Source organism: Pyrus communis, chromosome 16, assembly GCF_041283825.1.
Source record: "Pyrus communis isolate YQ-2024b chromosome 16, ASM4128382v1, whole genome shotgun sequence".
Classification (NCBI taxonomy): domain Eukaryota; kingdom Viridiplantae; phylum Streptophyta; class Magnoliopsida; order Rosales; family Rosaceae; genus Pyrus; species Pyrus communis.
In genome coordinates, this window is record NC_142580.1 from 19827324 (window position 1) to 19898301 (window position 70978).

At 38.9% G+C, this 70978-nt stretch overlaps 5 protein-coding genes and 1 pseudogene across 9 annotated transcripts in view; 2 read left to right on the forward strand and 4 right to left on the reverse strand.

The window, feature by feature from the left end:
* Positions 1–380: 380 nt before the first annotated feature.
* LOC137732090 (zinc finger BED domain-containing protein RICESLEEPER 2-like) lies at positions 381–4329 on the reverse strand (annotated as a pseudogene). The gene is made up of 4 exons (XR_015958036.1): positions 4027–4329; positions 1190–2784; positions 767–1071; positions 381–680 (listed from the first exon to the last, which is right to left on the reverse strand). The product of XR_015958036.1 is annotated as a zinc finger BED domain-containing protein RICESLEEPER 2-like (transcript).
* A 3649-nt stretch (positions 4330–7978) lies between these two features.
* LOC137731132 (putative glucose-6-phosphate 1-epimerase) lies at positions 7979–14732 on the forward strand. Its single transcript, XM_068470224.2, has 9 exons — positions 7979–8402; positions 10868–10942; positions 11908–11964; positions 12047–12207; positions 12344–12484; positions 12954–13056; positions 13145–13244; positions 13581–13828; positions 14408–14732. The coding sequence occupies exons 1-8, from the start codon at positions 8208–8210 to the stop codon at positions 13793–13795; spliced, it is 1047 nt and encodes a 348-aa protein (XP_068326325.1). The 5' UTR covers positions 7979–8207; the 3' UTR covers positions 13796–13828; positions 14408–14732.
* A 3453-nt stretch (positions 14733–18185) lies between these two features.
* LOC137732298 (uncharacterized) lies at positions 18186–21413 on the reverse strand. 3 transcript variants are annotated; one of them, XM_068471605.2, is made up of 4 exons: positions 21035–21413; positions 20870–20954; positions 19270–19511; positions 18186–18988 (listed from the first exon to the last, which is right to left on the reverse strand). In XM_068471605.2, the coding sequence occupies exons 3-4, from the start codon at positions 19507–19509 to the stop codon at positions 18353–18355; spliced, it is 876 nt and encodes a 291-aa protein (XP_068327706.1). In that variant the 5' UTR covers positions 19510–19511; positions 20870–20954; positions 21035–21413; the 3' UTR covers positions 18186–18352. The 3 variants fall into 3 exon arrangements, with proteins under 3 accessions (XP_068327706.1, XP_088543160.1, XP_088543161.1); XM_088687034.1 differs by having other exon boundaries at positions 21062–21364; XM_088687035.1 differs by having other exon boundaries at positions 19270–19472; positions 21035–21364.
* Positions 21414–55493: 34080 nt separating this feature from the next.
* On the forward strand, positions 55494–58912 carry NFU3 (NFU domain protein 3). Of its 2 annotated transcripts, none has more exons than XM_068471708.2 (4): positions 55494–55784; positions 55893–56055; positions 56381–56679; positions 58629–58912. In XM_068471708.2, exons 1-4 carry the CDS (start codon positions 55686–55688, stop codon positions 58818–58820), a joined length of 753 nt encoding a protein of 250 aa, XP_068327809.1. In that variant the 5' UTR covers positions 55494–55685; the 3' UTR covers positions 58821–58912. The 2 variants fall into 2 exon arrangements, with proteins under 2 accessions (XP_068327809.1, XP_068327810.1); XM_068471709.2 differs by having other exon boundaries at positions 55938–56055.
* A 2582-nt stretch (positions 58913–61494) lies between these two features.
* LOC137732829 (uncharacterized) lies at positions 61495–62028 on the reverse strand. Its single transcript, XM_068472089.1, has one exon. It carries the CDS (start codon positions 62026–62028, stop codon positions 61495–61497), a length of 534 nt encoding a protein of 177 aa, XP_068328190.1.
* Positions 62029–64019: 1991 nt separating this feature from the next.
* Positions 64020–70978, reverse strand: part of LOC137731111 (plasma membrane ATPase 4) — a 7553-nt gene continuing 594 nt past the window's right edge. Inside the window, exons 2-16 of the mRNA XM_068470196.2 lie at positions 69073–69192; positions 68675–68911; positions 67386–68147; positions 67153–67275; positions 66947–67051; positions 66701–66845; positions 66447–66611; positions 66108–66346; positions 65971–66003; positions 65798–65879; positions 65547–65707; positions 65268–65441; positions 64989–65171; positions 64716–64897; positions 64020–64407 (exon numbers count right to left, since the gene is read on the reverse strand). Of these exons, the coding sequence (XP_068326297.2) occupies positions 64311–64407; positions 64716–64897; positions 64989–65171; positions 65268–65441; positions 65547–65707; positions 65798–65879; positions 65971–66003; positions 66108–66346; positions 66447–66611; positions 66701–66845; positions 66947–67051; positions 67153–67275; positions 67386–68147; positions 68675–68911; positions 69073–69192 (2808 nt within the window). The 3' untranslated portion in view covers positions 64020–64310. The remainder of the gene's footprint in view (positions 64408–64715; positions 64898–64988; positions 65172–65267; positions 65442–65546; positions 65708–65797; positions 65880–65970; positions 66004–66107; positions 66347–66446; positions 66612–66700; positions 66846–66946; positions 67052–67152; positions 67276–67385; positions 68148–68674; positions 68912–69072; positions 69193–70978) is intronic.

The window sequence follows — 70978 nt, forward strand, 5'->3', positions numbered from 1 at the left end:
CCCATTAATTTAACGAGTCATTCGAACCCAACCTATTAAGCTATCGGGTCACCCATTTCAACCCGTTTCACTCGTTAACCTTTTATTTTATTTTATTTTTATTTTTTTAACATCATCCAAATCAATTACAATCCCATTTTATATAGTGGAATTCGACTTTCTATCAATTACATGCGTTTCCGAATCTTAACATAGATCGGGAAATTATTTAAGTAAAACACAATAATTCTCTTTCTTAAGTCTCAATCAATGTCTCACTACAAAGTCTACAGTGGGTCTCTTTCTTCTTCTTGCATTGCATCATCTGTTGCTTTTTTGCCAACCTTCTTCTTGCATTGCATCCTCTGCTACTTTTTTGCCTTCAAAACATTCACCTTTATGGTTTAAGGTCTTTAGTTAGAGAGCAAGGAGAGACGTAATAAAATGATGCAAGGGACTAAATTGGAACTATATTTCCTTGACAAGCAAAATTTCGATTAGTAAGAAGCTTGTCATAATAAATGTAAGCATTAATCTTGCACAATCCATCCTAATCATTAAACATCACAAAAAAATATCTTTAAAAGAACAAGTTAACGCTTAATCAAGACTAATACTATTGGAGCATTATCCCGAGTTTTCGTTAAGGCTCATGTCAAAAATTTCTTTAGTGAGTTCTTCTAAGTCAGCACCCTTTTTCTCTAAAGCTAAACATAAAAGGAAAAAATGAAAACAATTATAACCTATTATATAAGGAAAAAAAAATACAAAGTAATATAAGATTTACCTTCTTTGCCAAAAAGCCAATCTCTAGTACATAGCAAGGCTTGAACAATTTCAGGCAACAAAGAACTTCGATATTGATCAAGCACCCTACCACTAATACTAAATGCTGATTCCAAGGCAATAGTTGAGATAGGAATTGTTAAGACATCAGAAGCCATACGAGAAAGTACGTGATAACGAAATTGCTCTAGTTTCCACCATGAAAGAATATCCAACTCTTGTTTTCTATCGAGTCTCTTTTCTTCATAGATGTAATTCAGTTTTTTCAACTGAAGTTGACCCATCTTGGTAAATATTATCAAATTCCTACATATAAAAATAAAATAGAAACAAAGGCATCAACGTACAATATAAAGATGCAAATAAAAAGTATAAAAAGAGGAATAACAAATATAAATACTATCTCAAAAAGTTTGTCTCCAACTTTTATTTGAGTATGAGGTTGATTAAGTGGGTTGGATACAAGAAGATGAGAGACCTCGTTCATGTAACGAGCAAAGAGTGCAAACAATGTGCCACTAACATCCTTCAACTCTCTCGACTCCTTACCATAAAGCTTGTCATAACCTCACTCTACAAATTGCAATCTATAGCGAGGATCAAGAATCACTGCTATGGCAAGGATCAAACTCTACTTTGATCAATATTTTTCAAACTACAATTTCATATAACTCCCCATCTGTCTCATGAAATCATCACAATCTTCCATAGCATCTTGAATACAATAATGGACTTTGAACACTTTTGGGAAGAACGAGTTTGATGTAGGGTAATTTGTTCTGGAAAATAAGCAAGTATCTTCATAAAAATACCCCAAGAAATTAGAAATCCTCTTTATTTTATCCCACTTTTCCAAGGAAGGACATGAACTAAAATTAGAATCAACAAGTGCCAAATTGAGAAATGCATGACTATAGAAAATAGCACTATCAAGCATTGTATATGTTGAATTCCATCTAGTAGGCACATCTTGTCTCAACCCTCTTTTACTACCGGCCAACCCTACTTGTACAACGCAAGCAAAAAACTTATTTTTTTTCTCCCTTCTAAACACTTTATATATTTGATGCACTCACCAACTTTCGTCACTGATCCATCAATTTCCTTTAGTCCATCTTGGAGTATCAAGTTTAGGATGTGAGCACAACAACGAACATGGAAGAACTTTCCATCTATGAATAGAAAACCTCTAAAATTTAATTGTTTATTCAATAGCTCAACAAAACAATCATTTGTAGAGGCATTATCCAAAGTAATGGAAAACAGTTTATTTTCAATCCCCCACTCAACTAATAAGGCATTAGTTTTTTCAGACAAAGCAACCCGGGTACATGGAGGAGGCATATGACAAAAATTTAAAATTCTTTTGTACATTTTCCATTCTTTATCAATAAAGTGAGTTGTGATTGTGAGATATTCATCAGTTGCAGCAAAAGACCATAGATCAGATGTCAAACAAATTCTTCCCCTCAATTGTATTTAACCAATCTCGAAGTCTTATCTTTTCATCTGCAAACATCCTCAACACATGTTCCTTAACGGTATTTCTACATGGCAATTTGATATCATGAGATATATATATTTAAACAAAGTTCTAATGCCCTCATATTCAACAAACCTAAAAGGCAAATCATGCTTTACTATAGCCTCAATCAATAGCTCAAAAAAACTAATATGGTTATACTAAGGAGAACGCAATCCAACTTGAGATTTCTTCACATCAATGTGATGTTTTTTTACTACACGAATCCATGATTCAAGGTTTTTCATCCCACAGCTACTTTCACATACGTAAACTATCCCACAGTTTTTACACTTCGCATGTTGTTTTTGATCAGGACCAACATGCAATTCTTCAAACAAAGTTCAAACATGGGATCTCTTTTGACATATCTTAACTGCTCGTATACCTTTAGCCTTTCTCTTTGAAGGACTTGATGCACTTGTTGTACCTTGCGTATCACTTAGATTGACTGTTGATATTTCCATAGCCTCAGTGTTCTCTTCATCGATATCCATCTGCACTAACCATAAACGAATAAACTGTGTAAATGGACAAGAATATGTTTCACTAGTCTTATGCAATTCCATAAGCAAAACCATGGTAAAATTAATAGATCAAACATTAACTGCAATGTAATAATTGCAGAACATTAGCTACTTTGACTCTAATGAAATGAAAACGGCAATGCAGAGTTTGTATCTGCATAACTGCATAAAATTAATTGCAATGCAACGTCCGTTTAGACCTTCAAGAAAGAGGTACTTTGAGAAATTATTATGCAGTGCAGGTATAGCAAAGAACCCATTTATTAGCTTGACATTTCATACACTAAAACACCAAACCAGAAGAACACAAATACCTCTTAATATTCATGAATGCCTTCATTGTTAGAAACTTAGAAGGGCAACCAGAGTATTCCGAAATAAGCATGCACAAAGAACTTGTATGCAATAACATAGAACTGTTGAGTAAATTGATGATACCATGAGACGGTGTTAAGATCTGACCAAAAAATTGTTTACATCCTAATTATTAAACATCACAGAAAATATCTTTAAAAGAACAGGGGAATTCTAATTCAGGTGCAAGGGGTGGGCGCCAAATGGCCTAACTCCCATCTACCATAGTTTTGACCTTATACTACCTGGAAGATATATATTGCAGCCCAAAAAAGCACCCAACTGCTGAAGTTTAGCTCAAAAATTAACATATCAGGTTCCAAGAATGCAACTTTAAGCTAGGAAAATTAAAATGGGATCAATACAGTCGTGCTTAATAACAGGAAATGGGTGGCTTAAAAGTTCAAGGGTGGCTTAAAGATTCAATCTTTTTAGACTTTTGAAAGATTATAATTGCTAAATAGACGAATATCCAATGGCAGCTAATCCTCAATGCATAACAAAAGTAATGGTTACAATTAGTAAACTAATTCCAATCTGCATTTCAGCAAGAATTGAGAATATGAAATAGCACGGAATCTAATTCCAATATGTATTCTCTCTAGAAGGATTAAAAGGGATATATCATTGAAACCCAGTTAACCAGATAGCATAAACAGTCCAATTAACGAGAAAAAAACACAAAATATGCCGATTAAGTCACGTAATTTAATGATCATCCAGAAATAAAGTAAGGAAATTGAGAGAAATTGAGAGAGTAGCACAATAAAACCCTAGAAAGCCCAAATCTCCAATCCAATCACACAAAAACCCTAGTAATCGCCATGGAAGAAGAGGTGGAAGTGAATCGGAGCTTACCGGAGAGAGTGGTAATTTATGAGGAAGAAGATGAGGGAGAGAACGGGAACCAGAACCAGAAGCTCAGTGACGGCGTATAGTGCGATAGTGCAATGCGAGACAGAGACTCAGAGTGAGGGGTTTCATTATTGACTAATGAAATTACACAAAAACCCTCAATAACGGGTTTCGTGGGTTCATCCAAAATGACTCATTATTTAACGGGTGCTTAACAGGTTGACCCATTAACCACCTGATCCGTTAAACACTCATCCTACTCATTTTAACGGGTCAAGTTTGAAATGCCAGGTCTACTTATGTTACCATTATTAAAACTACCAAAAGTTATATTAAAACCACCAAAACTTAAGCTCCAAACTTTAAGTAGCAAAAACACAATTACAAAAGAGATGACATTAATCTTTTTTAGCTGTATTACATAACGGACATAACTCATCAATGTTTTTAACAAAATGACTTAAGTGTTTTCTAGTTTGCAATCTTTTCTAAATCATAAGCCAAGCAAACATTTTAACCTTAGGAGTAGGCCTAGCAATTTCTGACACGACCCGATAACCCGACACGAAATTAACAGGTGTTTGGGTCGACACGATAACGAATCGGGTCTTATCGAGTAACCCGATAAGCACCTGTTAAGATAACGGGTTGGGTCGGGTATACACGTGGGTAAACACGATACACGATAAGCAGAATATTATTTTTATAATTTTATAACCCTAAAAAAATACTGTAATAATTATATACATTAATTTTACAATTTTATACCCCTAAAAATTATAATAAATATATATATATATATATATTAAATTAACTATAAAATTTATAATTATTATATATACTATAATAATTATACCCCAAAATATTAAGTCTATCTATACTAATTATATATATATATATATATATTAAATTTTATAAAAACTATAATGCATATTAATTAATAATTTAATATGCATGAATCATGATCATGCATTTGCCAACTTGCCGCTCTTTTTGAAAAAACAAATGGAGGGAAAATGAAAATGTTAAGAAAAGTTGAAAATAAAACAAAAATGTGAGGGAATTAGGGAAAGATGTTGGAGGGAAAAGTGAAAATGATAAGAAAAAGTTGAAAAGGAAACAAAAAAAAGAGGGGAAAATGAAAATTAATAGAAGTGGTGAGAAATTTTTTTTTTTTTTTAAGTTATTAACTTTTTATCACACACATGACTGTCATGACATATCTCACTATTTTTATAATGACACACGTGACACGTGATGTATGTACTATTCCGTGTACCAGTCAATTATAATTTATACGTACAAAATAAATAGATTTAAATCTACTTAATAAATATATATATACACACACACACACGGAACTTGATTGATGGCATACGAATTCTCCAAAACTAATTTCAACGATCCCAACCGTCAAACTTGTTTGTATATGCTTTGAGATCACATCACGAAAAAATCACAAAAAAAAAACATTCAGAGATCAAGTAACGGGACAAAGTTTTTCAACGGTTATAAACGAAAAATCACGATTTAACGGTTATTTTAACTCCGATTTTGATGATTTTTTATAACTACACTCCTTGACCCTATATGAATACAATGAATGAATTCGATCTTCAATTTAAAATATTTACACAAGTGGATACCACAAAATCTTATGTTATACTTAATGAAAGTATAAATAAACTCTAAGTGTTAGTCAATCTATCGTTTTACGAATTCTCCAAAACTAATTTCAACGATCCAAACCGTCAAAATTGTTTGTATATGCTTGGAGATCACATCAGCAAAAAATCACAAAAAAAAACATTCAGAGATCAAGTAACGGGACAAAGCTTTTCAACGGTTATAAACGAAAAATCACGATTTAACGGTTATTTTAACTCCGATTTTGATGATTTTTTATAACTACACTCCTTGACCCTATATAAATACAATGAATGAATTCGATCTTCAATTTAAAATATTTACACAAGTGGATACCACAAAATCTTATGTTATACTTAATGAAAGTATAAATAAACTCTAAGTGTTAGTCAATCTATCGTTTTACGAATTCTCCAAAACTAATTTCAACGATCCAAACCGTCAAAATTGTTTGTATATGCTTGGAGATCACATCAGCAAAAAATCACAAAAAAAAAAACATTCAGAGATCAATTAACGGGACAAAGCTTTTCGACGGTTATAAACGAAAAATCACGATTTAATGGTTATTTTAACTCCGATTTTGATGATTTTTTATAACTACACTACTTGACCCTATATGAATACAATGAATGAATTCGATCTTCAATTTAAAATATTTACACAAGTGGATACCACAAAATCTTATGTTATACTTAATGAAAGTATAAATAAACTCTAAGTGTTAGTCAATCTATCGTTTTACGAATTCTCCAAAACTAATTTCAACGATCCAAACCGTCAAAATTGTTTGTATATGCTTGGAGATCACATCAGCAAAAAATCACAAAAAAAAAACATTCAGAGATCAAGTAACGGGACAAAGCTTTTCGACGGTCATAAACGAAAAATCAAGATTTAACGGTTATTTTAACTCTGATTTTGATGAATTTTAACAGCTACACTCCTTGACCCTATATGAATACAAAGAATGAATTTGATCTTCAATTTAAAATATTTACACTAGTGGAATTTATATACTTAATAAAAGTATGAATCAACTATAATATTAATAATTATATACATTTAATATTTGTAATAGATTAGTAGTGTATGTATTATTTTTTTTATTAGGCTTTCATTTTCGAGTGTAGATATAGTACTTGAACGAGAAATGTTTTAATGTTTTCAAGTAATATTTATGTCGCAATGTGTGGTATGTGCAAATTGTAAAAAAAAATATTTTTTTCTTAACGGGTGTGACACGACACGACCCGTTAAGATAACAGGTGTTACACGAAAACGACACGAACACGACAGACACGACCCGTTTGCCAGGCCTACTTAGGAGGAATAGTTAGCTTCCACATTTTCTTTAACAAAGTAAGGTGATTACTAGAGTGATTGTTCCGATTTTGTAGCCAAATAGCAGACTTAATAGAAAAGCTTCCATTATTGGTTAAGCCCTAAATTAATTAACTTGTCCCTTGACTCCTGTAAAGGGTGGGGAATGCGACAAATTTTTCTAACGATGTCATCATCAACTATAGTAGCTAATTCAATGTTATCCCAACTATTATGAACTATAAAATTGCTTACTTTAAGATTCCAATCAATATTATTCCTATCATTCACGGGAATTAAATGAAAAAGAGGGTAAGGAAAAACCCAATAATGAGTTCAGAAGAGTATGTCTTCACCATTACCCACAATCCATCTCATTCCCTCATGAATGATGTTTCCATTAGAAAGATTGCCTTTTCAAACAAGTGAGCAGTTTTGTTTAATCTTTGAATTTAAAAAATCGGTCTTACGTAAGTATTTACTTACTATTTCAGCCCACCAATTTTCTTTGTTGGTTAAAAATTTCCAACCTAATTTGGCTAAACAAGTATTGTTAAAATGATCAATCCGTTTGATTCCTAAACCATTCTGATTCTTTGGAGAACAAACATTCTTCTAGGGCATTGGTCTGAGTTTAGTATTTCTCCCTCAAAAGAAATCTCTGCATTCTTTATCAATTTTAGTTGTTAAATAATAATGTCATTTAATAAATCTTTTTATCCTTTTATGGGGTTCAATAATTGAGACAACCAATCAAATATTTGAAAAATATAATAACATTCATTATATATAATATAAACCCATAAACAATAATTTACAAATTTGATATTTGCCATCAATTGACTCTGTGCCACATAAGAAAATGAAGACTCAATTGAAGAGAATTTGTTGTCATTTGTTACTGTTACATATTTACATATTTACGTGGCAGTTTTGATATTTTGAAGATGGTTATACAACGTAAAGAAGACGGAAGGTGAAAAAAAAAAAAGAAAAAAAAAGGAGAGATGATAGGAAGTTTCATGAGAGAGAAACCGGTTTCGTAATTTTGGTGGCAGAAACTTGACAGTTGGTCTGCCGATACTATCATACTTCTACTCTCTCACTGGGGCCTATTGAATTTCAGATATTAGCCTCCTCTGCCTTTCAGTTTCTCAAGCAACACCAACAGCAAGAAATAACTCATTCACGAGATCGATCGATTTACACAGAAAATGAGCAGCGACAAGGCTCCGAATCCAACCGCTGCTTCTGCTGCAGCGGCCATTAATGCATCGATTGATACTAGCAGTGGCGCTGGCGCTGTTGCGAATGCTAACGCAAGCCTTCATCCCGGCGTTGAATCCAGTAAGGGCGTCAATGGCCTCGACAAGCTCGTCCTCCATGATCCACGAGGCAGTTCCGCGGAGGTAATTCCTCTGAAACGACGTCCTTCTCTCTTTTGTTCGCCTTCGAGATCTGATGCTTGCTTGCTCGCTCGGCTTCGTGTTTCTGTTTGAGAACTGACATTGTTCGATTCATTTTGATATCCTTGTTTTTTTGTTTCTTTTGTTTATTGCCGTTTGGTGAATTTAGGGTTTGTTGATTCTCTGCTTTCCGATTTTGTCTTCTTTTAAATTGTTTGCTTCGATCTGTTTGGTTTAAGTTCTTGAATAATTGATTACCAGCTTTTGTGTGTTTATCAGGCTAAGTTTAATCTTGGCCTTAATTGTTTTAAGGACAAACAATGTGTTTCTCTATGGTTTCCGAGTGTAGAAATCTGTCTGTTATTGAGAAATTTCCTTGCACCAACGTAAGCCTCATCATCGTATCGGCTTCAAGTTTTTTAGTAATTTCCCATTTTTGTACAATTTTGGAGGATTGGGAAGTGTCTGCGGTTCTATTAATTGTTGGATGTACCGTCATGTTGATGTGAATTTCGGGCTGCGAGTCATGCGGTTTTATTTTCTTGTTACTCCCAATTAGTTTTACTGTTTGTTCATTTTAGAAACTATTTGTTGCGGTCTGGACAAAAATTATATTATTGAAGGACAGAACTCATCATTTCCTTTCTGGGTATAATTGAAGTCTGATTTGCGAGGAACAGTAGGTCCACCAATACCATTAGGGGCTTTCCAATGGTTTGGAAGTTCATGAAGTTTTAAATGAATCAGTATGATAGCTTTGCTTTTCCTTGCTAAAATAGATATTTGTAAGGAGATGCACATCAAAGTTCTATTAGCTCAAGAAGTAGGACATTGAAATGAGGACATGTGAGATAGTTACTGGTGTTATGCTTGTGCAAATTATCAGATTTATCATAAAATCAAAATTTTTATTACCTTAAAGAAACACTCATGAAGGACAAACCGAAAGGACTGCCGTAAGAACTCATGAAGGACAAATCGGAAGCTTTCCCATAACTGTAGGGTTACACCAAGGCTCATCTTTAAGTCCTTACCTTTTTGCATTGGTAAGGGATGAGTTAATGGGAGATATGCAAGATGATATTCCTTGATGTATATTTTTCGCAGATGATATAGTGTTGATAGATGAAACAGGAAGGAGTATACGCGAAGCTTAACCTTTGGAGAGAAGTGTTGGAGAGGAGTATATGGAGTGCAAGTTCAATGTGAACGGAGGTTCAAATGAGTTACGGGTGAAGATTGGAGATCAGGAAGTACCAAAGAGCGATCGCTTTCACTACCTAGGATCTATCTTGCAAAAGAACAGAGAGTTGGATGGAGACCTCAACCATAGAATACAAGCAAGCTGGATGGAAGAAGTGGAAGAGTGCATTGGGTGTGTTGTGTGATGGTTGTATGCCACTAAAGCTCAAGGGAAATTTTTATAGGACTGCAATAAGGCCAAGAATGCTTTATGGCACAAAATGTTGGGCGGTGAAGCATCTACACATACATAAAATTAGTGTAGCAGAGATGAGAATGCTTTGTTGGATGTGTGGGCACACGAGAAAGGATAGGTTTAGGAATGAGGATATTCGAGGTAAAGTAGGAGTAGACAAAATTGAAGGAAAGATGAGAGAAAACCGGTTAAGGTGATTTGGACATGTGAAACGAAGGCGTACAGATGCTCCGGTTAGAAGATGCAATTATGAGATAGAGGTTTAGGACCGAAGGGGTAGAGGAAGACCTAAGAATACTTGGAAAGCGACTCTAAGAAAAGACTTGAAGTACTTGATCTAACGGAAGACGTGACACGAAACCGATCGCAATGGCGTTCTAGGATTCATACAGCCGACCCTACTTAGTGAGATAAGGCTTTGTTGTTGTTGTTGTTAAAGAAATACTCAAATTTTTTTTTTGAAAAAAAAAAAAAAAAATTGTGATTTTGCCTGTTCACGCGGACAAGTATCTAAATGTGATTTCATACGTAAAGTTTGTTAATTAATCTGATAAATGTGATAGTTTATTAATATTTCTGGGCAACCGTCTACTTGTGGTGATATATCCAATGATGTTTAATTCCTCTGGGTTTCCCATGAGAAAATAGCTCGCTGTTTATTGCCTATGTAGAATGCCAATTTGGTTCACTGCTCTTCCTTGATGACACTTGAATTTGGATAAAATTCGATGAGTACATGCTAATGCTCCATTTTTTATTTACCGCCTCATCTTGCTTAGTTTGACTATTCTTGCTAGATTTAAACGCTAATATATTCATTCGTACTGCACCCTGAATTATTTTGGTCTGCATGGTTTCACTTTCTTTCTTTGTTTTGTTTAGTTTTTAGTAGTCGTCAAAAGTAATGTTTTACCATTAGGGGTTGATACGTTTTAGAATATAATCAGGCTGCAGAAGCATATTCCCAAGGATGATTATAGTGGACTTTCAATTTCTGTGCCTTATAATTATTTGTTCTTGGGCTTTTCAGGTGTATCTGTACGGGGCTCATGTAACTTCATGGAAGAATGATCATGGAGAGGAATTGCTATTTGTTAGCAGTAAGGTGCTATGCAGCTATTTATGTCAATACTTTTATTATTTTGTTTTTCTAGCTGTAAATTCTCTTGATTTTTCTAGTGAACATCACTGGAGAAATTTCCATTTATTTTTTTGCTTTCTTTTGAATTGTACAATGCTGTGTAATATCTTCAATGGGGATTCTTTGACATACTTCTTTTGCTCTTAATTTTGAAAATGCTTTAAGCTTTGTATTAATCAGAGTTCCTAATCTAATTATTTGGATGAACAAGTGCTAATGTGTTATGTATGCATTAAACGGATCGACGCTTATTGTATTGTAGTAACAAACATGTGAAAGGATATCAGTGCATGTTGGCATTGTGGTACTGCATTATGTGGAGTGAGCGGTGTTGACATACACCGTAATAAAGTTATGTCGTCCAAATTTTTGCGTACCAACTCAGTTTACTTCTTATTCTTTTAGTTTAGGCAGTCTCTAGGATTTGGTCAGTTGCTTTACTGGATGGTGTGCACTCCCGGGAGGATATAAGGATGTTGATTATAGGTTTTTGGAAGTCTTGCAACACTGTTTTCAATTCCTGCCATGAAATGTGAGACGACTAGGGATGGCAGTTTTCCCTGTGACGCTCAGTTCTCTCAGGGACCCACAAAGAATGGGCAAGGCATGGGGTTGGGGACGGCAATCTTTTTTCTTCCAAATCAGGTTAGCGTATGGGGATGCAGACTGAGGTCCCTGCCCCATACCCGTCCTCATTCCCATCGCTGTTCCCCACCCGGATTTTTTTTTTTATTTCATATCATATTATGCTGTTTAAATGGATTTTGCTATCAATATTTGCAGAAAGGGATATCACCTTATTTACTTACATGCATTTCACAATGGCAAGGGGACTGATTTCGTGGCACATTTCTTCCTCCTTTTATTTTTGCCCTTTATTCATCCAAAAAATATCATCTGAAGTGTGTAATTTCTTTTTTCTTCTGCAGGCTATATTTAAGCCTCCAAAAGCAATTCGTGGGGGAATCCCATTATGCTTTCCGCAAGTATGCATTCCTTTCTGACTGTCGATCTTGCTTTATTTTATTGTTCATCCTCATGAAGGGAACTTGTACCTTATTTATGCAGTTTTCCAATCTTGGTTCTCTTGATGCTCATGGATTTGCTAGAAACAGAGTTTGGAGCATCGACACCGATCCATCTCCTTTCCCAACAAATAGCCCCAATAAAGTTTCTGTTGACTTGATCCTTAAGCCTACCGAGGAAGATATGAAGACCTGGCCTCACAGGTAAATACTGGGAATAATTGTTGATAAATTATTTTTTAAGCTATTGGAGGAAGATTCTATTTGGAATCTACATAATCTTCTGTTGTTGCTTCAACTTTATAAGGTTTCTTTTACTTGATTTCATGTTCAACTGAAGTTATGAGTTCCGACTGCGGGTAGCTTTGGGACCCGGAGGAGATCTGACGTTGATATCTCGCATCAGGAATACTAACACCGATGGGAAGCCGTTCACATTCACATTCGCATATCACACTTACTTCTCTGTTTCAGATATCAGGTTATTCATCCACTTGATCGATGCTAGAAATGATATTTATTGTTAGTTGGCATATTTATTTAGCCACCAAGTGAACCAAACATGTAAAGGGACTCTAAAATTGGAAGATTTGTGTCTTGTTTCCTGCTTTAAATACTATTGAATATGTAAGCATACTAGCAGTGTGGGTATCAATTTTGTAGGGGTTGGAAATTGTTACCCCTTGGGAACAGTTTTTCCTTCACTTCAGTAGTCACCAGAGTATGACAGGCTTAAACGTCTCATCTGTCTAAGGCTGTCTGTGCTGCCTTTTTTTACTAAATGGTTAATTACTTATAGTTATGTACTAGGTCGCATCCATGTGAAAAAAATTACTTCATCATGTGCTTGTCCTCAATTTTAATGCCATATCATGTAACATACAATTGAAAGAAAGCAACAGTTCTGGATGGTATTGAAATTTTGAATTTTTCATTGTGCCTGTGTTCAGCGAAGTTCGTGTAGAAGGATTGGAAACATTGGATTATCTTGACAACACTCAGAACAGGGAACGTTGCACTGAACAAGGCGATGCTATAACATTTGAGTCAGAGGTAAGCTTATGTTGCTATTCATTCTTAATTTGTTGCATTTATTTATTTTGTTCATTTCTTTTCACTTTATTTTCCTAATAATAATTAGGTGGACAAGATATATCTCAGCACTCCCACAAAGATTGCCATTCTGGATCATGAGAAGAAGAGAACATTTGTAATACGCAAAGATGGTCTTCCAGATGCCGGTTAGAATTAACATGTTCAGTCATTCATAATGAAGTTATTGCTGCCTGAATTTATCTTCTTTATTTTCAAAATTTCTAGAGTCCTGACTGAAGCGTATTGTGGCTTAACATAACTAACAACACAACGGATTGAATTGCCGTATCAAGACTCATGATATAACTAGGATTAGTGGAGAGAACTCTTGTTCTTTCTTCGTGCTTTTAAAATATTATTCTCCGATTTGATTAATTTACAAGTTGACATTGAAGAATTATAATGTCAAATACCTGCTCTCATAGTGTTCGTTGGAATTGTGTTTTGTACTGTAGTGATTAGTTTTCTGTTTTCCGATTCAGTTGTATGGAATCCCTGGGATAAGAAGGCGAAGGCTTTGACTGATTTTGGAGATGATGAATACAAGCATATGCTGTGTGTGGAGGCCGCTGCTATTGAGAAACCTATAACATTGAAACCTGGAGAGGAGTGGAGAGGAAGGCAGGAGCTTTCAGCTGTTCCTTCCAGTTACTGCAGTGGACAACTCGATCCTCGAAAGGTTCTCCAGGGAATCTGAAAGGTCCATCATGCTGGCCTATATTTTGTACAGGTACTTTCCCCGAGAGTTAAAACTGCTGAATATCTGATCACACATTTGTTGCTGGCCTTTGACTCCATCGCTATTGTCTGATGCATCAAGTAGGCCTTCCTTGAAAAGTTAAAGCATAAGCATTAGAATGAATTCATACTTACTGATTGGTAACAAACAGTAACGATTTTGAATGTTAGCTCGTTGGCACTTTTCCACCTTTCATGAAATTGGCTAAGCCTACCCGAAATGTTTTTAGCACTTTTATTTATTTCACACACAATGAATTAATTGTATGTGCTTGTGTTTTTCTCTCTGCTGAAGTATGTTAGTAACTAAAGGGAAAGGGATTTCATGCATCATTTGTTTTTGCAATGTAATTTGGTTTACGGGTTATGGTGGTAGAGAGAAGGGTAGTTCAGGTTTCAGTTCAATCAACCTCTCATATTCTCAGAAGAGATTTTTGAGGATTCGGGAATACAGAGGGGTATGGTTTCATGGATATGTGAATTGAAGAAAACGCTAATGTACCGTTTGTGTTATTGGGATGATCATAACTAAGTTGGTAATGGTCTCTGGTGTGTACCTTTTATTCTGCAGGTATGTTGTTGCATATGTACATCGGTCGGGACAACAAATTCTGCTCATTATTTTCACCTGGAGAAGTTTAGTGTGTGGGGTGAAATGATCGAATCATGAGTACATGACTCAAGATAATATGTTTTTAAAGTCGAATTTGGTGGAAGGAAATTACCTCGAGTGAAAATGGTCGACATGTTTCTATCAAAAGATATCTCTTACATGGGTTGAAAGTAAATGATATTTTCGTTTTACATTCGATTTATATATTACTCGTGATCCACGGAAAAAGCGAGATGAAATTTGAACGTATGATTGTCAGGAAAATGGCCTTTTTTAGTCAAAATTCTTGTGAAGAATTTCCGAGTGGTATTAGAATTTCCGTTCGCCCCATGGTAGACTGGACATCGGCTGCGTAGCGAGTCGGCTTGCCGGTCAAAAGTATCCACCTTAATCAAACCCGTTTTGATGAGTCACATACACAAAAGCTTTGATTTAACTGTGTATGCAACTGAGTAGGCAAATATTGCCTGTCTATTTGCCCTACTCCATCAATCTGGTTAATATTGCCTAGTTCAACATGAGTAAAAAAGTCAAGCCGTACGTATCGTTTTGTTTAAATAAAATGCGAGCATACTTCTCTTAAATAATAGTATAGATTTTTCGTGGATAAATACGACATGGATATAAGATAACAGTCAGATAGTACTTCTACTCATCATTCTAAAGTGGTGAAAATGCTCACTACTCTGCAAATCATTGTTAGATGAGTTTACATTTTAAGAATTAAGTAGTAGATAGATCAAATCAAACTCATCCAACTATGATTAGTGGGTTATGGAAAGAAAATAAAACAGGACTTTACCTATTTGGTCTCCCTACTCAATTTTGTCTAGTTTAGCAAGTAGCGGACTATCCTGTTGTTAGGGCCCTACTTTTCAATCTATTGTGTCCATGTTCAAACTCTCTTGCTTCCCATTAGTATAAACTTGCCCTTAGCACACATTAACGACCGTGCCACATTTATTTTCTTCTAATTTTTTTCTATTTTTTTTTGTTTATTGATAACTTACATATTTCATACATATATTCTTAGTCTCTTTGTGATATGTTTGAGTTAAACTAGTTATGTATTACCCTCTATTGGGTTAGTGTGTAGTTAATCATGTTTTAGAGTCCATTTGAAGGCAAATGAGGCAAAAGGGTACTAAAAGTGGAGAATTGAATAAGGATGTTGATGTAGAGAGAGAATTACAAGTGGAAAATTGAAGATGGTGATGAACATGACCCTTTAGAAGATCAATAACAGAAAAAAAATGTGTAAAGTAAATGCTCAATTATTGGGATGTCTTGGCATTCTGTAACAGCCTTTTTAACCTCATAAAAACTTGTCCTTTAGCCACTATTTTTCTCTCTTTTCACCCACACTCAAAACGCTAGTTGTTCCATACACTCCCGCCATTACCGAAGATTCATTGTTCTTAAAGAAGTTCAACATCAGAATTGCTTCAAGAGTTTCCCCTCCTTAATTTTCCCCTCCTTAATTTATTTTCACTCATGTTGTGTATTTCCAATTTAATCTCTATAAACATGATGTGTAACTAAATTCATAACTAGGGATTTCGATGTAGCCTTGCAAAATTGGTCCATGTTTTTAAGTTAAAGTATTCAATTCATCAATCTGTCTGTTGTTTCATTCACTGAATCTATTGTTAATTTTTTTTTGTTAATTTTAATGATTGATTACCATTAGGGTTGCTTACAGATTATTTGATCAATGTTATAGTATACATTATTCTTAATCTTGGTGGATATATGAATGAATGAGGAGAATGCTATGCAAACATCTTGCTGTGTATTTTCTTTGGTTCTTTGACGTTTTCTTGCATGCTATTGTCTCTCAATTTGGAACCAAAGTTGCATATCCCAATTAGGTGTTGATTAGGAGAGTTTGATCAAATCACACATCATATGGCTGATCATACATATATATGTAAAACGAACTCTGTAAACAGGTTGGTAATTGAATATGGCTTAATACCTTATAAACATGGAATTGGTTTTGTAATGGGGACGTGAAATCTCTAGTCCCATCCTCATTGTTTCTCAATCAACATATCATTTGTTGTTACATTGTTCTTGCGTTTCAAGTTATTTTCGTTTACAGCACAAAAACTACATTCAATCTATTACTTTCATTGTTTAGTTAGGAATTTTTCAAAGCTAGTAATTTATAGGGGTCCAATTAGTCCATGTGGTTCGACACCCTTACTTGTGCCATTATACTATATTTGCATTTGGAAGGAACAACATTTAAGTTGGAAAATCATTTTAGAATATTTGTTATATAATTAAATTTTCAAAAAGATGAAAATCAAGGTTACTACCTAGTAAGTGGTAATGGTGTTGCCTATTTTATTGAACGGAGAGAGAGGGTGCGGCAAAGAGTGACGGAGAAGGGCTTGGAGAATTATGTGTGTGTTATTCCTCATGTCTGGTGCCTTTATTTCTAGTAAATTGGATAGGATTCCTCGCCTAACAATTAATACAATCATAAAGGGATAGTATTACGATCAGTTTCACTATAAACTTGGATAGAATAGGCCTGAGATATAGATAGATGTGACCAAGGAAGTAACATATTTTTGGAATTGTTATAGAAGTACACGAGGTTGTGGAGCTTAATTGTTTTCAAGGAAATGACTAGGTTGGAATTTTGCAGTTGGACGCATACGAGCTAGCTTGCAGTGGCATTTGCTAACAACATTAAATCTTCTTGTTCTTTTTGTTTTCAAGAGTTACAGGAAGGATTGGAGGAAGCACAACAAAGCAAAACACTTTGGCCTGCGGCACCCTAATATTTTAAATGGTGACTATCCGGCTTGAAGTTGAAAACCGAAAGACGGATTAGGACGGCAGCGCGAAAGGTTGAGACTGCGTGCACTATGTGTAATTCAATCATACCATATATCAAAGAAGATCATTTTTGTGGTATTGAAAATGCTAAAGAGGAATTCCAAAATGCAGCCATATCAGGAAAAAAGAATAAGACAACCAATGAACAATATGAGATACTCTCACTATCTAATGGACGGATGGTGTACAATATATTGGTTTCAAAAGAGTTTCCCACAGAGAAATTATGTACCTGCAACCATCCGCTAGTTTTGGCCAAGCACGCCCTCTATTATTTAATTTTATAGATGAAAATAAAAACATGTGCAACACATGTTTCATGTTTCATGTCATTGGGGTGCCAGTATCGAATGGTTCCAAAGAAATAGTATAGGCAACTACGCTCCTATGATTCTCATTAGAAGAATGGTTAATGGGGCCAAGGAGCCAGTTTAAGACGAGGAATTCAAATAAAAATGTGATTTGGTAGTCCAAACAGTACTACCATGCTTTTATATAGTTTCTTCCCTGTCTCGGTCTTTTGGTGGATGTAGAGGTTATGAATCTTATGATGGATAAGGAACTATAAGAGCAACAACAAAGCAATGCATTAGCAATCGACAAATACCTGGTGACAAATTTGAGTTCAACGTACTCTTAATTTGTCCATGTATTTACCGAAAATTGAGATTGCAAGAGTCTTTGTGCAATAGTATTTAACCATTGTAATTTACAATTTTCTTGTTGTCTTATCTGTGATGCATCTCTTTCGAAAATAACTACAGTAAACTTTCAATAGTTCTTGCATGAGTTAGTCATAATGATCACGTACTTTCTTACGCTTCAAATTAAAACTTCAAATTCACTCAAATGCCAACGAAAATAATGAACCAATGCACTGAAATATGGAGCAACCAACGTTCGAAAATTTCTTATATATACCAATGTTATGCATGATGACAATAGTTTCTCGATTGTCTAGTTATTAAAGTGACAACTTTTATTAGAATTTCACTAATGAACAGCATGTAGATTTTCGAAGAAACATCCACGAAGGCTGAAGTATTAGTTCTATTTGAGCTTTAAACCATGGACGAGCCAACGTGGCTGCTTTCTTTCTTGATCACATGTTGCACTAGAGCTGCTCATGGGAGTTGTCGGATAACTGCAATCTCCTCCTCTATCTGATTTGAATGAGGCCGGCATATCGAGTTCTTTTGCTTTCTGGATCAGTTCTGAACATCCTAACTGAGGCTGGTAAGGTTTCGATCTCTTCCCGTTCTTGTTACTTCCGATGCTTAATGAAAGCTCCACTTCACTATCTTCATCACAACCAGCTGCACTTATACTTTTGAGGGACATGTGAGAGCTTGGTCCTGCTTGTTCTTGGTCAATTGTACTGAATCTTGTTGAGATGTCTTCCTCGGCGGGCCATTCAAGGTCAAATCCCCTTGACACTCTCTGAATGTCTCCTGAGCAACTTCCACTGCGCTCTCTAGAGTTTGGATCATCCCTCAATCTCTGAAGGTGGAAATTATATCCAGAAGAAGTTTGAGTTATCGAGTGCTGCCAGTTAATCAACTGGGATTGGTTAATGTGATCTGCACTACTAGTTATTGGACCCCAAAGTCTATTTTGTTTAATCTCTTTCTTCAGTTCTTCCATTAGCATCTTTTGTACACTGTACAGACGGTGTAGCTCTTGAATCTGCAATTTTGGTTTTTGGTTAGGACTTAGGATCTGATCAGACAAGTATAAGACTTAGGATCTAATAGGCAAAAAGGCTGTAATTAAATTTTTTTTCTTGGAGTATTTTGACCGGTTTGCTTATCCAGAAAGGTATTGTTGGATGTTGGTGACTGACTAGCTACAAAATCAAATTCCCCAAGCTGAATATAGTGGATTTCCATGAAACCAAAAGAACTCATGCTTCATGGAACATGATCGACTACAATTCGAGCTCATACATGCATTAAAGTTGATCATACCTGGTGTTTAAAGGTAGATTCATGCATCTGCATTGTCTTCTTGATGGTATCCATGCTGTGCTTGTCAAGCATCTTGTCCGTCAAGTTCCAAAGTGCGTCCTCAACTCTAGCCTTCTGATACTTCTCCTTCAGCCCAGTTTTCTGAAAATAGTCCCAGTCATCCACCCGATGCACCTTTAAGCTGCTGCTATTTTGTGAGCTTCCTAATATATTGATCATATATTCAATTTTTGTTCCCATTCCTGAAGTAATATACCAGTTAAAAAATGTTGGAAACTACAGAGAAACGTATATTTTGAGGAAACACACAGAACTGTTGCTATTGTATTATGAGATCTGCCACAGTAATTCTTTTTTTTCCAAACAGTTCTTATAGGATTAAAGTTCGAGTGTAATGAACAGTAAAAAATCAAAATTTAGAAAGAAAAAAAAAAGTACTTTTTCGGACTTGAGTGGAGTTGGTGTGATGTACAAACCCACTGACTGATGGTGGAAACACAGTCTAGTTGGACACCAGGTCTACAATTATCCTACCACATCTGAATACCAAGGAATAATTGAATTGGTGTGATTATTTTATTTTTGAATTATCCTCAATCCCACATGCAAGTGAGCCAATCTAACCCATCAAGGTAGTGGAAATCTATCTCTCAAAATTCACTGACAGATGGCTTTATATACTATATTTGGAACATGGATCTCCGGATCCACTAATCTTAGGGATCCATCAATCCGGACCATTGAAATTTGATCCAAATATTACAAACAGAGGCTCACTTTAAAAGTTATAGTAACTTTAGTCGTTGGATCAAATTTCAATGGCTTGGATTGGTGAATCCCTAGGATTAGAATGCATAGATCCATGTCCCCCTTTTTGTTGTCCAAATTCAAGTATCATTTTGGGAATAGGACTCTAGTTCCCTACATGAAACAATATATCATGAAAGGGACAGTTTAAGGTGTTGGATGAAGGATGAACACAAAAGAATGGCCCAGAATTGTCACAGCGGCTCCGAAAGTGCGTAATCCGAAAGTTACCAGACACAGAAAGGATGAAAAAGGAAAGGTGGGGTGCCGGCAAATAGTGAGACCTAATATGGAATGTGGGTTGTCTACTCTATTTTTTCTTTGTTAGTACAATATTTCTGCTGGTGTCATCAGTAGCCTTCATTTTTGTGAATTTGCTCTCCACAAGTGCCCACCTCTTCCTGTTTCTTTTGAAGCTAAAGACTCTATATATATGCTAAATCTACAGTAGTATGTAATCAGATAACAAGATTTTGACAGCATAAACAAAACCAAGGTAAATATTGCATGAAATAGAAACTAAAAAGGATCTATTGCAATTTACAATTAAGAACTGTTGAATTTGTATGGAAAATAAAAAAGGATCTCTTTCACCTTTATCTGATTTGGCATATATAGATATAGAGACTATATCTGTACTGATACTCGAAACCAACTATTAAATTTCAAGAATTATGATTTCCCAGAAGACCAAAACTTCCAAAATTGGATAATTTTAAAAAGAAGAAAATGAAAAGCAAGAGCATCAACATCTAGGCTTGCTAAGCATACATAGTTGAGTTATATTTAGTACCTGAAAAAGAAAGAGCAGAAGTGGAGGTCGTCTAGTGTGAGTATCATTGAAAGGTTTGCTTCTTCATGCCAATCGTACTATGATACTGGTAAGCCAAAACAACCCAATTAGTAGAGAATTAAGATAAGCATGCATCAATATCATCAGTCATTTGATCATCCATACTAATCGGAGTTGAGTGAAGAGAGCAATCTAAGGAGTGCAGCTAGCAATAGTTAAGCCCTCCCCCTCCTCCTGTGTGAATTGGGTGAAGATTCTTGGACACCTCTACACCAGCAAATCTCTTTGGCAGGGCAAGGCAGGCCAATATTAATTTCCAAGCTCCCCGCTAGATTTAGAGAAACAACAAAGCAATAAACCTCACCCTTCCTCACTCCTCTCACTAAATTAAACAATCCTTAATCATGTTCTTGGTCATGTTAATAATTCAGGATTGACAGGTTGTGAAGTTAGGAGGCATGGCAAAAGAAGGTATACAGAGAGAGAGAGAGAGAGAGAGAGAGAGAGAGTTAAATTTTTGTTAAATATTATTCATACATAGTATTGTTTGATTATGTATTTGACGTTCATATATATTTCAAGGGAATTGTTATTGTCACTCTAAAAATCTTATTTGGCACTCTAAACTTTCTATATTTAAAAAGAAAAATACACTTGTAAGAAGCGACAAATGAGATTTTTGAAGTGCTAATAATTGTTCTCTATTTGAATTGTAACATGGAAGCATATCAAATTTGTGGGGTCCAGAGAAGAGTCATATATGATAAAAACCATATGAAAATCCTATTACATGGGCCAAGGTACGCCAGTGAACAAGATATTCCAGACAAAGTCTCACAGAACACCAAAGATTTGTATAAAATATATTGATGGATCAAAAGCTGGTGCTTCTTTCCCAGAACAGCACCAATCTTAATATAATTTTTTTTCCCTTTGTTCAAATAATTCGATCCATGTTTGATTATTATCTCCGAACCAAAAAACAACTAGTCCAGGGTTGCATTCGAGTTTTTATGATAGTACAAAAATGCAGGTGTTGGAGTTCTATAATTGTTTTTTAATTCCTCAACAAGTGAATCATCTTCATCGAGTTTTACTTGATAGATATTGTTATTGTGTGACAATTGAAGGTTACTAACTGTTCAACAAATGTAATCACAACCAACCCCTTATAGTTCATGTGCAGATAACAATATCTGAATATCATACCACATAAACTATTTTTCCATAAAAAGAGGAAGGAAAAAGTTTTTAAAATTTTCTTTTTAATAATGTGGACACCAATTCTATTTAATTATTCAGGTTTTGAGTCTTTTGACAGCTAGCCATGATCCGATCTTGGGTTAAGGTTGCATCTGAATTAATGCATAGTGTCTGGGATCATAAACTAGATTAAACCACCTACTATAGTTCCAAATTCATTATTAATTTGGGTTCTTGAAGTACTTAGGAAATAATAGAGAAAAGAATCTAATTTGTGTCTTTATTGTTGAAGTAAATATGTTTTTATTTAAATATTTAAATATATTTATGTGACATCCCACATCGTCCAGGGAAGTGATCCTTAAATGTATATCTCATCCCTACTTAGCACGAGGTCTTTTGGGAGCTCACTGGCTTCGGGTTCCATAGGAACTCCGAAGTTAAGCGAGAAGAGGGCTTGAGCAATCCCATGATGGGTGACCCACTGGGAAGTTGCTCGTGGGTTCCCAAAAACAAAACCGTGAGGGAATGGTACGCCCAAAGCGGACAATATCGTGCTACGGTGGTGAAGTCGGGCCCGGAAAGTGATCCACCCCGAGTCGGGATGTGACAACCAATATTAAAAGTCAATTGATTTTGGCTCAAGGAGTTATGCAATCAAACCGTTTTGTTTTATTTCCGGTTTGAATTTAAATTACGTTTTGATTGTTCCACTGTGGTTTTTATCTTTTGTCTGTTTTGATTGCCTACATCAGTGCACCACTAATAACTCCTTTGATCGCAGACCGTTTTGCACCCCCATAAACTCTCTTGATTCCCTACGGTTTTGCATTCCCATAAAGTCCCTTGATTTCTTACGGTTTCACACCCTCCAACGTCTATTTCTTTATATATATATATATGTGTGTGTGTGTGTGTGTGTGTGTATTAGTTAGAAGCATGGTAAGAATAAATAGATAAGAGAAAAAAAAAAGTTTTACATATATTGATTTAAAAAGCAATATATTGGAAAGGTGTAAGTTTGAAAGTTCTTCCGGTGTGTGCAAGGAAGAATCTTATCAGAAGAAGAAGGTTCTGGGCTGTTTTATCCTAGGGACAACGTGGTGTTTGTGAAACTGCTTGCACACTTTGGGCAGAGCTGTGAAACATCTTAAATAGAGCGACTTAGTCCGCGACTCATCCCAAGAATCATTTACCACTCAAGGCTTCTACATTTTTCGAGTAACTTCGTTCCTTTCTATTTCAGTTTTCAACATTTATAAAATAGAAAAAGCCATATCCATGCACTTTACTGCTCATGGGTAATTTTCAGTTATGTGCATGTGAAGATTAAGGACCAAATCTATAATGTTTATGCATAAGCCAAACATGCATACAAGTAATTAACCATTGGCATCTCTGCTTAGGGCAACGATTTTCAACCATTTTTATGCTTTGTTAATCTTTGTATGTACTTAATGCACAAAAATAATATGGTCGATCGAGTGCAACACATAAAAAGAGGCTGTGAGCATCAACAATTCTCCACTTATCGTGAGCCTGTCGATATATATTAAGAAAATAAAAATAAAATAATCAAGTTTTATTCATTCCTTAAGAAGTAATTAACAAATAGATAGTGAGGTTTAAAGATTTGGAATTTTACTTTTTCAAAAGATTGATGCAAACAGAGAAATCCAATGTTAATTTGAACGATCGTGCAACAACAAAATAAAAACCCATAGAGATTAGAGATGATGGAAAGGGAAACTAGGCACACATCACTTTCAGCAAAAAGATGAAGGGCCAAAAACATAGCTGTCCCAAGCATTTAAAAATTAAATAAATCCCAAGGCAGCTTCAGCTACATATGATCTTGATATATATGAGATAAAATATGTGGTGCGGATTTGGATTTGGATTTTGATGTAGGCATGCCTTTGCCTTCTCTAGTATTACTTGTTTATTGGCTTCTCATTATCCTATGGTAACATGGGCTTCGGTCATCATCTGTATTGACTGTGCTCCCATTATTGCACGCAATTTCATAACTTCATGCACGCGCCTGAACATGCCCTAGTTCCACACGAATGCGTACTCTACATATGGAGTTTGCAAGTTTGGATAACTAGGGTTTTTCGAACGAAACAAAAAAGGATAACTAGGGTTTTTTTCCATGAATATTTCATTTCTCCGTATTTAGTGTTTATGTTATTGTGTGAAAAATCAAAAGGATATAGAACAGAAAGAAGAGTAGTGAGAAAGACGTAGAAGAATGTATAAAAAAAAAAGGACACAAAATGAAAGTTAAAAATTAGAAACTAAAAAACATTTTAAAATTGTTTTCATTTTAAATATTTTGTTTTTATTCTTTCCTTTTTATTTCATTCCTTGCTTTGCACCAACCTTCTTCCTCACTCTTTTCTTCCACATACTTTCCCCATAAGTTAAGTAGAAAAATATAATTTAAAAACAAAATGGTTATCAAACGGATCCTAATTTACAGTCGAATCTCTCCTTAAATTTAGAATAAAACCCAAGATTTGAATTTTTCATCTTTTAGTGAGAAGTGTGAGTCCTTCATTGAGTCTTTTAATGAGTTTTATTATTATTATTATTATAAACAATATTCTATCTTTCTACACTAAGAGGAGAATGGAGGGCTTAACCGATATGCAGTGGGTTGAAGAGAATAGAGGGTTATCCAATTACTCTACAAATAAACTCTCAATTCTCACTCCTCTTTATCGATATATTTTCTCTCCTGGGGAACCCTAAGGCTGCATTTTGGTATACGAAAAGAAATTCATGAGAAATAATTTTTATGTCTTTTCCTAGAAACTGTGAAATGAACTGTCACATCCCGACCCGAGCCCCCACCACATCCCGGGCCCGACTCCACCCTAACACGATATTGTCCGCTTTAGGCTCCTACCACACCCTCACAATTTTGTTTCTGGGGAAATTATACAGGTGTCGGCCAGCACGCCTCGATTCGGGGCCCTAGTGGACATTCCGGATCGGGGTGTGTCATCGACGATTCATTTAAAAAAAAAAAAAACCTAGGAAATGCCACTATTTTTATTTTATTTTAGTTTATAAAAACAATAGGGCTAGATTGGGTATAATAAAAAGACTTATTGGTATATTATTATTTTTTTAGCAAAATTATTGGTATATTATTTAACTCTCAATTAAAATACTAGTTAGGTAGAATAATGTACGGACAGATGGTCCAAACTGAAGATCATTAATTCAATAAAAATGTTATATAACATTGTTATACACTTTGATAACAGTGTTACCTACAAAGTAAACAATAAACTTTTGTTAGAAAGATAAACTTGATGGAGAATATATCAAGCTTGATCGGATGCAATGAAGTAAAACCACCACAACCCAACACCCCCCCCCCCCCCCCCCCCCCCCAAAACCAAAAAAAAAAAAAAAAAAAAAAATCAAAGGAGACATTTTTTTTTTAATTTTTTTTTTCTTTCCATAATTGTTTACTTAGTTTAATGCTTAATGTACCACCATTGTAGGGAGGTTTTGGGTTGGCCACGTGAACCATCCACATGACAAATAATCTCATCGCCACTAAAATTAAAACAAAAACGATAGGAGATTCTATTTTATTTCCATTTTTCTTGGAGATAATACTGCCATCTCCTAAATTCCAAGCTATCAATATCTGTCATTCATTTGTTTTGGTTTGGTAGCTTGAGAATTTAGTAAGGAGATGGAGTGTTTGCCCTTCCCTTTTTATACCATTCTTATATCCTCTTGTTTTGTGCAATCACGGTTAAGTCACGTCAATATTTTATATTAATTTTTTTATAAAAATAATAAGACAAAAAACAAATGTTGACGTGGCTTAATCGTGACCGCACAAAACAAGAGGGCATGAGGGAGGGTATGGGGAGGGGAGGGTAGACAATCCATCTCCATTTAATAATCAGTTGATATAATTGTATACGTTTGGAATCTAGTCCCTCTCGCATTTTTATATAAATAATGTTATGGAGATCAAATTTTTAAGTTAAATTTGGCAAATCAAAAGGAAATGGTTGTTGACAATTAGATTATTACTTAAATACTAATTAATGTGTTCATTTCCTATTAGTAACACATCCGTTGATTTACAAAATTTAATTTAAAAATTAATCTCTCTAACATTATCATTTTCGTACCTAAACTTTCTTCGCATGATCGTGCAACAGTCTACACATTTGGTCCATTCATTGGTTGCCATAATAAAGAATTATAAGTAAATTAACTTGATTTGCAGTAGTATAGTCCTCTCTCAATTTCATGTCATTTCACATATTTTGTCCGTGTATGTGATACAGACAAAGTAGCACTTATCTACATGAATTATTGTGATAAAAATAAAATTCATGCACAAGGAAGTCTAAGCATTGTATTTTTTATTTTTTTTTATCTATAAAAAGGCGGATAATTGGTATTAAACCATGGTTATCCACTTCTTTTGGGCCTGAAGAGGTCATGAGAAATTTCACCCTCGTGGCCACAGTCAAGCAGACTCAACAACTCAGAACATCAAACCTAGAACCTCCCACATTTTTTGTGTATTGGGGAGCAGTAGTCCGCGCCCTTACCACTGGGTCATTTGATGTGATTAAGTCTGCATTGCATTAGAAAGTATAATTTTTTCTTTAATAATATTTCATGTATTAAGAGCATCTAAGAATCATCATAAGTATTTGGTATTGGGCTCATTGTATGGGATAAATTCGGTTCGTGCTTCATATTAATTTGTGCTATGAGTTCAATGTATGCAATGGGTATCAAGCCTACAAAATACCTGCAAGCCTAGATTTCTCAAGGTGTTTTTGGTGAGAATTTCATTTGTTTTTAATCTGGGTATTTCTTAGAATCAATAAACGTTTGAGTCATGTTTATTTGTAACAAGTTGGCATACAATCTACTTTTGTGTCATGTTTATTTGTGCATATATCTCTTTTTATTTAAATATCTACTTGTACTTTTGTCTGCCACTTATAATGGTGGATAAATTATGTTTTTCAGTTTTGAGGGCGATATGGGATCCGGCTTGATTGCCCTACCACTTCCTATGCATTTTCATCTTATCTTATTTTATGCGATCACGATTAAGTCACGTTAACATTTTATATTGATTTTTTTATAGAGATAATAAGACAAAAAACAATAGTAATATATAATGTTGATGTGATTTAACCGTTCATAATCGTACAAATATGAGAGAATGTGAGTGTATAAGAAATGGGAGGGTAGAGAAGCCAGATCTGGTGATATGAAGTCAGCACATTTATTTACCTATTTCCCTTTAGTTCCCAACCAAATGAACTTCGTTGAGTTTTGTGAAACATTTTAATTTTCCTCTAGCAACAATGTTAAAAAAAATAAAAATTAAAAAAAAATTAAAAAAAAAAAAAAGGCATACTTAACAATCTTACGTGTAGCAAATTAGTTTAGTGGTACAATTGCATACTCTCACCCATTTTAAAAGTCAATCATATCCAATCTTTTATTATTATTTGTTTCTTAAAATTGATGTGTTTCTTTTACATGTTAAGCTCAAACAAGCTGAAACCAAGTTGAATGCAATAATTACTAGAGTTTGTCAAGATGATTAAAGACATCGAAAGAAATTTATGTATGATATGAGATATTATATGACCCGATGTTCAACGTATGAGTCTCACATTGTAAAATAAAAAACATACGATGCATATATGCTTATAAGGAATTCAACTACTTTCCATGTATATTGAAAATAGGTTTTATAGTAGAATCTTAACTTCTTATAGTATCGAAGTAAATTGGTCTACGTGTAAAGCCTAACAGCCAGACATGTTTATGTCATCTAATATGTCTTAAATTTCCAAAATATCAAAAGACAATCGACAAATAGTTACCAAGTGTTAGGTAGAGTAAAATTTCTTCGGAGTTAGTTTTTAGTCCTATTCTTGGTATGGTTAACTATTATTTAGGGTCTGTTTGATGATAATTTTTTTTTTTAATTTTCTTTTGTTTTTGCTAGAGAAGAGGGAGAAATGCACATGGTATACAAAGTGAAAATAATAAATAGCAAATGAAACCTATTTAAAATTGTTTTCAATTTTTCGTTTTAGTTTTAGACGTGTGTATCATTTTATGTTCATTCCTTCCATATCTTGCCACCATCGTTTTTCTTTTCTTATTTTACCGTCATTTCTTTCGTATATTTTCTTTTTTTAATTCTAACAACAATTAAAACGAAACGCTTATCAAATGAGCCCTAAAATATGAAATCACTTTTTAAAGTTCATATTCTAAGGTTTAGTTCTAATGTTCCAACTTTCAAGCAAAGTCGAAACCTAAGACATAAACCCTATAAGCGATCAATGGACATCCATCAATAAACCAGTAAGGGAGAACAAGGATTATAACATCCCAGAGTCTGATATATAGATTAAATGGCATTAGAATGTTGTTTGCTCAGTAGCGACACGAGATGTACTCATAAAAGAAAAATATTTGAGAGACATGTGTTTAGACTATATTTTTGTAAACTACGTTATACGGCAGTTGATAGTTTGATTATTTCCATTAATGGTTTTAAAAAAAAAAAAATTAACCATCAATTGTCACATTACTTGATGTACAAAATATAATTCAAGTAAATAATTTCACTTATATCACCCCGCTCATAAAGTTACACAAAAGTAAAAAGTTGGTGAGCATGAAAAACGGGAGAGAGGGATGACATACTTATCTACAAATCATACTTATTCTCCTTCTGATAAGAAACAACAAAGACAAACTAAAAAAGTGATGGCGATGGCATCTCTTCAAGTTGTTTTTATATGGATTGGGAATAAGCACGCGTTGTACCCTATTTGAGGCGCAAGCCGTAATATTGTGGGCCCCTTGCTCTTACTTCCAATACCTCTCTTGTTTGGTTACTAGTATAAAGCAACCCCGATCCTCTTTTCTTGACATAAACAATAATATAAGATTCTTCTGCAATTGGTATTATTAATCTTTCCATTGCTCTCCACTTAAACAAATCTTCTTCCTTCAGTCCGAATTAATTGGTTCATTGTTTTGTCTTAGCTAACTTACTTTCGAGAATAATTTTCATGTTACAAGTACACCATTATACGAGTCTTATGGTAATATTCTGTGTACAACATCTACGGCTTGAACCTAAAGATTTTCTTGTTCTTGATTCCCATCTAGAATATAAGTTTCATAAACGCGTCTTTTTTTTTATACCGTATTTCTATCGATCTCGTGACACACCTCGATCGAGACCAGGGCATGCTGGCCGTCACGTGGAAATAACGTAACCATATGCATAGTGCGGAAACTAATGAACTAATAATAAAAGTAGTACGAATAAATAAAAACCAGCTTTACACAAATAATAACAAACATGTGCAAGCGAAAGTGTGAACACAGAGTTCAGAGTATGACGACCTAATGCAGTCCGGGAGAAAACGACACAACAAAAGCAAACCCGAATGTGGTCCTACATTGGTGATAATCTGTCAGATATGCCAGGGAAATCCTTCGGGAAGCCACCAAGAGTGCTAGCCAACTAGAACCTGGAGGGGCGCAAAACAAAAGTGTGAGTGGGCAAAAACAAAGCTTTTCAAAAACCATTTCATAAACAAGTTCTAACCCCTCGCCGTAAAACCTGTATACTTCCCAGAAAATATAATATACATATATATATATATATATATATCAATCATGCTCTGAAAAATATGCTATGCCAAAACCATTAAAGTAAAATGCAAGTGCTCAGGTAATATCACATCAATGCCATAAAAGCTGTCAGTTGGAGTCACCTAACGGTCACCTGTACGGCTGAATCTAGAGCTCAAATCTCCAACTCATTAACTATACCTGCACACGAGTCGGAACCACCTAAAGTGGTCTGTACGACAAGCTTGGGTGTGATATAAGTACGCTTAAGTGCTACGATCACGTGAAGGCTGGGCGAATAATCGCGGGTCACCTACGAGTCGGAACCACCTAAAGTGGTCTGTATGACAGGACTGTGCACCTAACTTGGATCCAAGATGAGCGTGTGGTGCGGGAGGTGAACATCACGTGAAGGACTGTGCCCGACTCTGGGCGGGAGCACTAACACCAGGGGTGCAGGTTATGAGCTTTCTAAGCATCTCACATCACTACTGAAAGTAAACATAAACCATAACTCACCTGTCAATTACCTGTGCGTCCGCAGCATCAAACATATATAAACATATGCGACTCATAATGCGTAAATAAATGGCAAATAATAAGCATGGCATATAAACGTATAAACGTTTCAAATCAATTTCTGGGAAAAACATAAGTATATATGTATATACGGAAAACCAAAAGCCCACTCACTGGTATGTAGAAGGGTCGTAAGCCCCTTGCCTCGAGTGACCACGCTTGTCCTCGGGCTAGGTATCACCTATATGCGAAACAACTATAAAAACGTTAATTTTAAAGCACATAACCAACCTTATGAAATAACTTCTCATACAATCCTCAAATGGGGTGTATGAATACACCAACGTGATCTACTCAACCTCAGGAACATCCCCATATTTTTAGAAAAATTTTTCACTGTCGCACGTGCCCCCACGCGCCGGCCAAGGCACGGCCACGCGCAGACACGTGCCTGGCACGCTGACGGCGTCAGTTAACACCGTCAGGAATATTCAGTTAACTTTAACGGATTTTGTTAACGCCGTTAGGAATATTCTGTCCAAACTGACAGAATATTCCGTCGTCTTCTCCGGCGAGGCTCCGGCGCCGTCGCCGACGCCGGAAAATCGGGAAAAATTCAAATCGTCCTATCTTCTTCGTTTTTCAACCAAATTTCACAAAATTGGTACCAAAATGAAGCTTACAACGAGAGGAACAAGATCATACCACTTTCAAGTGCTAAAATCCACGAAATCTCACCGGGAAAACACCACCAACTCCGGCCAACCTCAAAACTCACGATCCCGACGTCCAAAACCTTCAAACAAACCACCCCGAGCCTCCTAAGGACCTCACCAAGCTTTCTACAAGCTTGAAATTCCCAAAAACATAAGAATTTACGTGTGCATGAACAGTGCCAAAAATCGGGTATCCCGAGTTCGACGTGAAAAAGAAGGTATCCTTACTTGAAATGGGTATGGTTGAACTTCTACGGACCTCATGAGCATGAATATATACTTTGTTTCCTCGATCTGTGAAGATTTGGAAGGTTTCTAGGTATGTCCGTACAAATGGAGGTGAAAATGGGAGAGAGAGAGGGCTCAGGACAGAGTGCAGGGCAGGGAAAGGGTGAGGGAAATGTGGGAGAGTGTGTGTGTGGTCCACAACCTGCCAAACCAATTCAAAAACAACCACACAACGAAATTTCACACTAGGGGTAAAATCGTCATTTCACATTTACGATTTGAAAATTCTGGAACGGGCTGTCACATCTCGCCTACTGGATCTTCCTTTTCTTAGAATTGTTGGTAGTCGTAGGTACTCGGATTCGATGAAGATTCCATTGATTCAGATCAACTTGGCAGGTGGCTCCACATTTGCTTTTGCATCCCATTTGAGCTGTGTTGGTAATTTGTCTAGGCACTTGTCACACCTGTCCTCCTTCACGAGCTTTTCAAAGTAATTCTTCCATTTAAAGCAGCATTTTATTGTATGCCCTGCACTTCGGTGGAAAACATAATCCTTGGTGCGATCCAACTTGGTGGTATCACCCTTCATTGGTAGTGGCAACTTGAATTATGGTTCACTCTTGAGGTCGTGGAGGATTTGGTTGATCGAGATTAAGAACTCCGTGTACGTCTAGTCGGGCCCTCTTTCGTTGAGGAGTGGTCTTTGCACTTGGTACCTTATTTCTTTTTGTTGTTGGACTACTTCTGATCCGTTTTCTTCTAGGCGGCTTTCAGTCCCTTCAAGGTTGCTCCAGTGCTTTGTGGTCTCACTAGCCTTCGATCCAAAGTGCATACTTCTCTACTAAAGTGAAGGAGCTCGGCAAGGTTAAGTCATATCCAATGATCAGTTCTTCGAACAGTGGGTGGTATGTTGGGAGTTCATTTCTAAAAGCTGCACTGACTAACATGTCATTGTACACGATGATCTTGGCCTTCTCTACCTTGAACCTTTTCATGTAACTGCGAACTGCCTTCTATGGGTCATTCTTAATGGTGAATTGGTGGTCAAATTTCTTCTTAATCAAGCGGGAAGATGAAATTTCCTTAGTGAAACCAAGGAAAGTTTGTTGAAGATCCAGATGGACTATAGGGATAGGGTGTGAGACCAGTCTTGCACCTCACCTTGTAGAGTAGTGAAGAATAACTTGCACATGAGGGCGCCGTTGTTCCTATATAGGATAATCGCACTATGGTACTGTTTTAGATGCCTCTTTGGATCTTTATCTTCTTTGAAAAAAGTGAAATACAACATGTTGAACTTGCAAGGTGGGTCCGTCTACTTGAAAACTCTATTTACTATGGGTGGAAGCCTATGGGTTTGTGCTGCTATGCCCAATGTCCTACTCGTCTATGCCAGTGTTACGATGCATGTAGTTCATCTCTAGCAGGTGGGCAAGCTACTCTTAGTTGTGTTTGGAGCTAGCTGTTAGTTAAACTTGAACCAGATTATGCTTATGCTTTTATCCATCCCTTGCGTCGCCTCCTCTAGTGCTTGTTAGGAGAATCTCCTAAATGGATAGTGTGTCCAAAATGCTCGTCAGAGTGTAGATGCAATTGTGAATGCACACTGACCCACTGGCCAAGTCGAGAATATACGCTTCGCTACGTGCTAAGGTAGGAAAATATATTTTCCCAAAGGCTGAGTCAAGAGTGCACGCTGCCCAAAAGGTCAGTTATTGGCTGGTCAACTAGCTGCTTGTTAAGACGTTGCTAGAAATAATCATCGTCATCTGCCATTGTCCTACTTCGGAACACATCGTTTGGGGTGCGCTACATCTAGATAGGCTTCAAGAGCTGACTCACCATGTGTTAATCGTCATTTGGGGTGGAAGAGCTAGGCTAGTAGGCGCATCTTTGAGTAGTGAATTGCAATGAGCAGTATGTGCAAAATTCAAGCACGGATAGGGCAAGCTTGTGGAAAAAACGAGTGGAAATACCCCCAGTTTAATTGTTGGTTTGACAATTGCTTTGGCTGGTACAATCTGAGTGGCGGCTTGGGGTCGCATTATGGTCTCCACCTCCCTTTTCATATTCTTCAACGAAGGGTGTTCCATTCGTCGTGGTTTCGGAATTTGCTAACATTGTATCATTTCCCCATAATTGATCAAGGAACTTTTCTACAAAAAAAATTCAATGATAGGAGTGTGCATGAAATTCAACGTAACAGAAATTCCGAAGAGTGAACGCGAGAGCCTTTCTCGAGGTATTAAATTGGGCTCTCATTGAAAGCATCAATTTATGGTAGCAAATTTCCGTCATCTTCAGTATTAACGAAATTGTACCTGCAAAACAAAATAACACCTTTGATCAAGGCAAGAGCCACATGTGCTCCCACGAAGTAGGGAGGGGTTTTGGCTAATGAATCTCCGATGCCTAAGTCGGTTTTGGCTAATGAATCTCCGATGCCTAAGTCAATTTCTCTGAAAATAGAGAGTTTATGGCTTAAGTGTGTGGCAAAAGCTTACTAGCAATTAGTAAAGATGGGTATTTATAGAGCTAGGGCCAACTATGGGTGTAGATTTTTGCCTCACACATGGTGATAACCTATTGCCATGGTGAGTCATTTGAAGTATGGATGAGGAAGAATAATCCCAAGGATATTAATTATTAGATAATATCTTAAGATTATCTGGAAAGTATCCTTGATTGGATGTGATTGAGATTCCTTCCCCATTTGAGTTGATTTTCAATTAGGAGAGTATTAAAGATATGATTGGTGATTAACCCTATCTTTAATGTCATAGTCAGCTGCTTATGTCTTTAGGGAGGCTGAATTGCGCATGGATTAAATGTGGGCCTCACCAATTTAATGAGGGTGTTCTTGTCATCTTTGGGAAAAAGTCCATGCAGCAGCTCCAGGATTTTTAAGATTAATTTTGCCTCCGTAGAAGGTACTAAGGTAAAATTTAGATTTTATAGAGAACCCCAGACTCAGTATGTTAACTCCATACAAAATAAAATTTAGAATAAAGAAACTTTCTTTTTTCTTTGAAAATGGAAATATATTTTAAAAGGGACCGAAGAACAGTTTACTACTAAAGTAGTCCAAGAAAAGGTTGAGTCCATACAAAAGGAATTTGAAAACAAGTGTGTGTAGAAATTCCTAGTGCTTTTTGGAGGCAGATTGTTTAGTTACTCTATGAGCCTGATTTTGAGGAAAAGAAGATTCCAACAAAGGCTCGACCCATTCAGATGAAAGTAGGTTAATGGAAATCTTTAAAAAATGAAATAACCAAGCTTCTTGAAAAGTAGATGATTAGCAAGAGTCACTTGTTGTGGAGTTGCTCAGTCTTTTGTGGGGAAAATGCGTCTGAACTAGAACGAGAAGCTCCCAGGTTTGTCATAAATTATAAACCATTAAATAAAGCCTTGAGATGGATAAGGTATCATATTCCTAACAAGAAATGTTCGTCAGATCGGTTGAATCAAGCAGTAATAGTTTCAAAATTCGACATGAAATCTGGTTATTGGCATATCCAAATTGCAGAAAAGGATAGATATTAAACTGCATTTAATGTACCATTTGACATTACGAATGGAACATAATGCTTTTCAAATTAAAAATGCTCATTCTGAATTCCAGAATATTATGAATGATATTTTCAATCCTTACACTACTTTCACCATTGTTTATATTGACAATGTTTGGGTTTATTCCAACTCTATAGAACAACAATTTAAACATCTAAATATCTTCTTAAAATTGGTGAAGAATGTGGGTTTAGTTGTCTCTGCCTGAAAGATGAATTTTTTTCAAACCAAAGTGCGACTCTTGGGTCATAACATCCATAAACGATTAATTCTACCTATTTATCATGCCATTATTTATGTTGACAAATTCCTGGTTGAAAACTTGGATAAAAAGCAATTATAAAGATTCTTAGAGAGCCTCAATTATGACAAAGTCTTTTGCAAGGATTTTGTAAAAGATAGCAAGCCAATTGACAAAAAACCCATGTTCCTTAGACAGACGAACATACTCGAGCAGTAAGAATTTTGAAAAGAAACTCAAAGAATTACCATGTTGAAGCTTTTTTGAAACCGATGCTTCTGATGATGGGTATGATGGAGTTCTGAAACAAAGAACTTAAGATGGAAAACAACTATTGGTTCATTTTACTGTTATTAAAGAACTGTTATCCGTAGTTCATGCAGTCATTAAATTCGAAAGTTACCTTCTCAATAAAAGATTCCTAATGAGAGTGGATTGTAAGGTTGCCAAGGACATTTACTTAAGATGTTAAAAGCCTAGCTTCTAAGAAAATCTTTACTAGATGGCGAAACATTTTATCTGCTTTTGATTATGATATCGAATATATTAAGGGTGAAACTAATTCTTTGCATGATTTCTTCACTCGTGATATTTTGCAAGGTCAACTCCAAGAAAAAGGATCGGGAACTCATTCCTTATAAGGGAAGCTCTATTTCTCTCATAAATGATGGTTCTTCCTCCCAAACCAATCCAAACCCCATTTTTACTGCTTTCCCTTATACCAAAGGCAAGGAGAAGGCTACTACAAATAACATTTTTTGTGGGACTATGATTTTCAAGGGTTGAAGTAAGGCGGATTGTAATATGCATACCTTAGAAGTTCGATCATGGACATGACAGCCTCCAAAGTTGAACAAATAGAGCAGTAATGTCACTATCATCTTGTTTTAGAATTAGTGGGCAAAGTTCGACGACTTTGCTAAGATTGACCATGTTTATTTTGCAAGATACAGAAACATAATCCATCAAGGAATCAACATGTTTCCTATAACCTTGGGGTCCTTTTAATATAAAGATTGGTGTGCACCCAAAAGTAATCACACTCTTAAGAGGATGCAATATCTATTTCTTAGACATCCTTTGGGATTCTCCTAGTTTAATTAGGATTCTACTATCCTAAAAGGCCTCATCCTCGACTAGTATAAATACACCATTCTAGGGTACATCTTTGGTAATGTAACTATCACATAACTTATTCTCTTGCCACGGCTTGAGTTTTATATTGCTTACTAACTTTGACCGTTGGAGAGCCCTTGACCGTCACACATTTCCCCTTGGCCGTTGGCTTGCTCACGGTTATTCTTTTACATGTTATTCAGATTTATGCATCTCCACCTCCTACAGAGAAGCACGAATATGGTTCCAACACTTTTCAATAGACAAATGCTATTCCTCTTGATGACTATAGAGAACTCTGAGTGCATGAAAAATTCTAGGAGTAGCCGATAAGTTATTTAAAGATCATGTGCGACCCCCTTCAAGCCAAGATATTGGTATGAAAGAATATTGATTAAAACTAAATCAGTAGATTTGTTGCATCACTATAGAAGCAAAACTAATAATATGATAGCGTGATCATTCTTGAAGATGGGGAAATAGTACCGACTCTATGCGTATTCTCTCCAGTCTTAAAATTAGTCCTCAGGGGTATAACTTTTGGGATTAGCAAAAGGCATGGAAAATTGTGTTATGCTTTTAATATGTATGTTACTCCACATGATTTATTCAATTTCGCCTACATACTCTGAAAAAGTAACCAAACTGGTCCAGAACATGGTTTCTTATTTAGGGTTCCAATGCAGAATATCTTCTTCAGCTAGTCCATGAATCATAAAGTTCAGGCAAGCCAATTCTAATTATCCTGAAAAAGGAAATTATTTTTATGGTTATGATGATTTATAAACTCCTTTGGATCTTGAAACGGTCCTATGATTTTCATGAAGATGATGAGGACACTTGGAGCTATATCCTTAACTAGAAAAAAAAACAGATTTATGTTTGTTAGTGGGACAATTTTATTTAGAACACCTGAAAGCTCATTCTTTTCAGGCCAGGAGAAACATGAATGAAAGAGCTTGTGAAGATATATCTTCTCTCCAGCATCAAATACTTTCTTAAGGACTGAGAAACTTAAGTTTTTAATCGTTCAAAAGTAAACCTGAGAAAGAAGGTTTACAAGTTCTTGACCTCGATGACCTGGACAAAAGAATGACATCAACATCCATGTCTTCTCAACAACAGATGGAAGAAGACTCTGCAAATGATAATAAAGATAACTGTTATGGGATTCTTCCTTCAATTCCACAAAACAAAAAGACATGAAATGCTTTCCAGCTGTCTAAATTAAGACGAGTCATTCTTTTTTGTTATTCACCCATGTGATGTTGAGTCATAACGATTTCTTAAAGTGAAGTTGCTACTTACTGTGCAAGGCTGCTTTAGTTTTGTTATTAAAAGAACCTTGCTGCTCAGTTGCAAGTAAGCTTTTCTTCAATTGTAAAAATTATAGTCTAAATTGTGAGAATTCAATTTAGTTCAAGTGTGAGTGTGCTTCCGCTCTTTTGTAACAACACTATATGCACTCCCCTCATTTAAAGATATAATATTAAACGAAAGTTTGCTTTATGTTCCTTATCTCCTTGTTAATTTCAGTAGGAAATTTATTCATTACTTTATATCTATTTATTTCAATTTAGGTTTATAATTATATTATGTTGTACATAAATGCTCTTCCATTTTATAATGAAAATTCCGATCTAGAAAGCAGGAAAGTGGTAGCAAGGTGTTGACCCTAAAAATTACAAAACCTACGTGGCGCGCAGGCCGAGTAACTAATAAGCTAACTATGTCTTTCGGTCGGATGCGGGGCGTGCCAACTCGTTGGCCGAGCTTGGCCGGGGAGTAAAATTTGTTGACGTCACTTTGGGCGCGTCGTTGACTTCTCTATCTTGCGATTGCGACCGAGGAAGGAACGTTCTCGGTCTCTGGGTTCTACAGCCTGAAGACAAGGCTGCTAATTCTGCGGAGTTCACAAATCGTTGGAGCCCGATTCGGTCACTGTGATTATATTCGTAAGAGTATAAGCACGTCGAATCGAGACCAAACTATATGGGCACAGGTACTCAAACGTGATGTATGTCTTGATGGTGAACGTAGTTCGGCCGTCGGAATGTCGAACCTTGAAACTCACTTGCGAGTATCCAATCATAAAACCACTCGGCGTCCAGTACGCCGAGTAATGCAATTCGTAACACCTAACTATGCCGAGAAGGCTAGTAAGGTGACCTCTGCCAACAAAGGTTCGAAAACCCTTCTCGACCGAGACTTAGATAGATAATCGGTCGACCTCGACGCAGTGCTGTTTATCCAAACTGAAGGTGCTTCTTGGTCGGTTGATTCTGCGGCAGCAGTGCTGTTTATCCAAACTGAAGATGCTCGCCGGGTGCTTCCACAGTGCTGTTTATCCAAACTGAAGGTGTGTCGGCAGGAAAAGAAAAGAAAAAATCTCAAGGTGTTTGAGAGGTTTTGCGCAGGGCAATTGTATGCTAATTTTGAAGGCATTTTCTGTCGCATGATTTCTTGTATTTATAGTACCCCATTCCTTGAAACCAATTATGATTTGGATTGGGAGTCCTTATCCCATTTCGACTCTAACTCGAACAAACCTACTCCCACTGGGATTCTGAATTTTCCTTCTTTTCGAGACTCCATTCCTTGCCGGTCAAGAATCCTGGTCGCACCAGGACTTCCTTGACCTTTTTATTCATCCGGACTACTTAGGATAGGATTTGGCCGACTCTGCCAGCTGGCCCGGGATTTATTATTCGGCCCATAGTATTTGTCATCACCTTGGGCCGAGCACATCCTGCTGCTCAGCCCAACAATAATATTTTGAGCCCAAACATTGCCCCCTCGCTTCTGAGGTCGCCGACTGTAACTCTTGGTCGGGCCTCGGCCTTGAAGAAGCGAAAACGTTTATTGCTTTTTTGGACTTTACTTAATGACCATTATTCCTGCATATTTATGAGACATGATTGCACTTTCCTCGTTGCCCCCGACGCGTGGCCACGTGTCGATTCTCTGCCGCTCTTGAAAGCTTTTCAATCATGGGCCTCGAAACCGTGCACTAACTGAAACGCCTTATCCTCATTAATGCATTAAAATTGACGCCGCACGCAATCGTGCGTCCTGGATTTTCGACTCCTCGATTCCATCTTCGCAGGTTCCCAAAATATCCGAAATGATTGGAGACTTTCCCAGTTAAATTTCCCCCCAATTTGAACCAGTGCTTTTCGAATTCCATTGCTTTTTCGAATTCCAAACGTTTGATCTTCACTCTGAAAAGCCTATAAATACCCACATTTCTGCCATTCGAATCTTACGCTTTCAGAAACTCCAAAATCCCAATTTTATCATCCTTGTTCGTTCAACCAAAAATTTCCAGTTCCTCTTTCTGCAATATCTTCTTTTTCCAAACCATTTCCTCTCCTCTATACCAATGGCCTCCTTCATTTCGAAGCTTTCTGACGAGGTCAACAAGTGCAAAGATTTCATCGATCAGAGCGCAATCAAAACACTACGCTTTGAGAATGACATGGCCACTACTCATCAGATCCTGGGCCCCATCTTCAGAGATGCAATGCCGTCGTGCATCACCACTCTTCTCAAGGGGCAGTAACTAACACCCCTGCTTCAAGGGTTTGACTGGTCGAAATGGTGTTTGGCTCGGCCTCAAGGAGCTTGGCCCTCGACCACCACAGCCTGGGCCGCCTGGGTGGACCGAATGAGGTCCTTCTTTGGCGAGGAGTGGAAAGCTCTTGGCATCTACGATGCCATCCTGCTCTCGACCATGGAGATTACCATGGACAATGAGCTGCTTATGGCGGCCTTGACTCTATGGTGTTCGGCCACCAACACTATGGTCCTTTCATTCGGCCCCCTCGGCCCCACGGTTCTCTACATCACGGCTATCCTTGGGACCTCTCCATCCGGCCTCCCAATCGACGCCGCTCTCTCTGGATGCCCCTCCCTTCTTGACCTGAAGGCGCTTTTCGACGAGCGGCCAGTCGAAACGCTCGGCCGAGGCGATCGGGAGCCTTTAAAAGAAGAAGTTCAGAAGCTTCATAAGAACTTCTTCAACTACAACACTCTCATCCCCCATTTTGCCGGCCGGGGCGAGGAGAGTCTCAGGAAGGGAGAACATGAAGCCTTCCTTTTCTACTGGTACAACAAATTTATTTGTTGTACCAGGTCGAACAAGTGCTTGGTCAAGAATATGCCGGTGGCCCAGGCCTTGGCTAGTGGTCACTCCCTAGCGCTCAGCCCGGCTATTCTTGCCAACCTCTTCCGTTGCTTGGCCGAGACGACCATCAACAAAATCGACCCGCACTAGAACGGACCCCTCTGGGTGTTTCAACTCTGGCTGCAGGTCTATTTCTCCACTCTTCGGCCTGAGGTCCCTGCTCTCCAGCGCTCGGCCGCCCTCGGCCCCCAACTGGCCTCTCGACCGGCCCCTCCGCACCGGGCTGACGAGGTTCTTAAACATTTTTTCGGTCTCGACGTCCTTTCGGACGACGAGTTCCTGGTGTGCCGGCGCCAGGAGTACCCTGCCTCAATCAGGCTCCCGACGGCAGCTTGGGCCAAGGTCGAGGATGCAGGCCTCCGTCAGTCCTGGGGGTTATTTGTCCTGACTCGCGACCTTCCCCTTAGTTGCGATGCTCGCCGAGCCAGTTGGGAGGTCTACCATCCCCACTTCGTCGCCCGGCAGCTTGGCTACCTCCAAGGCTGCCCCGTACCCCTTCTCATCTCTCGTTCCCTCCTGAGCCGGGGACGTCTTTCTGGTTCCTCCGAGAGGGAGTGCCGGACGACGGAGCAAGAGTTTCAGGAACGGTGCAAGAAGTTCCGTCTTCGGCCAACTGTTCCGGAATCCTTGGGCACCGATACTTTCGGAGACTGGTGGGACGAGTACACCTGCGACTTCTTCGGCGCCTCGGCAGAAGACGTGGTGAGCAAAGTCTTTGGCGACCGGCCGGGACCAGCGCCCTCGACCCAACCTAAGGAGTCGGCCCAAGGTAGTCTTTCCGCTCTTCTTTACTCTTTTTGTTTTTTTTATTTATTTATTTATTTTTTATTAATCACTTTGCTCTTCAAGGGGTCGCGGGTCGAGGAAGGTTGAAGTGGTCGCCGCGGTGGCGAAGGCGAAGAAGTTGGCGCCCACGAAGAGGACCCTCACCACCGAGCGGACGGTCCCAGCCAAACGCCCCCATCGAGAGGCCGAGCGGGAGGATGATGCCCCTCGCCCTTCTAAACGCGTCAAGACATTGGCGAAGAAGGGCGACCGGGAGATTCATGTCATTCCTAGTGACACTACTGGGACGCCTGCTCCTGCCGGCTCTCCTCCTGAGACCACGGCCGATCCCATCGCCGCACCAGCTCCAGCTTCGGAGCCAATCGTGGCGCCTGCAGTGGGGAAGTCGGCTGCGCCGGTCGAAGCACCCTCGACTCCAACGGTCATTTTGGAGGTATAATTCTTCATCCACTTGTTTCTTTAGGTTTCTGGTCGTAATGCTAAATGTTTTCTCTTTTTGTTCAGGATGTCGAGAGCGAGAGTGACGAAGTCCCGCTGCAACGTCGCCGTCGACCAGTCAACTCTCCTCCCGTCCATTCTCTTCCGGTCGTCGAGGCGACCGCTCGACCGCGTTCTCCTGCGGCGGATCGTGGCAAGAGGCCTATGGCCGATCCTGAGGCCACGGCCGAAACGCCGATCCATCCACAGGATGAAGACCCTCCCATTCCTCCACAGGAAGTCTCTTCGGCCTTTGTAAGTCTCGTTTCTTTTGTATTGATTTTTTCGTGACACATGTTTTTTTTTTTTTTTTAAAAAAAAAAAAACTATTATATGTCAGGTGCCCGAACATTCATTTCACCGGCAATTTTATGCGCCGAGGGGCGTTGTCTATATTTCTTGGCCGCCGTCGTGGCCATCAAATGTAGATGACCTCCATCGGCCGCGTGAATTACGTAGCGGTCTAAGGCACTGGGCTCGGCCATTAAGTTCCCTGGGTTCGAGCAATGACCCAGAGGGCATGGCCGAAGTCTCCTCTCAGCAGGTCTAAAACAATCCCCTTTTTTCTTTATGCACTATATCACGACGTCTTACTTTCCTTCACAAAGTTCTCCTTTTATGTGCAGCCATCATGGGAAGTGGAGCTCGACGCTCTTCTTCAGAGCACGACTGGGAGGCCAGTTCTTCTGCTGCTCCCGCCTAGCTAGCGGGCGCCGTGCCCGAGGTCGAAGTCTTCGTGAAGCTGCACGAAGTCTTGTCTCTGACTGCCTCCCAAGCTCTTCGGTGCAAGGGTCTTGACTCTGTTAGAGAGTGTCTCAATGACCTCGCCAGCGGTGGTCACCTGAGCCCGGAGGGTATCTCTTTCCTCACCGATCTCCTGGAGCGGACTCGGCAACACTTTCAACGGCAAAGGTCGGCTGCTGAGGACGACTTGAAAGTGGCCAAGGTCGCGCATGAGGCTGGCCGAGTAGAGATAGAGGCAATCAAGGCGAAGAAAGCAAAGCTGACCGAGTTTGATCGTCAGATCTCTGACCTCCAACGTCAAATTTCTGACCTTCAACGGCAAAGGTCGGCTGCTGCTTCCGAGCTTGAGAAGGACTTTGAGGCCAACAAGGCTCGGCTGACGGCCTTCGCTGCCGGCGCACGGCGTATCCAGCAACTGCAGTGCAACAAGAAGACAAGGCAGGCTGAGATTATTTTGAGCGAAGCGAAGTGGCTGGAGCTAAAAGCTGCCCTCGAGACTTTCCTCCCCTCGACCCCTTAGGAATCTATCATTGTATTTGTATTTGTTCTTCTTGTAATGATTCTTTTGATATCAATACAATGGTCGTTTTGCTATCGATACAATGGTCGTCTTGCTATCAATATAATGGTCTTACTCTTGCATTTCCCACGTAATTGGATAGTTCTTCTTTAAAAACTTTCCATTAATCGGCAGTTTGTGAACTGAACCCGTCCGATCTCTTAGATGATATGCTCCCTTGCCGAGGACTTTGTGAACGATGAATGGCCCTTCCCAATTCGGCAACCACTTACCAAATCTGGGGTCTTTAATCCCAACAGGCAACACAGTTTGCCACACCAATTCTCCTTCGCCGAACGTTTTTTGTCTTACACGCTGGTTATACGCTCGCTCGGCAATTTTCTTTTGTGCAATCAATAAGTTACCCGTGTCGATTCGACTTTTTTCTAAGTCTTCTAACTCTTGTCGCATCGCTTGACTGTATTCAATACTGCACAAATCACTCTGCTCGATTACTCGCAACGAGCTTATACTCAACTCGACCGGTAACATAGCATCGTGTCCATAAGTTAACGCGTAAGGAGTGGTTCCAGTGGCCGACCGGGGTGAAGTTCGGTATGCCCATAATGCTTCATTTAACTTCAAATGCCACAAACCAGGCTTCTCTTTTACCATTTTTTCAAGGATGCCGATCAACACTTTATTGCTTGCCTCGGCCTGCCCGTTTGCCTGTGGGTAGTACGGCGTAGATTGCTCGAGTCGGATATTCAAACTTGCCGCGTATTCCTTAAACCTATCAGCCGTAAATATAGTGCCATTATCAGTTATGATCATTTCTGGCACGCCGAATCTGGTCACAATATTCTCCTCTACGAAGTTGCATACCTCTTTAGCAGTTAATTCGGCGTATGACCTTGCCTCGACCCACTTAGTGAAATAGTCAGTTGCTACAATTATCCACGCATGTTTCGCTGCCCCCGATGATGGCGTGATTTTGCCAATTACGTCTATTGCCCAACCCCTGAACGGCCATGGTTTAGTAACCGAGTGTAGTAATTCGACCGGGGCTCTATGCACGGGTCCATGAATTTGGCATAATACGCATCTCCGTGCATATTCGATGCAATCCTTCAATATATTGGGCCAAAAATAACCGTGTCGTTGTAGCAACCAGCGCATCTTTCGTCCAGACTGGTGTGCCCCGCAAATTCCTTCATATACCTCGGCCATTGCTTGGGCAGCCTCGTGTGGGCCGAGGCACAATAGTAGTAAACCATCCTCTCCCTTGCGATATAATTCATTTTGATATGACACGTAATTCGTGGCGAGCACCTTCGTTCTTCGGTCGTGTTTCCCATTGGGGTTATCGAGGTACCGTAACATCGTCTTTCTCCAATCATCTGGTTCTACTTCGAAAGCGCATACTTCTATGGGATCTCCTCGTTCTAGTAGGGATGGAAGCGACATTACCCTAGTGCGTATTATATGCGCGCGTTGGAGAGTTTGCTGATTGACCAAGGCGGGGTACGAGCGTTGACCCGTGGTTGCAATTCCCACAATTCGGCCTAGTTTGCCCCCCATGAGTTGTGCTCCGGAGGTGATCTGGGCGAGTTCATCGGCGTCTGTGTTGTGGACATGTGAAATGTGTTCAAATGTGATCCGTTCGAACGACTCCGCCAGGTAGGTGGCGACCATGTGATAGGGAGCTAAAGTACAACTCATGCAACGAAACATGCCGTTCAGTTGGTTAATCACAAGTTCGGAATCACCAAAGACGAGAACGCGGGGGGCCCGTAGATCGTGTAAAACGTGGAGGCCGATAATGAGGGTTTCATATTCGACCTGATTATTGATGCAGCTGAAATCTAACTTGAGAGAAAAATACCATCGGCAGTGGTTAGGCGATTGAATAGCGATACCGACACCTGCCGAGGTCGAAGTACTGGAACCATCAAAATGCATAGTCCAATGGCTATCGCGTGTGGTGACTAAACCGATGTCGACGTCGCCTTCCTCAGAACCATAGGGGGAAGGATGTTGGGCCAAGAAATCGGCGAGAGCTTTCCCCTTGACGGCCTTTTGGGGTACATACTGAAGGCTGAACTCGGATAACGCGAACGTCCATTTCCCGATTCGGCCTTTGACAATGGGCCGAGTGAGCATGTATCGAATTACATCTGTTTGGGCGATGACCTGCGTGACTGATGGGAGCATGTAATGCCGAAGCTTAGATGCGGCGAAAAACAAAGCTAAGCAAAGTTTTTCGACAGGTGAGTAATTGAGCTCTGGTGCATTCAGATTTCGGCTAAGATAAAAGATCGCTTGTTCACATCCTACATTGTTATCTTGCGCGAGGAGACAACCAATGGATTCAGCGGCTGCCGAAATGTATAATTTAAGAGGTTTGTTGCGACGAGGTGGAACGAGCACAGGTGGAATGGAAAGGGCTACCTTGATTTGCGTAAATGCAGTTTGATGCTCTTCGCGCCATTCAAATTTGTCGGTATCCTTAAGTTTCAAGAGCGTAGAGAATGCCTTCATATTACCGGCCGAATTGGCGATGAAACGACGGAGGAAATTTATCTGCCCGAGTAACGACTGGAGCTGTTTATTTGTCGTCGGAGGTGGGGCGCTAATGATGGCGCGGGCTTTATTTTCGTCGACCTCGATGCCGCGGTGGTGCACCAAAAATCCTAGGAAATTACCGGCCTAAACACCGAAAGCACACTTGGCCGGGTTCATTTTGAGGTTGTTCTGGCGCATGCGAAGGAACGCTTGCCGCAGATCGTCCAGGTGTGTTTGACAGCGTTTAGATTTTACGACCACATCATCGATATAAACTTCGACGATTATACCGATTAAGTCGTGGAAGATCATATTCATGGCTCGTTGGTATGTGGCGCCGGCATTCTTGAGGCCGAATGGCATGACTACCCATTCGTAAGTACCAAGTACCCCAGGACAACGGAAAGCCGTCTTGTGGACGTCGGCTTCGGCGATGAAAATCTGGTTGTAACCCGCATGGCCGTCCATAAAAGACAGCAATTCATGATTAGCTGCGGCATCAATCAATAAATCTGAGATAGGCATTGTATATTCGTCCTTAGGAGTAGCCAGATTTAGATTACGGAAATCGATGCAAATGCGAAGTGTACCGTTTTTCTTCAATACTGGGACGATATTGGCTAACCATTCGACATACCGAGCGGTCCTAATAAACCCGGCTTTTAGAAGCCGAACTAATTCGTCTTTAATGCCGAGCTGTACTTCGGTTGAAAATCGGCGAGGGGGTTGTCGAAAAGGCTTACATCATTCCTTGATGCGTAACTCATGTTCCATAAGGTTTCGGTCGAGGCCTGGCATTTCATGATAGCTCCCCGCGAAGCAATCTCTAAATTCGTGGAGTAACTTCCGGAGTTCGACCTTCATGGACGGTGGGAGTAACGCGCTAATAAACAATGTTCGAGGATCATCGGCCGTGCCTACGTTAACTTCTTCTAACGGGTCCTTGACTTGAGGCCGATGGTTTTCGAGTTCGACCGGCGCAGCCTGAACTTTATCGAAAGATAGAACGGGGCCGTTATCTGCTTCGGCCAGAAATTCGATTAAATTGATGCCAGAATGTGGTTGCTTGGTAAGGGCGTACCAATGGGCCAGCAGACGTTCCATTGTGGATGAAACCGCGGCCTGACGCCGTTCTTGCGTGGTGTGCTCAATCATCGGCATTGGTGACTAAATCTGCCAAACCAAGTCTCGCCGAATCCTGTTGGACAGTCTCGGCATCGACCTCAATCACTTTCTGTACCGAAATTCTCGTCAGCCGCCCATCCTCGTTAAGGCCTTGGAGGGTGATGTAGCCGACGTGATCATCGTAATAGCGAGCCTGAATCATGTTGGTTTCAAATGGTTGGTTATCGGCTGGGTGGACTGCGACCGATTTGCCATCCCAAAAGATGAGGACTTGGTAGAGTGATGAAGGAATGTAACTAGTTTGGTGGATCCAGTCACGGCCAAGTAATGCGTTATAATCGGTCTTGGAATCAATGATAAAGAATGCCGTCATGTGTTGACGACCGACAATGCTAACTTCCAACGGGAGCACTCCTTTGGTCTGAGACTTATCACCAACGAAGCTGCTCATTGTGATCCCTGACGGAATGAGTTCATTATCAGAACGGCGTAAAGCCTTCATGACGGATATTGGCATAATGTTGACTGTGGCTCCACAGTCGACAAACACTTTAGAAATGGGAAATCCTTCGATGTGAGCCGTGACATACAACGGCTTCAGGTGTTGGAGATTAACCGATGGGGAGTGGGGAAATAGCTCGGCCAAAGCTGCCTTAAGGTTGTCCCCGCTTCGATTTTCTCTGTCGTCGTTTGCGACGAAGTCTACTTGTGTTGCTTCCTCGGCAACTACGTCCCCGTCCAAGAAATTCGACTGGTGGGTACCTGGCTGGAATTCAGCTGGTAGGACGTGGACCATACTGATCTCCATATGTTCGAGGACTGAGGGACCCATTGGATCGTGGTCGTCGTCTTCTGCAGAACTAACCTCAGTAGTAGTTGGCAGAACATCCTGGATTAAACTTTTGAGTTCCTTGGTAAGAACCGGTATCTGAGACATGGGAACCAAATCGAGTGCGGGTGGGCTATTTCCCTCGACGATGTTGACTGCCGAAGATTTACATTGGTCCTTGGCTACACAGGCTCATTCTTCATAGGCAATACGGGCGTTCCTCGTGTCTAGATATGTATCCAACCGTGTTATCCATTGTTCCTCGTCGGCCGTGAGGCCGAAAAGTGATACAGCCGAGAAAACTTCGAAATGATAGCGTAAATGCTGAAGGTCTTCAAGCGAAAAGGGTAATTCGGCGGTGTCGATGTCTGTATAGGGATCGACCTCAAAACCAAGGACCCGAGCCTCCCGTATATGTTGGAACCTAGCTTTAATTGCTGGGTCGGAAGTTTTCTGGATAATTTGCTCGGCATCAAGGCAAGTTAAAGCTAAGTCGAGGGCTTCCTGACACGCCTTGGGTAATCCGTACAAGTCATTGGCGGAGTATTTCTTATGAAACTCTCGCATGTATTCCAAGGATTCACCGAGGAATGGAGGGTGTAAGTTGCGCCGTATTTTAATAACCGGCTCGCGCGGTGGTAACGGAGAAAGTCTCTTTTCGGCCTTTTGTCTAAAGTACTCTAGACGAGCTCTCGTTTCCCCAGGCCGGAGAAGGATTTTAATACGTTTCTCAGATTCCTCAATGGTGGTTTTGAAACCGGTAGCTGCTACATTCTTCCCTTCGGCTAACTCGGTCATGATAGTCGGGGTTGGCCGTTCGCTAATGTCTTCCACGGCCTTCTTTGGTTGCCATTGGTTGGCCGGGCTGGCCTGCGCTTCTCGTCGCAGAGCCATGCAATCTATCCGTTGACGACGACGTTTTTGGGATTTGGACAACGCCGTATATAAGCCAGTCGGAGAATTGTAACTGTACCAGCGTTGATCCGATGTCCTGGGTGGTTTGAAAGTTTTGCGATCGGCTGGTGAGCCCGAACTGTTGGTATTGCGCGAGTAATAATCCTCATTGTAGAAAGGTACGTCGAAATCCAGACGCCGCCTGACCGAGGCCTGGTCTTTCGGCCGTACTTGTGGGCCGAGTCGATCAAACACTTGACGTCGTGAACCGTTACCAAGTCCCTTTGGTGATGTTATAGGGGCCGTGGAGGGTGTTGAAGATGTCTTCTTCCCAGGTTCAACTGGTGTTTTACAATGATCACATAAAACTGTTGATTCATGAGTTCCGTCGGAACTTGACCTTGTCATAGGCTCATCGGCGGGCGGCCCCGATTGTTCCGTTGGTAGTGCATTTGAAAATATATCAAGCTTTAGTCTTGTGCGACCATTCCGTTGACGGACATGTTGCACCGGGACGTATTCGGCCTTCCCTTTGTTTTTAGGAAGGTGAGCATCCACCATACTAATCGTTGTTGAAGGGAAATGATTAACGTCGACCACCATCTGCTTTTCCGGAAATTTCAACTTTCCTTTTTCGATCCAACTTTGAATTGTGTCCCGGAACACAACACAATTATTGGTTGCATGCTTATTAGAATTATGATACTTGCAGTATATCTTTCCTTTTAATTCATCGGCCTTAGGGATAGTATGTCCCGGCCGAAGCTTGATGATTTTTGCTGCTAATAATTGATCGAAAATTGCATCAGCTTTGGTGATATCAAAAGTGTATACTTTTGATGACTTATTCATTTCCTCGGCGGCCAAACGGGTTTTGGTGTCTTTAGAATTTACTTGCGCCAAAGCCTTGCAAACATAGGGTTTGTCTATTACTATCTTGGCCGCATCCACACTAGCATACTGGGGGTCTTCACTTTCGCCTGATGCATAGCTAACTGTGGGATTCTTATACAACGTCCCCTGGGATGGTGACTTTGATATCTTTTCTTCTCGGAGCAGATAATCATATTGTTCAACGTGTTGAGCGAGTTCGTACATATCTCGAATATTTGCCCCCAGAAACTTCTTTTTGTACTCCACGTCTAATCCATTGAGGGCGATCCTGACAAACTCCACTTCGGGGAGTGGTACTTGGCACCAATTCCTGGCCGACTTAAACCTTGTTAAGTACTCCATTGGAGATTCGTCGGACGCTTGAGCCATCCTGGCCAAGGATTATACGGACATCTCCATCCCTGGCCGATAGAATTGTTCATGGAACTTTTCGACTAATTCTTCTCAACTTTGCACAGAATTGGGTGGAAGATTAATGTACCAGGCGAAAGCTGAGCCTGTCAGTGAAAAATTAAACAAACGTAGTTTGTAGAAGTTGTTATTGACGTCTCCACATTGGAGCCACATGTTCTAATGAGGATAAAGATGATTCCCCGGCGAAGAGGCTGAAATCAGTGATCTTAAATCCTCGTGGGTATTCAAACCTTTCTACATAACCCGGGTATGGATGGATGAATTTTGGAAACTTCGGCCCTTTCTTCAGGGCCGAGTCAATCATTCTCTGGACTTCGGTCATGTTTACGGAAGCGGCTTCTTCCCCCTGGCTTGGTCCCTCGAATCTATTTCCTGGTCCTCTTCTTTCTAAGGTGATTGGTTGCGACCGAGCAGACCCTCTCTCGGCTGGTATGGGCACATTCGTCGAGAGCTGCCGAGGTTAGCCGACCTGGCCATCTTCGAAGGCTTTACTAACCAGTAGTTCAAGCATTCTGGTCTGTGTATTGTTGTTACTTCGTATTGCTTCTAGCAAATCATTCATCTTTTGACCAATCGACTGCTCGACCTGACGATACTGTTCATCCAGTCGTCTCCTAAGGAATGTCCTAGTTGGTGGATCGGAACCTTCCCCACCATCGTCATCACAATCTTCCACAATCCCTTCCACAAACATTCCAGCCGTTTGATTCGGGACTGCTGGGTTATGAGGTTGTCCGCTGAGACAGATTTCATTCTCTCGGCGTGTTACACTTGTGGCCTCGGGCGGCGCAACAATGATCGGATTTTTTGTAGGGTGCAAATCCTGCCCAAGGCCTTGCACTGGCAAGTCAGCTATTGACTTTCCCATGGTTGTTTTCTTCTTTGTAGACCGTGTTTCAACGGTCATGAACTCCAAAGGTTTAGCACAAAGGTCCCACCGGGCGTGCCAAAATGTTGACCCTAAAAATTACAAAACCTATGTGGCGCGCAGGCCGAGTAACTAATAAGCTAACTATGTCATTCAGTCGGATGCGGGGCGTGGCAACTCGTCGACCGAGCTTGGCCAAGGAGTAAAATTTGTTGATGTCGCTTTAGGCGCGTCGTTGACTTCTCTATCTTGCGATTGCGACCGAGGAGGAACGCTCTCGGTCTCTGGGTTCTACGGCTTGAAGACAAGGCTGCTAATTCTGCGGAGTTCACAAATCGTCGAAGCCCGATTCGGTCACTGTGATTATATTCGTAAGAGTATAAGCACGTCGAATCGAGACCAAACTATATGGGCACAGGTACTCAAACGTGATGTATGTCTTGATGGTGAACGTAGTTCGGCCGTCGGAATGCCGAACCCTGAAACTCACTTGCGAGTATCCAATCATAAAACCACTCGGCGTCCAGTACGCCGAGTAATGCAATTCGTAACACCTAACTATGCCGAGAAGGCTAGTAAGGTGACCTCTGCCAACAAAGGTTCGAAAACCCTTCTCGACCGAGACTTAGATAGATAACCGGTCGACGTCGACGCAGTGCTGTTTATCCAAACTGAAGGTGCTTCTTGGTCGGCTGATTCTGCGGCAGCAGTGCTGTTTATCCAAACTGAAGATGCTCGCCGGGTGCTTCCACAGTGCTGTTTATCTAAACTGAAGGTGTGTCGGCAGGAAAAGAAAAGGAAAAATCTCAAGGTGTTTGAGAGGTTTTGCGCAGGGCAATTGTATGCTAATTTTGAAGGCATTTTCTGTCGCATGATTTCTTGTATTTATAGTACCCCATTCCTTGAAACCAATTATGATTTGGATTGGGAGTCCTTATCCTATTTCGACTCTAACTCGAACAAACCTACTCCCACTGGGATTCTGAATTTTCCTTCTTTTCGAGACTCCATTCCTTGCCGGTCAAGAATCCTGGTCGCACCAGGACTTCCTTGACCTTTTCTATTCATCCGGACTACTTAGGATAGGATTTGGCCGACCCCGCCAGCTGGCCCGGGATTTATTATTCGGCCCATAGTATTTGTCATCACCTTGGGCCGAGCACATCCTGCTGCTCGGCCCAACAATAATATTTTGGGCCCAAACACAAGGGAAAAGAAAAACCCATTGTTTGTTAGAAATGTGGAAGAGTAGGACACTACAGAATTGAATGCAGGATGAAAGATAAGATTAATAATCTTAATCTTGATGAAGGCATGGAACGACAATTGTATCAACTATAAGTTTCGGGTTAAGTTTCCTATTAAGATCGTGTGTAAAGTTTCGGGGTTTACTCCGACTCGGGTGTTTCCAACACCACCACTTTCTCTTTGTTATCTGCTGGTTTTGGCAATGTCGCTTGTGGGTTTCCACAAGCTTCATACGGATAGTGGGCTTCTCTCACTTTATTGTTGACTATCCCTTGCTTATGACTGTGCTCAGGTAGCTTTTCGGGGTCTGGCTTGGATGGACTGGAATGTTGATGGTGGATGGCAGTGGAAGCTTTTCGGTTTCTCAGCTGTGGTGCAGTCTTTGGGCTTTGTTGTTTCCGTGGGCTCTTTCTCTGTTGATTTTTTTAGTCTTAGGCCCTCTTTTTGTTCGTTAATAGGTGTGTCTTGGACCTTGTTTGCTTGTAATTGTGTACTTGTTGTTTAATAAAATCTCCTTTTGACCAAAAAAAAAAAAAAAAAAGAAAAAGAAAAAGAATCAGAGAATAGAAAATAATTGGAGATTTGTACCTTATTCTGATCAATTAGAACTCAATCTGAAGACATGGCAAGGGTTTGGTATTCTGTTATGTACCGTTTGGTACGTGGGACGGGACGGAATAGAGTGGGACAAGACGTTCTGTTCCACGTTTGGTGCGCCTAAAACGGGTGGAACGAGCTGTTCCATGGGATGAGTTTTGGGTGAATTTTCGTTCCGCCTCACCCCCTGGAACGACTCGTTCCACATCCGTGGAACACAAAATTATAACCTCTCCGTCTCCTTCTTCTTCCTCCTTGTTTCCATCCGAGGGCATCTTTGCTCCCGCTCCGTTCTGTTCCGTTCCGTCCCGTTCTGTTCCGTTCTGTCCCGTCCCGTCACGTCTGCATACCAAACGATACCTTAAGGAAAGGGGTATGCAAATAAAAAATAAAAAAAAATTGTTAACTTAATATCGGGTGAGATAGTGCAAGTGGAGGAGTATCATGCTAGATGGCGCTTTCCCTTCATCTTCATGTGTTCCGCTTGGGTTGATACGTTTTCTTCTTTTTTAATGTAAAGTATTGTGGGTGGTAAAACAATTAAAAAATAAAGTTAAATAGTTAGCATGAAAGATACATGCCACCGACCTACCCCGTAAGTTGTTTTGAGCTTTTATATCAACTTCTCATGTTGTTTTTTATCCAAGTGGAAATGAACTAATGGTCACTTTCTGACTTGACTCTTCTATCTTCAATACTTCATGTTGTGACATATGAGTGCTTAATTTCAAAACATATTTTCTTTTTAGCAAACAAAGTTCATATGTTGATTTGTTGGACCACCATTTTTGACATCAAATCAATGAAATCATGCAAGTGGAGTAACCTAATCAAAGTTTTTTTTGGTCAAATGATAGATTTTGTTAAATTAGCCACCGACGAAATTTGAACCCACACCATCATGTAAAGGCTTAACACCTTTCCACCACTGTGATAAAGGGCCACTTGCAACTATCAATCAAAGTTATCTAACTCCAAAAAGAAAGAATTTGTGTAAAAATAAATATGTGAAAAAAGAATAAATGAAGCCCTTTGAATTATAGTGAGGTTGGGTCAAACAACTACATATTGAAGGAAGGGAAAGGGGTGAGTTTAACCTCACAATGAGTTAGAAATAATGTGGTTAAAATTCGCCTTTTGCGAGAATTGGACATAAGACCTCTCACTTACAAGTGAAGAGGAATATTACTAAACCGTAGTACTAACTGGTAAATAAGTTAAAACGTTTGATTCTCTCAACGTAACCAAATATAAGATACAAAACAAAACAGACAGTAATCATAGCTAATGCCTAATGGTTTCCCAAAATAAATAACAACACCACGATAGGTTTTTTCTTGGCTACAAAGGAGGAAGAGCTCTACTGCTGAATTTATGGGCGAATATTAACCAGAATTACAAGCCAGCACACAGATTATATAATTAGCACCATTTTACTTGGTACCCGAACGAAGGAAAATGAATTTCTCGCACCAAATTATAAGACGAGTGAAAGATATATAGTCGATTCTTTGATAGCAAATTGACAATCTTCACACATCTTCACTTCCATACTTAGCTACCCATAACATTGTCATTCTGGAAAGAAAGATGCTGATAAGCCTTCTTTTTTCTTTCTTTTTTTGACCTTGACATTGTCCCCTCCCTCTTTCAGTTCAGTTCTCACATTCAATGCATCAGATTCTGGGATGACTTTTGAACCAATAATAAACAAAACATAGAATCTAAATTATAAAAATAAGAAACAAGGAGCAGAGGATTTGATTGTCATTTAGTATTATAGTCTAGTTGTATTCCTCTTAACTAGTAAATGAGAGGTTTTAGGTTCGATTCTAGCCAAAGAAGAATTTTAAACCACGTTATTGCTAGCCTATTGTAAAGTTTAGTCCACTTACTCTCTCTTTTAGTTTTAGTGTGAATGATATCGTTTGTTAAAAAAAAAAAAAAAACCAAAGGGAGGATTGGATTTTAAAAAGGACCAAAGGGAATCTCTCTACTCCGTCTGGAGCCAATACCTTCCCTCATTTTCCTATCATATCTTCTCATCCCAAGATGTTGTAATGCTCATATTTTATTTGTTTTTATTTTTGTTTTTTTTGTTTACCCTTGGCTTCCCAATTATTGATGTATTATTTTTACCACCAAATTTTTGAAAGCAAGATCGTCATCATTTGAACAGATTGGCATTCATTCACAACTCTTTTAATTTTAATTGTCCCCTTCTCTTTTGACAATGGCATTTATATATACCTGCATTTTTTTTAGTTTTACATGAGTTATTTAAATTAGCTAAAGTGCTCCGCAAGTGTAGGTGTGTGCATAATCACATGGAAGAAACATATATTGGGCAGGTTTTGCATTAAGAATTGAGGAAGGGAACAGACAAGGATCTCCAATCCTGATATGTTGCATTTCTGCAAGGGCGTCTCTATGACAAGGAATCATTTAAATAATTTTGGAGAATTGAGGATCAAGGGTGTCCATGTGTTAGATGGGAAATCCTTAACCAGGATGATGCAAATTAGTTAAAATTTAAAATTTTAAAAACGGACTCAAAAATATTTTTGTCCATTTTTTTTAAATTCTTGAATTTCTGTCCTTTTAACAAGTAAAAAGATTAACTTATCCCAATTGCATTAAACCTTTTTCCTAGTTTCCATTGCTCGAGATACTATCGAGAATACTTCGAGCGTCCCCTCAAGTAGTATGATGACAATTTTTGTTTTCTATTTTTTAAATTTGGCCTGATTTTTGGTTTTCAATTTTTTTAAGAGAAAATTGAAAATAAAATGATTATCAAACGATCTCTTATAATATTGTTTTGACAAGAAAAAAACACAACATGAAATCAAAATTGTTATTTCATCCCAAGAATTCTATTGACAGCAAGTCATAAAACATTTCTAAGTTTCAACGAGTAGTCTTATAGCACGTGACCCTTTTACCACAGTGGTGGAAAATGTTAAGTGCTTGCATGACGGCGTGGGTTCAAACCATGTCGGTGGCTAATCTAAAAAAAAAAAAAAAAAAAAAAAAAAAAAAAAAAAAAAAAAAAAAAAAAAAAAAAAAAAAAAGTAATCTTATAAATTTCAATGGACCAGAATAAAATGATACGAACTGCAATGAACTGGATCTAGCCCAATATGGGAGTTATAAACTTGGGCCCATACCCAGCACAAGTACCTCATTATCTGATTGGTCCGTTTGTTTCCTGTTTATTCCACCGAAAATGCTAGTCATCACATTCCTATCCACAGAATCTGCAACACCAGTAGTTCCAGTTGTCCATCTGCAGCCAATCAAACAATGCTTCCTATCAAACTTGCCACCATTACTTTCTCCAACGTAGAAAGACAAAAAGTGCAAAAAAAACCCCCAAAACAAGTGTTTCTGTTTTACTGAGAGAATAGAGAAACAATGGTGGGTGCATCCTCAGCCCAAACCACCGCTCTGCACAACCCATCTCTCCCTTCATCATCTGAACTGCATTCAACTTCTCATCCTTCACTCTTCAAGGTGCCACTCAATTATCTGCTTTTATTCGAGCGACATATACTTATTTAATCCAAACTCAGTGTTGTTAACTCATTCCTGTTGGTTTTGGTGACGGGTTTCGCTTTTCAGCTCATTTCTTACTTTTGGAATGTGTTGGAATTTTTCTGTTGCCAGAACCCCAATTCAATTGCCTGTGGATTTTCTTCAAAGCAAGCCGCTTTTCTCAGAGGCCAATTCTGCAGTAGGCACTTTCTTACGCTCGATTACAATCGTGCTCCAAGAAAACCAGCAGGTATCTGTGAACATTTATTAATTTCTGTGCTTCTCTTAATTCTGTTGATAGCTTATATCTCCAAGTTGATTGCAAAGAAGATGAAATTGAAGCTTTGAATTTACTGCTATTATGTTCTTCTTTGGTCAAAGGAAATTTACCAATGTATTCATGAAAATGCTTTCAAGTTGCAGCAATGTTAAACCATGTTATATCTTTAAGTCTCCTTCAAATATAATATTTATGTAGGTTTTAACTCACTGTTTACCTACATCGAATGAAATGATTTTCCACATACATTGCATTTTAATGTGCTTGTTTGGCTTTTGGGAAATAATGCATGTAGGGCATGTCGTTTCACCACGCTGTGTCCTTCCGCTAACCCAAGAAAATGTGGAGAAAGTCTTGGATGAGGTACGGCCTGGGTTGATGGCTGATGGAGGGAATGTGGCACTCCATGAGATAGATGGGCTTGTTGTGGTATTAAAGCTACAAGGAGCTTGTGGATCTTGTCCAAGCTCAACTATGACGCTGAAGATGGGAATCGAAACCCGCCTGCGAGATAAAATACCCGAGATTATGGAAGTAGAACAGATTTTGGACAGAGAAACAGGCCTTGAGCTAAATGAAGAAAATGTTGAAAAGGTTAGAGAAATCATCATCACCAACTAACTAGCCTATTTATATTTTACACCACTTCTGTGAAATGGTTTTACATTCTTGATAGGATTAAAAGCACGTCACAAAGTAGCACACAAATGTCCTATTGATTTTCCTTATTAACACTAAGATTTGTCAATTGCAGCATATGAAAATAAGGGTCTTTACCGCAGAAGATTGTTTTATCTAACTACTTAAAATGTCACAAAAACTGAGCTGTTGTCCCTACCGACCAGCCACCGAAAAATAATTATTAGACTGACTTACACTTATCTAAAGTCTACGAAATTTTATATGCAGAAACTAGACACACAGAGCTACACTCACACAAATTTTTTGGATTTTTGGAGTTTATTTGATATTTAAATTAAATCGAACAAAAACAGGACAGAGACAGATTTTAAATAATAAAAATAGACTGCAGTTCACAAGTTAAGAAAACGAGTTAAGGGAAGTGTTATCCACCACCAAATAATTATGCAAACATGTTATGTTTCATTCAAATTCCTTCTATTTCCGGATGAAGATGCTCAAGTTGGCTCAATGTTAGAACTCAACCTATTACTCTTTCTTATGTAGTATGTTAAGAGAACGACGTTTTTAACTTAACTTAGTCCCTAGCATGCAATCTAGAATGACGTGTTCATAGATTTAACAAGTAGAAATCATTAAGAACGAAAAGAGTTTGAGTCATCACAAGGCATCGTAAGTACTGGTGTTGTCTTGCTTATCCTAGAAATTGGTTCACATGTTAATCGCAATTAACAAGTACTACTCTAGAACATATGTAGGTCCTCATTTGACAAGGGCAGGCACACACATATTTATAGCATTAGAATCTTAGATATGCTTACTAAGTATGCATCCGTAGAAAACACATAAAGAATTCATCAATGAGACAAGTAGTGAACCAATTTTCATCCATTCATAAAAGTAATTCAAACGAAATGTCATAACAAACTTGCAATCATATTCGAGGCTTCAAACAGCCCCTAACTACTAAAAATTTAGTTACACAATCCTTAAGTTAAAACAAAAGATAGACATGAGTTTGAGAAAATAGAACCGAAAAAAATCGACTGAGACCCTCCTTTTCCTTCCTTCCCCAACACTACTTTTAAACCAATTCTTGCTGCATCATTTTCTTCTCCTTAACTCACTCACTAATAGTCATTTAGTGATGACAATAAGTGAGAGGAAACAGTAAAACAATTGTAACTCCTTGGGTAGCCTTTATGCCAATTACTCCCTCTTAATCCTCATCTTTAATTCCATTTCCTCTGATATTTGAATAGGTGTCAGCTGATTTGTTCTTGATTGCATCAGTTTTGGCTGCTAGATTTATTGGATTTATTGCTTTCAGTGCTTTCTTGTCAGTTACAAACTGCTCAGCCTCTTAGGAACCTTTAAGTGTTAAAACGGCTATAACTTCTTTTAGAAAAATGATCTTAACAATCCGCGAAATGCTCCAGAAAATAGACATCCGTAGCTTTCCAAGCATATAAGGCTCATTCTCTAATTCATTCTGAGCTGTCCGCAACTTGCTTCCAAAGTCAGCTGACTTGCACAGGCAGTTTTGACGAATTTGTTACTTAAAATCTCACTTGTGCTATTTTTCTTTTCTTTGCTTGACAAATCCTACAAAACACAAAAACAAAGTAAATAGCTAAAAAATATAAGGAACTAAGAAAAGACAAGTGAATTTGATATAAAATATATATAAATATGAGCTTATCAATTCTGACGATGAATTTTTAGGCCACCTCCAACCCGAAGGTTGAAAATTGAGAGTTACAAAGTTATATTTGACTCAAATGTCGATCTTCATTCCAAAAGTCACTATGAAAACCTCATACAGATAGGGTTCATGAATGAAAGTAATAGTTAACCAATTTGTGTTGTACTAAACTAACTAGCTATACACTTTTTTACAGATTCTTTCTGAGATTAGACCATATCTGGCTGGCACAGGAGGTGGAATCCTCGAGCTTGTACAGATCAATGACTACGTAGTGAAAGTTCGGTTAAGCGGACCAGCAGCCGGAGTCATGACAGTTCGTGTTGCTCTAACACAAAAGTTAAGGGAAAAAATACCTGTCATTGTAGCTGTTCAGTTGATAGAATGATAAATACCATAAAAAATTAAATATGTTGTGAATTTGTGATGCAGATAATGGATATATTGCTTGGCCCATTTTCTTTTGCCGATTTTGTTCAACTGCTCTACTACCTTCTTGTAGAATAATTATCAGTTATTGATCTTCCCAACTGATCTTCCTTCTCAAGGTTTTCAGTTTTTGAGTCTAGTCCGATCCTGATCTCTAAATCGATACAGTGTAATAGTTTAGCACTATTGCTTTAACCCGCGCGTTGCCACGAGAAGGCCAAATGGACAACAAAAACACTGCATGGACGGATGCTGCAGTTTTAAAACCGTATAAACATATAGAAAGTTCCTTTGTCTCGTAACAAAAACAAAATGAATATGATCTTTGTGTCACACTAATTACTAAAATTCAAAGTGTTGCATTCATTAGTATGTTGAAAACACTAATTACATTTCGTTTAACTTCAAAATTTACAGAATATGAGGAATAATGAATTTTTATAGTTTATATGAAAATAAAATAATAAAAAGCGTCATTTACTACACATTTTATTAGGTAGTCTCCTAACTCCAATTGTTTGGATTGTAGGAATTTTTTTTCTTACCTTTTGGCGCAACAATGATGAAGGCAATCAACTCTTCACATGACAAGCAAAGAAGAAAATTCGAGGAGGAACAATAGAATTTTACGGGGTAATTTTCATTGTATTCCTGATTTGAAATATATATACATACAATTCATGTTCCATAAGGAAACAAATAATAAAAGACTATCCTTCCTCATAAAGGATTCTTAGTATTTACAATATTTACATTCCCTTTTTTCCTAACATTGACTCACAATTTACACTTTCCCTCAAGTTGGTGCATAGATATCACACATGTCCAACTTGACAAGTGAGTCAACAAACTTTTGACTACACACAACATGAGTAAAAATATATGCAAGTTGCTCATCTGAATTCACAAACGGTATGGACACAATCTTCTTCTCAAGCTTCTCTTTAATAAAATGTCGATCAACCTCCACATATTTTGTCCTATCCTGCTGCACTGGATTATCAGCTATATTCTTGTTAACTTATTATCACAATATAGTCTCATGGTCTCCTTTGGTTTGAAACCCAGACTCCAAAGAAGTTTTTGAACCCACAGAACCTCACAAATGTCGTGGGTCATGCCTCTATACTCGGCCTCAACTGAGGATCTTGATACAACCTTCTGTTTCTTACTTCACCATGTAACCAAATTTCCTCCCACAAAAGTAAAATACCCAGAAGTAGATCGTCTATCACTTACATTTCCTGCCTAGTCAGCATTTGTGAACCCTTCAACCCTCAAATGTCCATGCTTCCCATATAGTACTCATTTTCCTGGTGCAGACTTCAGATATGCTAAGATACGCATAACAGCAGTCATATGATCTACATTCCGTGAGTCCATAAATTGACTCACTACACTCACAGCATAGGCGATATCTGGATGTGTATGAGCCAAATAAATTAGTCTTCCTACAAGTCTCTGATATCTCCCTTTATCAACTGATTTCTGATTCATATCCAAATATAGATGATGTTTTTCAACAATAAGAGTATCTACCAGCTTACACCCAGCATACCGGTTTCTTTTAACAAAACTAGAACATACTTATGTTGGGACAAGAAGATACCTTTCGGAGAACGAGCAACTTCAACCCTAAGAAAATACTTCAAGTCCCCTAGGTTCTTCATTTCAAACTCGGACGCAAGATTACCCTGCAACTTCGAAATTTCATCAACATCATCTCTAGTGATAATCATGTCATCTACATAGATGATTAATGCTATCACTTTTCCCTGTCTTCGTTTAACAAACAACGTGTGATCAGAATGACTCTGCTGATACCCAATCTTTTTCATAACTTGAGTAAACCTATCAAACCACACACGAGGCGATTGTTTAAGTCCATCAAGAGACTTATGCAACCGACATACTCTGGTATTTCCACCAGCACTATACCTAGGAGGAAAATCCATATATACTTCTTCCTCCAAGTTCCCATGGAGAAAAGCATTCTTCACATCAAGTTGTTTTAATGGCCAGTCCATATTTGCAGCTAAAGAAATCAAAATACGTACTGTATTCATCTTGGCAAACGGAGATAAAGTTTCCTAGTAATCTACACCATATGTTTGGGTGTATCCTTTAGCTACCAACCTTGCTTTGTACCTGTCTATTGATCCATTGGCTTTGTATTTGATTGTAAATACCCATCAGCATCCAATTGTTGTCTTTCCTTTTGACAACAACATCACCTCCCAGGTATTACTCTTTTGTGACGCCAACATTTCCTCATCCGTTGCTTTTGCCCACTTTGGATCCTTTAGAGCTTCCTCCACATGGGTTGGTACTTGAACAAATTCCATATTGTCCACCAAAGTTTGGTGCTCTGATGAAAGACCATTGCATGAGACATAGTTGGTTATTGGATACTTCACTTTTCCTTCTGGAGAGAACTTGACAAGTGGCACACCTCGATTTTGTCTCGGTGGTAACTTATATGTACTTACATCATTACTTGCATTAGTTACATAATCATCCATAATACTTACCTTAGGTATATCCAAAGAAGACATATTGGGTGGCACAGTGGAGCTAGAGAGAGAGAGGGGGGCACATCAGCAAATTTGCCAGGTGGCTACTGTGACTACATACTATTCTCGGCAACAATCAACACATTCCATCTTGATTGGTCTTCGTTGATCCAGCTCTTGCCAAATGGACTTAAGGTCAGCGTAATACACACCCATTGGCCAGCCCTTTTGACGAAGCCTAAACGACTTAACATTCAATTCATAAATTTGAGAGATATCCGAACCATCATAATAAGTCCGAGCCACCTCTTCCCAAACTTCTTTAGCAATACGCAGGTGAATAAAAAATCCCATGATAGCAAGTTCCATGGAATTGATCAACCACCCTTTTACTATTGCATTCCTTGTTTCCCACGTCTCATACTCAGCAGGTTCCTTGATATTCTTTATCACGAAGCCCTTTCTACCACGTCCAGCAATATGCATCTCCAATACCTTGGACCAAAGAGGATAATTTGATCCATTCATCTTCACGGTATTTGGTACGGCAGACACATTGTTCTGAATAACAACAGGACTCGGTACTGGATTATTGGTTGGTGCGCGGGAACCACCTTCCAACTTCAAAAATGATTCATCGCCTACATTCGCCATCACGACTTAGTGAGAAAGGGGAGGAAAAAACAACGCACAATTGCACTAGAGACTCACGGCAACAGCAACAAATTGCTCTGCAAAACACACGACACACACACAGCAGCAAATAACGTTGCAGTAAGGGACACACGGCGCACATAGCAGCAACAAGATTGCGTGCTGCAATCCTAGGGTGCAGCGCAGACACGTCAAAGGCAGGGGCAGCGGAAGATACAATTTCTAGGGTTACGGTAAGGTTACAGCAGCTTGGCTCTGATACCAAATGGAATTTTACGGGGTAATTTTCATTGTATTTTTGATTTGAAATATATATACATGCAATTCATGTTCCATAAGGAAACAAATAATAAAAGACTATCCTTCCTAATAAAGGACTCTTAGTATTTACAATATTTACATTCCCTTTTTTCCTAACATTGACTCACAATTTACTGGAACAATATCTTCTTATTCTCTCTCTTTCTTGTTTGGAAGAAAATTGCTATCTAGGTTTATTTAATCCCTACTTAAGGTAAAATTAAATAAATTTTATAGACAGTTGAACTTCACCTCTCATAAGACATTTACTACAAGTCAGAGCTCAAAATCCAATGCAGTCGAAGAATTCATTTTTGGCAGACCTACTCAACTTAGACTTCTACACCTCCTGCACAGCCTACGTGCAGCACAACATGTAGGGGCATTCATGGAGCCAAAAATAATATAAAAAATCTTAGAGCTGACACGTGAACTTTTACCCACAAGTGACGAGAATGACCTCATTAAATTGGTGAGACCCACATCCGCTCGACGCGTAGTTCAACCCTCTTGAAGATTTGAGTAGTTGATTGCAACCTCATCAAGCAATCCTGCCTATGGCAAGTAGAAAAATCAAAGGTATTAAAGATAGGACTAATAATATGTTAAATAATATCTTTGAGATAATTATTTCCTCATTCATCATGAGGATGATTCATCCCAATCGGATGCCGACATATGTCAAGGCAAACCTTACATATATGGCTGACCTAGGTCTTATAAATGCCCCATCTCCGCCAATTTTTGGTAAACTTTTGATGCTCAGTTAAGCCCTAAATTCTCTATCTTTTGTTAAATTCTCTCTCTTCCTCCATAAGGCTATTCATTTTGTTAAAGGAGTCATTTAAAGAGTCCCTTGAAGCTATATTTTCTTGGTTTTCTTGTTAAAATAGGCAGCCAAGCAGTTTTAAATCCTCTTTGAGATGCTCCAAAGCTTCTTATTAACATGTTTGTACAAAGATTTTACTACAGGGATTGCTCTTAGTGGTTATCAAAGAAACCAACTTCTTTTTTGTAAGATGATCTTTGTCATGCCTTTCGATCCATCAGTTTTGTAGAAACTTTCTGCTTATTGTTTTGCCGGAAAAATTTGTTGTAAGATCCACGAGAGAATCCTGAGAAACTAATGGCTTCCTTGTACCTGCAAAGTGAGTACTGTGAGCCAGGCCCTCATTTTTGTGACTCGATTCCACGGCCCCTCCTTCGTGGAACGTCCTGGACTGCTTTTAGTCCATGCTTTCATGATCGCGCAGCTAGCAAGAACAATTCCATTTCCATGTATATCCTCTTTTAAATACAGTTGAGTTTTACCCTTTTCAGATTCCAACTTGGGTAGCATTATATGTCAACTGGGGTTTCAGAAAATTACTCGGACTTGGTTGAGATGGGCCGGTGTAATCTGGATCTACAGCATCGTCTTCCATTTTCCACTAGACAATGAAATTCACCATCCTGTTACATAGAGTTGAACGGCTTGGCTCCCAACTTACCAGAGAACAAGGTAAATTGTTCTCTAATGTGGAAAATTGTGCAATTGTTCTCTAATGCAGGAATAGTACAGAATGTGACACAGCGCTTGAACGACCATGGTCAGCATCCGAGGGTTGTGCCAACAGCGTTCTAATGCTGCTGTCTCACATCCTGCATTCGATAAATGCTCAAAGAGTGGATATAAAAATAGTGGACACAAATTGCAAACAATCGAAGAAAGAAAGTAGATTATGGCTGGACAACTGCAGGATACTGTTTAGCCCCTTACACGAGCAAAAATAAACCAAATATAACCCTTTGTCTTGCACTTGAAATTCATTAGAATGCAAATATGAAATTGAGGAGAGTTTTACATTTAGCACAGACAGGCTCTCCAACATATCTAGAAATGTTTAACTAATTATGCATGCTTTCGATTTTTCTCTCCTCATCACTTTGTTACATTGTTGAACTCCGCCCTTCTTGGCCCAGGTAGGATTTCTTCTGGATTGTTACACTGTATAATGCTGCTGGATTGTGTCAATGTCCAGGCCTTTTAGCTTCACAACTGATTCCACATGTCCCTTGAGCGTGTGAAGCTCCCGAAGTCTACAACCACAAATTAACAAGATATTCATTAAACCGATGGCACGCAAGAAGATATTGTCTCTTATAGGAAAATGTTTTCTTGCCAGAATATGTGACATGTTATGTCAACATGATGCTAGGTTGTCAATCTGGATTACTGAGCTAGTAGTGCGGTCCAAGTTTACAGTATGACAACATAACACGCTAAATATCTAACAAGAGAACGTTACCCATCATTCAGATAACTTTAAAAGTGATGTATGTCTCAGGAATTGGCAAACGAATTGTTTCCTGTCGGTAACATTTTGAAATTCTGAATGGTAGCTAACCTTGCAACTTCAGCTCGTCTCTTGGCCTGCTCAGCAATCTCAGACAGCTCTCTGTAGCTGCTCTTGTCATTGAAGATACTAGAAGATTCTGGTGCTTCGAGACCGTGAAGGGTCCTTTGAGCATGAGCCCATTGAGCTTCTCTCTCTTCTTTTCCATAATCTTTCTTGGTGGTAAAGGCAGTCTGTTACAGTAAGATGAATCATTAGAAAACTTTAACTTCACCGGATCAAACTAAATGATTTCACCTTATATTCGAAAGAACAAAGATTTACCTTGTTCTCTAGCAAGTTGAGCCACGCCTTTCCACTCAAGATGTAACGGATGGCGAATTTCATCAAGTCTAGTGGGAAATAGAAGACAATGCTGTAAATCCAGATGACACCAGCCCATCCCCAACCACATCCGTGTATTCTTGCAAAACTCCAGTTGGCATATACTGCTATCAAAGTTGCAATCTGAAGAAAGGATAATCTTCAGCTTTCAATAACATATGTATAAAAAGTTAAAAACTAGCTGTATTTAATAGAGGATATAAACGGCATTCTTCTTACCAGCTGCGCGATCATGAAAGCACCGAGTAGAAGCATTCCAGGGCGTTCCATAAAGGAGAAGCCGCGGGATCGAGTCACAAAAATGAGGGCCTGGCTTACAATACTCACTTGCAGGTACAAGGCAGCCATTAGTTCCTCAGGAGTCTCCCTTAAGGATCTTACACCAAATTGGTCCTGCAAAACAATGAGCAGAAAATGCAGATTGGAATCTGAACTTCATGAAGCTTCTGCAAAAAGAGATGGATCAAAAAGCGAAAAGCATAACAAAGATCATCTTACGGAGAAGAAGTCAGTTTCTTTGATTAACCAGAAGAAGATAACAGTCATGAATGCCAAGTAACCGCCAAGCACAATCCCGGTAGCAAAAATCTCTTTCAATTTCCAGCTATCAGGCAGGGGAGATGGCTTTACTCTATCCTTTGATATTGTCATAATTGTGCCTTCAAAATTTAACAAGTGCATGGTGTCAGCAGTCACATTTATCAATTTATATTATATGCTACTTGAAAGTTCGCTTCTTAAAAACTTACCATCGTTCAATATGGCAATAATCAAAACCATGAAAGGTGAGAAGTCGAACTTCCATATGAGAGCAATGAACATGAAACCAAACTGCAATGCTTGCCAAAAACAAAAAACAATTAGATGAAGACTTAATTAGGGAGAGAAACCACAAATTGTTAAACCACCACTATTTACTTACCACAATACGAATGGTGATCGAAACCGCATAGATCTTCAAAAGCCAAGGAAAACAGAAAGAGAAGGAAAACGTTAGACTTCCCATCATAAACTGTTTGATCAGAGTGGTCTGTTGATAAGAAAGGCAGAAAAACTGACTGTGTAGTTCTTCATTCTCTGGAAAATAGCTCTACTGGTCAACACTGCACTAATGATGACACTCAGTCCGGGTTCTGTAAGAACAATATCAGAAGCACTTCGTGCAGCATCTGTAGCATCAGCAACAGCAATTCCAATATCTGCCTTCTTCAATGCAGGGGCATCATTGACACCATCTCCCGTCATTCCACAAATGTGCTTTTTTTCCTGCAACTTCTTCACAATTTCGTATTTGTGCTCTACAAGAAGCACGAAAATGTGTTTAAAATAAATAACAAATCACTTTCCCTATTCGAAAACAGCAAAACCCTCTAATTAGTCAGTACTTAAAGTGTTCACCTGGAAACACTCCAGCGAACCCGTCAGCCTTCTCAATTAACTCTTCAATTGGAAGGGCAGCTATGCTAGCATCCTTGTCTTGACCAAGTAAGGAAGCAGATGGGTACATGTTTGTTCCCATTCCAAGTCTCCGGCCAGTTTCCTTGGCAATGGCAAGTTGATCGCCTGCAGATAGAGTGGCGGCAAGTACGCACAACAACACTCAAAATTAAAATGAATCCATTAAAGTAGGTTGAAAATATTAACCGACTTACCAGTAATCATCTTAACATTTACACCAAGGTTAAGAGCCTGGCGGATAGTTTCTGCACTGTCATGTCTTGGAGGGTCGAAAAGAGGCAGCAATCCAACCAACTGCCATGGACCACCAGCACTTTCTTTTGCTTTTTCAGGCACTTCCTGTAGACATATACCAATCACAATGCTAAGAGGGTGCTTTATTTCTAATAAAACTGAAAAAATGCAAGACAATACTAAAAATGCCAAGGTTGGTATACAACCTGTCTAGCAACAGCCAATGACCGAAGACCACGTTCAGCATACTTGTCAATAATGGCAAAAGCCTTCTTCTTGAAATCCTCTTTGCAGTTGCAAAGTTCCAAAATCTAATTTCAGAAATCAAGTCATTAGTATATGGGTATGAACGGTTACCTTTCAATAATGTAATTCAATTTTTGGCCGGTAACTATAGGAAAAACAGAAGTACCTGCTCAGGAGCACCTTTGCTTGCTCTATGCCAGTTTCCATCGTTATCAATGTAAGTCAAAGCAGTTCTCTTGTCGACGGGATTAAAAGGTAAGAAGTGCACCTCTCTAATACCAGCCCGGGCCTGTGTAAAAATTGATTCATTAAGATGAGCATATCCATTGCAAATTCCGTCTCAGAAATATTGAAGAAGCAAGTATAGGGCATACAAGAAAAGTTGGAAATGATTTATACCTCCTTTGGGTCGGCAAGCATTCCAACCATAGCAGCATCAATGGCATCCTGGTTTTCAGTTCTGGATGACCTTGCAGCTAGAAGAATGACATGTTCTTTCTCCACACCCTTTGCAAACACCTCAATCAAGTTTTTATCAACACTAAGCTTGTTAAGAGTTAGTGTTCCTGTCTTATCACTGCAAAGCACATCCATACCCGCCAGTTCCTCAATGGCAGTCATCCTCTTGGTGATGGCACCCTGCTGAGATAGCCTGTGAGAACCAATGGCCATAGTAACAGACAAGACAGTGGGCATGGCAATGGGGATGCCTCCAATCAAGAGCACCAAGAGATTGTCAATTCCACTCCGGTACTTGCGATGCTGAATTGGGTACATGACTACGATCTCAATCAGCATTCCAATGGCAATGGAACAGATGCAGAAGTTCCCGATGGCAGTGAGCACCTTCTGGAAGTGTCCGACTTGGTTAGTGCTGTCCACAAGATGTGCAGCCTTCCCGAAGAAGGTATGGACACCGGTGGCAATAACAACAGCTTCAATTTCACCCTGCTTGCAAGTAGAACCGGAGAAAACCTCATCACCTGGATGCTTGGTCACTGGAAGTGATTCTCCTGTGAGAGCAGATTGATCAATCTTTAAAGGATCACCCTCAAGAAGACGAGCATCAGCTGGGACAATATCTCCCAATTTGATACTGATGATATCCCCTGGAACCAAAATGGCAGCATCCTGCTCACTCCATTTTGCATCTCTAAGGACCTACATATGCATCGCCATCAAACACATTAGAATTATATTGTTGCCTCCAGTTAGTATGGTGCATGGTTGTGTGATGTGTCTGAAACTCATATCGATCTGTCTACATAAACAACGGTGAGAAATTTATTTGATTTTGTTATGGATTCGTGAATATTAGAAATCTTATTATGTTACCCTGTTCACATAGGTTCACGAAATGACAGTTTCCCTACTAGCATACATATGAGCATGTATTCTATTAACAAAAACAAAAAATGGCGATATGTTTGCGCTGCAAGAAAACAAGATAAATAGTCACTATAAGAGTGGCACAAGATAAGGTGGCTCAAACTTTTAGCCACCGATAATTCTGTACGTTAATGATTATAGTTCTTTTAGCCACCGCGTCTTGTCTTGTGCAACTAATGTCAGTGACCATTTATGCTGTTTTCTTGAACTGTTGAAAAGGCTCCCTAAACCTAAAGTTAGTTACTTGAGTACAAAGCCACTGAATCCAGGACCGTATTGAAATGTTTGATTTGAATTACCTTAGTCTTGGGAGCAAGACCAGCCATAAGAGCAGCGGCTGCATTTCCAGCATTGTTTTCTTCAATAAAACTGATGGTAGAGTTGATGACCAACAGGCAGAGAATACCAACAAAATCTTGCCAATCTGGCGGCTTCCCATCGCCGTTGGCCAGAGCAATTGCCATGATGGCTGCAGCTTCCATGACCCATGATAGAGGATTCCACATAAACCCCAGGAACTTGAGAAATTTGCTTTCCTGTTCATTGTAACCAGTAACAAATATTTAGATACTATGAACTAAACTATACTCAAAGCTAGTAAAAACAAAATTTAGCGTATACAATCGTTACAGTAAAAGGAAAATGTCTCCTGCACTCGCTCGTGCAGAGAGGCTAGTTATATTATTCGGAAAATGACCTTTTTCTCTTCTAGCTTGTTGGGACCAAAAATCTCCAGCCTTTGGGCTCCTTCCTCGGAGCTCAAACCTTCTCTGGAGCATTTCAACTGTCCAAATACTTCCTCGATCGGAATCCGCTCCTGTAAACCAACTCTTTGTTAGGACAAAAATTGTAATACTCACTACACAATTTCAAAAATTCACATATCACACGATAGCTATATTGTAGATCTCTACGTAAACATGTAATACAAGTATTTGCAAGTTCATATTATTATTTTAATTTTTATTTCAAAGTATATTAGCCAGTTCATTTTTTAAAAAGGGGACCATCTAATGACTTTACCATAGTAGTCCACCATTTTGGGAGCCGTCTCTGGCCACCATTGTGCGATTCACGAGCGCCAGGAATAAAACTTAGGACGTGCCGTGTAGAATACGAACTTAAAATTTATCCTCAACCATTGAGCTATCCCAAGTGGTTATATTAGCCAGTTCATTGGTTTGACATTCTTTGTACATTAATAGCCACAGACATGACTCTTTCACTTACTAGATTAGTAGATCCCACAAAAATAAATGCATACTACATTTCAAATCAACCCACCTCATACAAAAATGAATAAATAATTGGAAATTAAAAAAAAAAATAGATATAGGGCAAACAAGATATATAGCTTTATGGTAGGACAATTTCTTGTACGCATTTTCTCCTTCTACACTCTTGTTATATTATAATCCTTTAATTCTTTTTTAATTTGTCCAAAGGAAATGCTCTAGTCTACTACTATTAATGTTCAAAATGAATGATATAATGGTGTTTCGGTCACGTTAAACAAAAAGTGAATTTTGAAACAAATCTCATAAAGTCTCATCTTATTTTCTAATCAAATCTAAAGGAAATCTTTTAATCCTTTATTTGGTTACAACTTGTAACGATTATTGACCATTATTTTGATTTTCAACGGTTACGATGACCCGAAAATCAAACCTCAATATATTTTGATATTTTGTCTAACCAAGTGGATGAAACGAATCGAGCTGAGTCGACTCGGCGCTCACTCAGTGTACGAACCCGGACGGATTAATATGTTACTTCCCATTTTTGCCCTCCCCGCCTAGGGATGCTAGCCAATCACTAAAGTGTTGACCCACAAAATATTAATATATTACATTTTACATTTTACATTTTACCTTTCAAGGCAAGAGCGTGATCGGCGCGTGATGTGCACGCGCTCCAACATGATAAACAGCGTTTGGATGCTAGTGTAAATAACAAAAGCATGAAAGAAGGGTAAATAAGGTATAGTAAAAAAAAATAAACAATAAATATATGGGTTTTCTAATCCAATGGTGTCAGGATTGAGGGTGGATGTGAAAGTTGACAACAGAAGCGGTTTAAGTCCTTTGAGATAAACAAAAGGAGAATTCCTCAGAATGGGAAAAGTCCAAAGTACCACGGAAAAGGTACTTTAAGTTCCACAAAGGAGACAAACACCGGCACAATTTACTGACTTTTTAGTTCAATAATTTTATGTTATGTATAACATTTTTTTTATATTTAAAATTGTTATAGACCTAGATGTCATGGGATAGTGAAGTTGTTTGAGAGAGTGTGTGTGTGTATATAAAAAAAAATATTTAGGGGAATTATTAACCGTAGTGGACTCAACCTCTCTGTCATTCACATGTGTAGATCCATCCCGTTTGGATACTACCTGAGGACATGATTATACACTCTGCTTGGTTGGTGAGAAAATATAGCGAGAAAATGGGAAACTTTCAATCTTTTGAGATGAACCCATGTAAACACAACTGTTTATTACGTAAAAGCCAGCTCAAAAGTATATGATTTTCACTTCTTATATATGCGTGCAAAGAACAAAAAAAAAAACACAAAGTCTCTTGGTGTTATCCTAGGTGATC

Coding starts and splice junctions, on each gene's coding strand:
- LOC137732298 (XM_068471605.2), bottom strand. CDS start 19,509: ATGGGAACAAAAATTGAATATATGATCAATATATTAGGAAGCTCACAA. Junction 18,989..19,269: donor AATCTACCTTTAAACACCAG/GTATGATCAACT, acceptor CCAAAATTGCAG/ATTCAAGAGCTACACCGTCT.
- NFU3 (XM_068471708.2), top strand. CDS start 55,686: ATGGTGGGTGCATCCTCAGCCCAAACCACCGCTCTGCACAACCCATCT. Junction 56,056..56,380: donor TGCTCCAAGAAAACCAGCAG/GTATCTGTGAAC, acceptor TAATGCATGTAG/GGCATGTCGTTTCACCACGC. Junction 56,680..58,628: donor ATGAAGAAAATGTTGAAAAG/GTTAGAGAAATC, acceptor ACTTTTTTACAG/ATTCTTTCTGAGATTAGACC.
- LOC137732829 (XM_068472089.1), bottom strand. CDS start 62,028: ATGGCGAATGTAGGCGATGAATCATTTTTGAAGTTGGAAGGTGGTTCC.
- LOC137731132 (XM_068470224.2), top strand. CDS start 8,208: ATGAGCAGCGACAAGGCTCCGAATCCAACCGCTGCTTCTGCTGCAGCG. Junction 8,403..10,867: donor CACGAGGCAGTTCCGCGGAG/GTAATTCCTCTG, acceptor TGGGCTTTTCAG/GTGTATCTGTACGGGGCTCA. Junction 12,485..12,953: donor TTCTCTGTTTCAGATATCAG/GTTATTCATCCA, acceptor GCCTGTGTTCAG/CGAAGTTCGTGTAGAAGGAT.